Source organism: Chlorocebus sabaeus, chromosome 19, assembly GCF_047675955.1.
Source record: "Chlorocebus sabaeus isolate Y175 chromosome 19, mChlSab1.0.hap1, whole genome shotgun sequence".
NCBI lineage: Eukaryota > Metazoa > Chordata > Mammalia > Primates > Cercopithecidae > Chlorocebus > Chlorocebus sabaeus.
The window spans coordinates 11,771,588-11,832,535 of record NC_132922.1 but is presented as its reverse complement, the minus strand read 5'-3'; the positions used below and the strand labels follow the sequence as shown (position 1 = coordinate 11,832,535).

The following is a 60,948-nucleotide window of genomic DNA, read 5'->3' as shown; positions in this document are numbered from 1 at the left end:
CTGGGGTTTGAGAGATTAGCCAGACATGATCGGCAGGGAGAACACACATGTTTTCATGAAGAATTATGCTGAGGTAGGTAAAGGATGGGGAAGAAATTTGAGCTTTGGAGGGGGATACCCGATATCCTCTGGAGAATAAATGTTGAAGGAGCAGGAAGGTATCTTGTTGAGAAAACTCAAAGGAGGGACTACAAAGTAAAAGATCACCAATGTATTGAATAAGGTGGGAAGCAGAGGGGTGGAAAGAAAGTAAATCATGAGGAAGGGCCTGGCTGAAGTAATGAGGGCTGTCCCTGAAGCCTTGTGGCAGCACAGCCCAGGTAAGCTGCTGGGACTGATGGGTGTCAGGGTCAGTCCAGGTAAAAGCAAAGAGGGGCTGGGATGAAGCATGCAAAGGAATAGTAAAGAAAACGTGTTTGAGATCCAGGACCAAATAATGGGTTGTGGAGGGAGGTATTGAGGAGAGGAGAGTATATGAGTTTGGCACCATGGGGTGGATAGGCAAGACAATTTAGTTGATAAGGCACAGATCCTGAACTAGCCTATAAGGCTTGTCCAGTTTTTGGACAGGTAAAATGGGAGAATTGTAAGGAGAGTTTTTAGGCTTTAAAAGGCCATGCTGTAATAGTTGAGTGATAACAGGCTTTAATCCTTTTTAAAGCCTGCTGTGGGATGGGATATTGGCATTGAGCAGGGTAAGGGTGACTAGGTTTTAATGGGAAGGTAAGGGGTGCATGATCGGTTGCCAAGGAGGGAGGAGAGGTGACCCATACTTGTGGATTAAGGTAGGAAGACACAAGGGGAGGATGCGAAGGAGGCTTTGAACTGGGGAAAAGGGTGGCAATGACGTGTGGCTGGAGCCCAGGAGTAGTCAGGGAAGCATATAATTTGGTTAAAGTGTCTTGACCTAATAAGGGAGCTGGGCAGGTGGGGATAACTAAAAAAGACCCCATAAAAGAATGTTGTCCAAGTTGGTGCCAGAGTTGGGGAGTTTTAAGAGGTTTAGAAGCCTGGCCAGCAATACCCACAACAGTTATGGAGGCAAGGGAAACAGGCCTTTGAAAAGAAGGTAATGTGGAGTAGGTAGCCTCCATATTGATTAAGAAGGGGACAGACTTTCCCTCCACTGTAAGAGTTACCCAAAGCATCCATGATGGTCCAGGAGGCTTCCGAGGCAATCAGACAGCGTCAGTGTTCAGCCACTAAGCCGAGAAGAACTGGGAAGGAGTCAGTCAGAGAACCTTGGGCCAGAGTTCCAGGGGCTCTGGGACTGTCTGCCGGGTGAGTTGGACAGTCCGATTTCCAGTGGGGTCCTGCACAGGTGGGGCATGGCTTAGGAGGAATCCTGGGCTTTGGGCATTCCTTGCCCCAGTGGCCAGATTTCTGTCACTTGAAGCAAGATCCTGGGGAAGGCGGTGCTGGAGGAACGCCTGGCCCCCGCGGTTTAGGTGATCTGAAGTCCTTGTGTGCTAGAGATGTGACTGGGGTTTCTCTCACAGCAGAGGCAAGTAATTGCAACTCTTCTCTATTATTGCACACCTCAAAGATGAGGTTAATTAAGTCCTGTTGTGGGATTGAGGGCCAGAATCCAATTTTTGGAGCTTTTTCTAATGTCAGGAATGGGTTGGGTAACAAAATGCGTATTGAGAATACAACAGCCTTCAGGCCCCTCTGGATCTAGGGCGGTAAGGCATCTAAGGGTTATCACCAAATGGGCTATGGACTGGGTTAGGTTTTCATATTTGATGAAAAAGCGCCTAAATGCTAACCGATTTGGGAGAGGTTGGGTAAAGAAAATGGAGCATTAACCTTGGCTATGCCTTCAGCTCCAACCACTTCTCTAAGAGGAAACTGTTAGACAGGTGGGGAAGGGCTAGTCATGGAATGAAACTGTAGGCCAGACCAGGTGTGAGGAGGGGAGGTGATAGAAGGATTATAGGGTGGGGGAGCAGAGACTGAAGAAGAGTTGGGACCTGGCTCAGCCTGGTGAGGAGCAGACTGAGGAGAAGGGAAGAGGTCAGATGAGTCCATGCAAAAGGAGGATTCGAATGACTTAGAGCTTGAGGTGGAGACTGAAGGAACAGACAGGAGAGAAAGAAGATTTGGGATGAGTCTCATCAGAAGCAGAGATTAGGAAGGGACTGACGTGTAAAAGAATGCCTAGACGTCAGACACCTCAGACCATTTGCCCATTTTAGGACAAGAATGTTCTAGATATTGTAGGAAGGAGAAATGGAAAGTGCCATTTTCTGGCTGTTTTGAATCATTGTTGAGTTTGTATTGGGGCCGAGCGGTGCTGCAGAAGAAAATAAGATGCTTAGGTTTTATGTCAGGTGTGAGTTGAAGAGGTTTTAAGTTTTTGAGAACACAGGCTAAGGGAGAAGAAGGAGGAATGGAGGGTGTAAGGTTGCCCATAGTGAAGGAGGCAAGCTCAGAGCAAAGAGAGGGTACAAACACAGAGAAGGGGGGCTAGTGAGCAGCCCTGCACTGCAATGTAGGTGAGCAGCCAAAGCAGGCATCCCTGCAATTGACTGGCCACCAAGGAAAGGTGGGTGAATGACCAAGGCAAGTGTCCCCGTAGTGATCAGACACCAATGGAGTGTGGGTGAATAATCAGGCAGGTGTCCCCACAGTGATTAAACACCAAGGGAAGACTTGTCTTCCTGAGTCCGTGACAGGCGCCAGAGTTTTGGGTCCATGGATAAAATGTGTCTCCTTGTCTCTACTAGAGAGGAAAAGAACTGGAATTGGAAGGACAGGGAGATTGAAGGGTAGTGAGAGAGGAAGATTGTAGGGTAGGGAGAAAGGTTGGAGAAGAGTGAAAAGAACGCTTACCTGATTTGAAATTGGTGAGATGTTCCTTGGGCTGGTTGGTCTGAGGACCCAAGGTTGTAGGTGGATCTCCTCATGGAGTGAGGGCGAGGACAGAGGACTGGTCTCCTGAAGGAGTCCTCCTGTCCCGGGTTTCGGCACCAAATGTCATGTGCGTCTGTGTGAAGAGACCACCAACAGGCTTTGTGTGAGCAACAAAGCTGTTTATTTCACCTGGGTGCAGGTGGGCTGAGTCTGAAAAAGGAGTCCGCAAAGGGTGGTGGGATTATCATTAGTTCTTACAGGTTTGGAATAGGCATACAAAGTACATTCTCAAGGGTGGGGAGAATATTACAAAGTACCTTCTTAAGGGCGGGGGAGGCTATATCGTATCAGTTAGGGTGGGCAGGAACAAATCACAATGGTGGAATGTCATCAGTTAAGGCTATTTTCACTTCTTTTGTAGATCTTCAATTGCCTCAGGCCATCTGGATATATACGTGCAGGTCACAGGGGATATGATGGGTTAGCTTGGGCTCTGAGGCCTGACAGTCAGGAGTTCGAAATGAGCCTGGTCAACATGATGAAACCCTGTCTCTACTAAAAATTAAAAAAAAAATTAGCCAGGCGTGGTAGTGGACGCCTATGATCTCAGCTACTCCAGAGGCTGAGGCAGGAGAATCACTGGAACTTGGGAGGCAGAGGTTGCAGTGAGCCAAGATCATGGCATTGCACTCCTACCGGAAGACAGAATGAAACTGCATCTCAAAAAAATAAATAAAAATAAATTAATCATCCATTGGCTGGGGGCAGTGGCTCACGCCTGTAATCCCTGCACTTTGGGAGGCCAAGGTGGGCGGATCACCTAAGGTCAGGAGTTCAAGACCAGCCTGGCCAACATGGCAAAACCCTATCTCTACTAAAAATACAAAAAGTAGCTGGGTGTGGTGGTGGACACCTGGAATCCCAGCTACTCGGGAGGCTGAGGCTTGAATCACTTGAACCAGGAGGCAGAGGTTGCAGAGAGCTGAGATGGTGCCACTGCGCTCCAGCTTGGATGACAGAGTGAGACTTTGTCTCCAAAAACATTAATTAATGAATTAATCATCTGTTGAAAAGGACCTGTCTCCAAATACAAGCACACATTGAGGTAGAGGGATTAGGGTTTCAATATATTGATGTTTGGGAGACACAGGGAGACATGGCAACAAGCCATAGTCATTGTGGGCGGGCCTGAGTGGGGAGTGCAGGGGTTCCTGTCCTGTGTGTCTGTCTCCCAGGGGAGTCCTGACCTGACCCTCACAGCCCCTCCACCCAGACCTTCCTGTGTGCTCCACCCACCGCATTCCTCCTGCACCCAACAGCACCCAGCCCTCCCTCCTGCTCATGCCCCTCCCTTCTCAAATCCCTCCCAGCAGTGCAGCGCTGGGCTAGGAAACAGCCCAGGGAATGTGATGGAGATACAGCCAAGGAAACACTCAGTGATCAAGTTGGTGTTTAAGTAAGATTTTCAGTAAAAAGTAGAATTGGGTACTACAGGGAGGCTTGAGATGCCCAGAGCTTTTCGAGAAAGCAGAACAGAAAGTAGAAGGGCAACCAGGAACCAGAGGGGCTAGAGAACCAGAAGCTCGGGCCCTCAGAGGAAACAGGGAGTGGGCACCTGGGTCTTGGGCCTGTCAACAAAAAGAATCAAACTCGGTAAAATATTGAAGAGATGTGTTCTGAGCCAAATACGAGTGACCATGGCCCGTGACACAGCACTCAGGAGGTCCTGAGAACATGTGCCCAAGGTGGTGGCGGTGCAGCTTGGTTTTATATATTTTAGAGAGGCAAGAGCTATCAATCAAATATATTTAAGAAATACAGGAGCTGGGCGCAGTGGCTCATGCCTGTAATCCCAGCACTTTGGGAGGCTGAGGTGGGTGGATCATGAGGTCAGGAGTTCGAGACTAGCCTGGCCAACATAGTGAAACCCTGTCTCTATTTAAAATACAAAAAATTAGCCAGTGTGGTGATGTGCACCTGTAATCCCAGCTACTCAGGAGGCTGAGGGAGGAGAATCATGTGATCCTGGGAGGTGGATGTGGAGGTTGCAGTGAGCCAAGACTGTACCATTGCACTCCAGCCAGGATGACAGTGCAAGACTCCATCAAGAAAGGAAAGAAAGAAAGAAAGAAAGAAAGAAAGAAAGAAAGAAAGAAAGAAAGAAAGAAAGAAAGAAAGAAAGAAAGAAAGAAAGAAAGAAAGAAAGAAAGAAAGAAAGAAAGAAAGAAAGAAAGAAAGAAAGAAAGAAAGAAAGAGAGAGAGAGAGAGAGAAAGAAGGGAGGGAGGGAGGGAGGGAGGGAAAGGAAAGGAAAGGAAGGAAGGAAGGAATACATTGGTGGCCAGACATGGCAGCTCACGCCTGTAACCACAGCATTTTGGGAGGCTGAGCCAGATGTATCACCTGAGGTCAGGAGTTTGAGACCAGCCTGGCCAACATGGCAAAACCCTGTCTCCACTGAAAATAAAAAAATTAGCTGGGTGTGGTGGCAGGCCCCTATAACCCCAGCTACTTGGGACACTGAGGCAGGACAATTGCATGAACCCAGGAGGCAGAAGTTGCCGTGAGCCAAGAGCATGCCACTGCATTCCAGCCTTTGAGACAAAGCAAGACTCTGTATCGAAAAGAAAAGAAAAGAAATACATTGGTTTGGTTCAGAAAGGTCGGATGACTCAAAGTGAGAGGAGAGGGGTTGGGGGGCTTCCAGGCTACAGGTAAATTTAAACATTTTGTGGGCTGGGCACGGTGGCTCACACCTGTAGTCCCAGCACTTTGGGAGTCTGAGGCAGGCAGATCACGAGGTCAGGAGCTTGAGACCATCCTGACTAACATGGTGAAACCCCATCTCTACTAAAAATACAAAAAATTAGCCGGATGTGGGGGCGGGCGCCTGTAGTCCCAGCTACTCTGGAGGTTGAGGCAGGAGAATGGCGTGAACCCAGGAGACAGAGCTTGCAGTGAGCCAAGATCACGCCACTGCACTCCAGACTGGGTGACAAAGCGAGACTCTATCTCAAAAAAACAAAAAACAAACAAACAAAAAACATTTTCTGGTTGACGATTGGTCGAGTTTGTCTAGAGACCTGGCATCCATAGAAAGGAAATGTTCAGGTTAAGATAAAAGACTGTGGAGACCAAAGAACCTAAGATTGTGGAGACCAAGGTTCTTTTGAGGTCTCATAGTGGCTGCCCTTAGAGACAATAGACGACAAAGCTGTCCCATTCAGGTCTTTAAAAGGTGCGATTAGTTAATCTGTTTAGGACTGTGAGGGCCTGGAAGAAAAAGACCCAGCTATGTTAACAGAGATTCTTCACAGATGCAGATTTTCCCCCACAAAGGACAACTTTGCAGGGCCATTTCAAGATATGGCAAAGAAACATGTTTTGGGGTAAAATGTTTTGTCTTTCTTCTTTGTCACATAATTTTGTGCCTGAGTCAGACTGGAAAATAACTCACAATATATAGGGTTAAATAAAACCCATCTGGGCTGGGTGCAGTGGCTCATGTCTGTAATCCCAGCACTTTGGGAGGCCTAGGTGGGTGGATACCTGAAGTCAAGAGTTCGAGACCAGCCTGGTCAACATGGTGAAAACCCTGTCTCTACTAAAAATACAAAAATTAGCTGGATGTGATGGCAGATGCCTGTAATCTCAGCTACTTGGGAGGTTGAGGAAGGAGAACTGCTTGAACCCGTGAGGCAGAGGTTGCAGTGAGCCAAGACTGCACCATTGTACTCTAGCCTGGGCAAGAAGAGTGAAACTCGGTCTTAATTAAAATAAAATGAAATAAAATAAAAATAGAACCCATCTGATGAGGATATATGCTTGGTAGGGCATGAATCCCCAGACCCCTTAGATAGTGTCACACAGGTCCATGTGAAGAGAGTCCACCAACAGGTTTTGTATGAGCAACAAGGGTATTTATTTCACTTGGGTGCAAGTGGGCTGAGTCCGGAAAGAGTCAGCAAAGGCAGATGGGGTGGGGCAGTTTTATAGGATGTGGGTGGGCAGTGGAAAATTACAGTCAAAGGGGGTTTTTCTCTTGTGGGCAGGGGCCAGGGTTACAAAGTGCTCGGTGGGGGAGCTTCTGAGACTCATTGTCCAGGAGAAGGAATTTCACAAGGTAATGTCAACAGTTAAAGCAGAACAGAAAGTAGAAGGGCAACCAGGAACCAGAGGGGCTAGAGAATGGGAAGCTTGAGCCCTCAGAGGAGACAGGGAGTGGGCACCTGGGTCTTGGGCCTGTCAACAAAAAGAGTCAAACTCTGTAAAATATTGAAGAGATGTGTTCTGAGCCAAATACGAGTGACCATGGCCCATGATACAGCACTCAGGAGGTCCTGAGAACATGTGCCCAAGGTGGTGGCGGTGCAGCTTGGTTTTATATATTTTAGAGAGGCAAGAGCTATCAATCAAATATATTTAAGAAATACAGGAGCTGGGCACAGTGGCTCATGCCTGTAATCCCAGCACTTTGGGAGGCTGAGGTGGGTGGATCATGAGGTTAGGAGTTCGAGACTAGCCTGGCCAACATAGTGAAACCCTGTCTCTATTTAAAATACAAAAAATTAGCCGGCCATTCTCACTTCTTTTGTGGTTCTTCAGCTGCCTCAGGCCATCTGGATGTATACCTGCAGGCTTGGGTTCAGAGGCCTGACATTCCTGTCTTCTTACATTAATAAGAAAAATAAAACAAAATAGTGGTGAAGTGTTGGGGCAGTGAAAATTTTTCAGGGTGGTATGGAGAGATAATGGGTGATGTTTCTCAGGGCTGGTTTGAGTGGGATTAGGGGCAGTGTGGGAGAGATTAAACTGAAGAAAGATTTTGGGGTAAAGGGTGATAAGTCAAGTGTGACCAGGGTGAGGAACAGGAAAGAACGAAATATGAGGAAATGGAGTGAATGCCAGGTGGATCAGAGAGATACACTCAGTTTAGACACAACTGACCAGCGGTAATGTTAAAACAGAATCGTAAGACGGGCAGAACCAGAACAGACTCTTCATGGCAATAAGATACCAAATCACAACCAGGACCTCAGGCCGTGCCAGGCAAGGGTGAGGTCACACAGCCCACACTTCAACAGTAAACTCTGTTCTGCCTGCCACAGAGTTTTTCTTTTGCTCTAGCAGCTAAACAAGCACTGCCTCCAGATAAAGATGAAAACAATCACAGCTCATCCAGCGTCCTGACACGGAGCCACAGAGCCCCTGCTCCACAGCCCTCATTCCTGCTTTCCCTGCACAAGAGACTGATTTCAGTGACTTTCTCCAGATCAGAAACCATGGACACAGACCATGGACCACGGACTGGTTCTGCGTGGTTTACAGACGTGGCAAATTTCAGTGACTTCATGTCCTGAAAGGACCTTTCACGCGTATCCGTGTGAAGAGATCACCAAACAGGCTTTGTGTGAGCAATAAAGCTTTTTAATCACTGGGTGCAGGCGGGCTGAGTCCGAAAGAGAGTCAGTGAAGGGAGATACGGGTGGGGCTGTTTTATAGGATTTGGGTAGGGAAAGGAAAATGACAGTCAAAGGGGGTTGTTCTCTGGCTGGCAGGGGTGGGGGTCACAAGGTGCTCAGTGGGGGAGCTTTTGAGCCAGGATGAGCCAGGAAAAGGAATTTCACAAGGTAATGTCATCAGTTAAGGCAGGAACAGGCCATTTTCACTTCTTTTGTGGTGGAATGTCATCAGTTAAGGCAGTGGATGTGGCTGTGCAGGTCACAGGGGACATGATGGCTTAGCTTTGGCTCAGAGGCCTGACAGGACCTTTTGACATACTGTAACAGGATGAGCCACAGACAAAACTCCTCCTCAGACACCACGTTAAAGAAGGAAGGGGTTTATTCGGCTGGGGACATTGGCAAGACTCCTGTCTCAAGAGCCTAGCCTCCTGAGTGAGCAATTCCTGTCCCTTTTAAGGTCTCACAACTCTAAGGGGGTGCACATGAGAGGGTCATGATTGATTGAGTAAGCAGAGCCTACCATAAAATAATGGGACCATAGCAACTTTTTGTCCTACCTCAGTGACTTGATGTATACACTGGGAACAGTCCTCAGTCTGAGGAAGGTCAGTTGAAGTCCTTACTGCAAAAGTCCAAATTTTAAGGAAAATGAGTCCTGCGATGAGTTTCCTCATGCTTTGGCCGTGCATGGACCAGTCAGCTTCCGGGTGTGACTGGAGCGGGGCTTGTCATCTTCTTCAGAGTCACTTTGCAGGGGTTAGCGAAGCTGCTTCCGTCCACATACTGCCCGCAGTCTACTGATGTTTAAGGATGGTCTCGGAGGTTGGGCCTGCTAGAATAAACTGAGTCCAAAACCTCTACACAGTTATGTTCAACTGGGCTCTCTGACACCGGGAGCAAGGTGGTGGGGTTTAGAGTGTTGCTAACTTCAATGGTTATGTGAGGATTTTCACATAGCAAGCTTTGGTACTTGGTTAATCTAGCATTTGTTAACCAATGATGTCCTTTGGTAGTAATTAAAGTTACCACAGCATAGGGGGCCTTTATATTCAGGTTCTGCCTAAGGGTTAGTTTACCTGCTTCTTGTGCTAACAGGGCCTTTGCTACTAGGGCCCTTAGACCTGGGAGCCAGCCTTTGGAAACCGTGTCTAGTTGTTTTGAGAGATAGGCCACTGGCGTTGGCCAGGGCTCCACAGTCTGGGTTAAAACTCCAACTGCCATTTTTTATCTTTCTGACACATAGAGTGCAAAGAGTTTTGTCAGGTCAGGTAGCCTCAGGGCTGGGGCCAACATGAGTTTTTCTTTTAACTCATGAAAAGCTCATTGCTGTTGGTTGTAATAGATGTAGTTTATCTAATCTACATTTTTATTAACTGTCAGCAACCAAAATATTGACTCAAATCCTGCAGCTATTTGATTTCAAGCTTTAAATTGATCTGGTATTCCTTGTGGGACTCCAATTGTGTCTAAATAGACATCAGAGTCGAAAGACCCATCAGGGGCTTCTCTTGCTTTATGATCTCTTATTTTTTTCCTTCTGGTTGATGAAATAACAGGATGAAAGAGATAACCAATTGGACTAAAGTACAAGTGCCACTCCAGTTATTTGGCAGAGTGCCCAGTAAAGGTCCACCACAATACCACCACACATCCGCTCGGAGATGAACAGGGGCTGACTGATTGATAAGCTCTTGAAAATTCTTAAGCTCACTGCATCCTTTCAGGTCTCCAAGGAACACTAAGTTTTATCCCTGTTGTGAGAGACATGAAGTGCACTTAGTGTTGGGAGAAGGAGGCTGGGTGGCCCTCAGGGGCTGACCCCAAGGGTGCCAGATTTTGAGATATAACAGAGAGAGCTTGGCACGACTTATTACTCCAGGCTGTAGAATCTTGGAAAAGGGCTACCATGCAGCCCACACCTGGTCGACTGGAGGACCACCTTAGTGGAAAGGGGACAGTCTGGGCCTCTGGCCTGCCATGTGCACAAGCATAACAATTGCTTTTGTTTAATGTGCAGATGGAATATTTTATCCATTTTAACCAGCTACTTGCATCTTGGTATCCTGTCTTAAGTGCTAAAGTTTGTTTTAAGTCTTTAACTTCTATGATCCTCTAGTAAAATGAATGTATGGTTTTAGGAAATTACAAAACTGGTTGGGGCAGTCCATCCTTGCTCTTTAGTGGTCCACAGAATGTTGGACCAACTATGGCATGAAAGCTCTACATTGGGGGGCAAGACTCTTGGTTGGCACTGGGGTCTTTATCGAAATCTCCCTGGATTAAATGGTCCTAGTTTACTAATGCCCAGTCTGAGGAGAGTCAGGAGGGACAGAAGTACTTTTCTGAAGTAGAAAACTGTCTTTGACATGTCAAGTCCTCACAGGGTATAACAAGGCCAGTATTAAATGCAATAGTTTGAGGTGAAATTGACTTGGTTATGTTAATAACTAGATGGTCAGCAATAGAATGAGGAAAGAAGAAAGAGTAATAGAATAGATGAAAAGAGTTAGATTTTTCTTAGCTTTAGTTTGGTAGGGTTTTCCTCTGGGACTATGGCCCACAACTCTGGAGCGGGTGGTGCTTTCTTGACTTGGGTGTGATGAGTCCATCCTTTTTTGCTGTATGAACAGCAGCCTTGGTGGTTAGCAGCACAAGATAGGGTTCTTCCCAGGCTGGCTCGAGTTTTTCTTCTTTGCACCTTTCGATGAGAATGTGATCTTCAGGCTGGTGCTGGTTTACCGGAAATTCTAGGGGTGGCACATGTGGTAAAAGACTTTTGGTTTTTGAGAGAAAGGAAATGGAAGATAAACCAAGTATTTAATTGCTAAGAAATTGACCTTTTGTTTTAAATGTGGGGAACTTGGCAGTAGACTTTATAGTCCTTAGTGCCTTTTTACTGAGAAATTTCCTTTAGCACCTATTTTTATTAGTTTTTAAACCAAAGAAAGCCAAATACCATTTTACATTTAACAATGCTTCTCATGTGATTTTTATACCAGATAAGCTAAATTTTATTTTATAGTAGTGTATTATTAATGTTAAATCTAATTTTAATAAAACCTTGTAGACATATTTGTCTAATTTTTAATGTTTGACTATAAGGTAAGATTTTATAGACTCTTTTTAACATTTTATAATTTTTGCTAAAGAGCAGGTTGATGCTTTAAGAAAAACCTGTTATGCTTTTACTTTAATGTCCAGTTCACAGAAAAACTGGATGATACTTCTTTAACTTTAGCTAATGTGTTCACACACAGAGTTTTCTTTACAGTTAATGTTTTAAAACTTGCTTAAACCTTCAAAACAATCATTTTTTTAAGCTTTTTAATGTAGGTAAAAATGTACTTTCTTATGCCTCCTTATAATCCTTTTACTAAAGGTATATTTTACTTTTCTTATACACCTTGCACATAAACTGTTTTTTTTTTCAATAGTTTTACATTCAGGAGGCCTACTTACTTTTAAATTGGAGGCCTACTTACTTTTAAATTATACAACATGTTTTGCATACATTCTTTTTTAAGACACACTTTTTAATAACCTTTTTTTTTCCTTTCACAGCTTTTACAGGCAATTTTTCGACATGCCTTAACTTTCTGACTTTTAACAAACATTTCTTTCTTTAAACAACCAATTAACTTATTTCAGGACAAGAATTTACAATAGAATATTCTTTTTATATAAATTCTGCCCCCCCCCCCTTTTTTTTTTCCTTTTTTTTTTTTTCCTTAGGATACTTCTGAACTGGTGAGGTGTGCTTACAATGAGGTTTCCTCTAAAAGTTTGTGTTTTTTTTCACCTTTTTTGTTTGTTTGTTTGTTAACAAAGCAGTTGCCACTACAGATTGAATGCATTTGGGCCATCTGTGGGTTACCGGGTTAAGGATTTTTGATGGAAAGGCCTCAGTGCTTTCAGGATACGCTCTTGTTTACACTGACAACAAAGTGGTATCAGAGTGTTATAAGGTTACAGAGAATACCTTCAGTTATCAATTATAGGCTTTAAATTTACCTTGGCTTTTTTTTTTTTTTTTTTTTTTTTTTTTTTTTTTTTGAGACGGAGTCTCGCTCTGTCGCCCAGGCTGGAGTGCAGTGGCCGGATCTCAGCTCACTGCAAGCTCCGCCTCCCGGGTTTACGCCATTCTCCTGCCTCAGCCTCCGGAGTAGCTGGGACTACAGGCGCCCGCCACCTCGCCCGGCTAGTTTTTTTTTGTATTTTTAGTAGAGACGGGGTTTCACCGTATTAGCCAGGATGGTCTTGATCTCCTGACCTCGTGATCCGCCCGTCTCGGCCTCCCAAAGTGCTGGGATTACAGGCTTGAGCCACCGCGCCCGGCCGACTTTCCTTTTGCCTCTGTCTCTTCTTCTCTCTCTCTCTCTCTGCCTCTCTTTCTCTCTCTCTCTCTCCTTGACTCCCTCTTTGTCTGTCTCTTCCTCTCTGTCTCTTCCTCTCTCTTTGCCTCTTTTTCTCTCTCTCTTTCTGCTGGTCTTTCCTTGCCTCTGCCAGCCGCTTATGCTGGTTTTCTCTCAACCACTGTGTGTTGGGGCAGGGGGTCTAAAACCAACTGTAACCAAATGTCTATATACGGGAACTGGTCTGGGTTCCCTGGCTTACAGGTTACCTTGTGCCATTACCTTTGAAACAAGGGACCTGTCCAGGCTTCCTTCTAATGGCCAACCTACCTCTAATGCTGGCCAGTCTATCTTACACAAAGTTTTAAGTTTTTCTGGTGTCACAGTACTTCATAGTCTCCCTTAAATTCTTTTTTGAAAATTTTGAACATAGTTCCTAGTGGGGTGGGCTTATTTGTGCCTCACCTATGCTTCTTCGAGACAAAACACCATGCTCACACCACACACACACCACAAAACAAAGAATGGGTAAAAAGGACACACACAAACTTTTGCAGTTTGCATCAAACCAAAATCAAAATTAAAACCAAAACCAAAATCAGAGTATCCAGAAATCCAAGCCAGGTCAAAACCAAAACCAAAGTATCAAGCAAGCCAAGTCAAGTCGAAAACAAAAACCAAAGTGCTGGTACAGGCACACCATGTGTGATCAGGCCACGCTTCCACTCAAATGGAGTAGGCAAGTTCCCAGGACCAATCCTGTCAAGCAATTCAAACCAAGTCAAAACCAAAACCAAAGTGCCGATAAAGGCACGCCACGGATGATCAGCCCATGCTTCCACACAAACGGAGTGGGCAAGTTTCAAAGACGACTCTTACCACGTTTTAGATGTCCAGACTCCAAGTGCCCATTCCTTCCCAGTGTTCGGCCACTGCGTTGATCCTCCATGGGGGCCTGCCGCACACTGCTCTGGCGAGGCTTCCCACCGGGGCAAATGCCTACTGGGGAGCGCTCTCAGGGTCCGTGTCGCTCGGGCTGGTTGGAGTCCCCCCACAGGGATGTTTCATAGGGCAGGCTTAAGCCGCCTAAGGAGCTGCCTTGACCATCGCCAATCACCTCACTTCCCGGTCAGGGAACCAAGAAATGTAGCAGGATGAGTTGTAGACAAAACTCCTCAGACACTGAGTTAAAGAAGGAACGGCTTTATTTGGCCGGGGGCATGGGCAAGACTCCTGTCCCAAGAGCCGAGCTCCCTGAGTGAACAATTCCTGTCCCTTTTAAGGGCTCACAACTCTAAGGGGGTGTGCATGAGAGGGTCATGATTGATTGAGCAAGCAGGAGGTATGTGACTGGGGGGGGCTGCATGCACCGGTAATTAGATTGGAACAAAACAGGATAGGGATTTTCACAGTGCTTTTCGATACAATGTCTGTAATCTATAGAAAACATAACCGATTAGGTCAGGGGTCGATCTTTAACTACCAGGCCCAGGGTGTGGTGCCGGGCTGTCTGCTTGTGGATTTCATTTCTGCCTTCTAGTTTTTACTTTTTCTTTCTTTGGAGGCAGAAATTGGGCATAAGACAATGTGAGGGGTGGTCTCCTCCCTTAATACAGGTTTAATTGTAGTATATTTAAATGTTGTCTCCACCACAACATGAGGAAGGATTATATGGTTGGGTTTTTTTTAGTTTTTTTTTGTTGTTGTTGCTGTTTGTTTGTTTTTGTGATGGACTCTCACTCTGTCTCCCAGGCTGGAGCGCTGTGGCATGATCTCAGTTCACTGCAACCTCCACCTACCAGGTTCAAGTGATTCTCCGGCCTCAGCCTCCTGAGTAGCTGGAATTACAGGCACCCGCCACCACGCCCGACTAATTTTTGTAGTTTTAATAGAGACGAGGTCTTACCATATTGGCCAGACTGGTCTCGAACTCCTGACTGTCACACGTGTCCATATAGAAGACCACCTAAACAGGCTTTGTGTAAGCAATAAGGCCGTTTATTCACTTGGGTGTAAGAGGGCTGAGTCTGAAAAGAGAGTCAGCGAAGGGAGATAGGACGGGGGCAGCTTTATAGGACTTGGGTAGGCAGCGGAAAGTTACAGTCGAAGGTGGTCATCTGTTGTCAGCAGGGGAGGGGGTCACAAGGTGCGTGGTGGGGAGACCATGAGACCCATTGTCCAGGAAAAGTGTCATAAGGATGATTGATCAGTTAGGGCAGGGCAGGAGCAAGTCATAACGGTGGAATGTCTCAAGGTTGGTTAATCAGTTAAGGGAGAAACTGGCTGTTTCACTTCTTTTGTGGTTTTTCAACTGCTCCAGACTTCTTGGCTGCTGCAGGCCATCTGGATGTATATGTGCAGTTCACAGGGGTTACAATGGCTTAGCTCCGACTCAGAGGCCTGACACTGACCTCAGATGATCCACCTGCCTCGGCCTCCCAAAGTGCTGGGATTACAGGCATGAGCCACTGTGCCCGCCTGGGATCATGTGTTACACACATGTTTGTTCAACAAGCATGGACTGCAGCCACCTACATGAATATTCATAGCTCCTCCTGTAGCCTGTTGAATATGTATGTTTAGCCAACCCCTTCAGCTTAAAGCTCCTGCCCCAACCCCTCCTGCTTCTAAATGTCTGTCTCTGGTGTTTCCCAGAGGCTGCTTTTCCCAGGCTGTGGGATGGCCACCTGCAGGCTGTCACCCTTATCAAGAAATAAAGTCTCCTTTCCAAATTTATATGTTGTAGCCAGGCATGGTGGCTCACACCTATAATCCCAGCACTTTGGGAGGCTGAGGCCGGCGGATCTCCTCAGGTCACGAGTTCGAGACCAGCCTGACCAATATAGAGAAACCCTGCCTCTACTAAAAATACAAAAATTAACCGGGCATGGTTGCAGGCACCTGTAATCCCAGTTACTTGGGAGGCTGAGGCAGGAGAATTGCTTGAACCTGGGAGGCAGAGGTGGCGGTGACCTGAGATCACGCTATTGCACTCCAGCCTAGCCAACAGAGCAAGACTCCATCTGAGAAAAGCACAAAAAACCACCAACCAACCAACAAACAAAAAGACAAATGTATATACACCTTGTGTGATTTTTAGGTCTCTGCACTATGGGAGCACGCTACCAGGGGAAGGGAGCTGTGAGACCCACAGGGAGGCTCCAGACAGGCTGGCCTGGGACACCAGCCGCTGCCCTTCCATGACATGGGGACAAGAGAGGGTAAAAGTTCATCCTACCAGGGAGCAACTCCGGGCAGGACATGGGGAAAGAGAAGCAGGAAGGAAGGAGCACAGTTTGGGGGTCCGCATGACATCCTGGTGGGACATCTGAGGCCCACCCCCACCTGCTGCCCCTCCCTCCCATGGTGGCCTCCGAGTGTGAAGGCCTGGGGGGAGGCAGACGCCATGCCCTTCACTCTTCCTCCCTGTCCCCATGGCTGCTGGGTGGAAGGTGTCTCTGGGATGATCCCTGAGGGCAAGATCTGGGAATCCCTGCAGAGGCATCAGCCTGTCTGTCTTGAGGGTGGAGAGGCGGCTCCAGCTGGGCGGGACAACCAGGGGAGGGGCGTCTGCGCTGCTGACTCCAGGGGAGGGGCGTCTGCTCTGCTGACTCAGCCTGTTGTGGACCCACCTTGGGTCCTGCTGCACAGAGCGGCCTGTCTTTAGAAATGTCCCTCTGCCAGGGGGAGGGCCCCAGAGAAAACCAGAAAGAGAGTGAGAGCCTGAGGAAGACAAAGCATCCCAGCGCCTCCCACACCAGTGCCAGAGCAGGAAGGGAGAGGGGCCATGACTCACAAGGCCCTGGGAGGTCACTTTAAGGAGGGCTGTCCTAAAACCAGGAACCTGTAGCGGAAAGCGAAACCGTGGTGCACCAGACAAAGATCATAGTCAGGACTAGCCGGCAAAGGATGAATCCTCAAATCAGGTACTGCTGCCCGCTCTACCCGCTGGGCCCTTCTGCTGCCCCTTCCTCCCTGGTGGCCCTGCTGGGCGTCAGCCCTGGCCTCCCCCTGCCCTAGCCCAAGCCCTGGGCTCCCTCCCCTCTGGTTCCCCTGCAATCCCCATTCCCAGCCAGGCTCCTTGCCCTGCTGTGTGGTCGCCCCACTGCTGCTTCTGAATGGGCCGCCTCCCCCACCTGCCCCAGTCCAGGTCCCCCGCTGAGACTCTCCCGTGAAAGTCATGACTGAGGTGGTGCTCCCTGCCCTGGGAGGGTGCTCCCTCTGTGTGCTCCCTGCCATTCCTGAACTCTGGAACTGGGAGAATTGAACCAAATTATGATTGGAGCAATGTGGAATTTTGTTCACAGAGCTTCGATGGATTTTCTGTAAGATTTACTTTGCTTAAATACCAAGTCTTAGGAGAGGGTGTGGGGAGGGAATGGTCTCTGAAGCACAAGATAAATCATGTCTTCCAAAGACATCTCCACTGTGGGCAGAGGAGGATGCAGATGACCCCAAACATACACTCTTCCTCTACGATCAGCATTCACCATTTATAATGACACCAGTAACATGGAATATAGTGGCCGGGAAAGGTGGCTCAAGCCTGTCATCCCAGCACTTTGGGAAGCCGAGTCAGGTGGATCTCCTGAGGTCAGGAGTTCGAGACCAACCTGACAAACATGGATAAACCCTGTCTCTACTAGAAATACGTGATTAGCCAGGTGTGGTGTCAGGCGCCTGTAATCCCATCTACTCGGGTGGCTGAGACAGGAGAATCGCTGGAACCCAGGAGGTGGAGGTTGCGGTGAGCCGAGATCGCCCCATTGCACTCCAGCCTGGGCAACAAGAGCAAAACCTCATCTCAAAAGAAAAAAAAACAAAAACAAAAACATGAAATACATGGGAAAAATCTCAATGATCCAGGGAAATGCTTTTATTTTAAAATTTAGTAAGAAGAGAGCCCGGTCCCCAATGGCTCCCTCCTGCAGGGCTGGTAATACACAGACTGGACACGGCTGGCCTGGAAAGGGGCCCCCACTCCATTTGTCCACAACTCTGTGGCCTGGGCAGGTTACCCTGCCTCTCTGCGCCTCTGGCCCCTCCTCTATAAGATGGGAATGGCCCCTGCAGGCCTAGGGCAGCCTCACATGAGTTCAAACCCACGCAGCACTTAGAAGAGTGGCCTGGGCCTCAGAATTCGGTTCTACCGTGATTTAACAATAGTAATATACAGAGGTGAAATGGCAGGAAGGAACTGAGTTAAAAGGTTAAAAGCTATTATTTTGGGGTGAAAAGTTTTATTCTGTCTCTCTTTCTTTTTTTTTCTCTTTTTTTTTTTTTTTTTTGAGACAGAGTTTCGCTCTTGTCACCCAGGCTGGAGTGCAGTGGCGCGATCTCAGCTCATTGCAATCTCTGCTGAAATTCTCAGGGCTGTGGAGGGATGGGGGAGGCCTAGAGCCATCCAGGGGGCTGTGTTTAGTGGATACTAGCCCAGAGGGCACCCAGGAGTGCTCTCTGCATTGGTTGGTTTCTCTCTTATGTCTTCAGAAACATGGTGGAGCAAATGGAACCAGACATATTCGTCTACTACTTCAATAACAGACCCATCCTTTCTGGTCGGAATACCGTCTGGCTGTGCTACGAAGTGAAAACAAAGGACCCTTCAGGGCCCCCTTTGGACGCAAACATCTTTCAAGGCGAGGTACCACCCGGGAAAGCAAACCACGCACTGATGAGTGAAATGCCCGGCGGCGGGCTGTCCAGGGTGCCCTTCTCTCCCACACTTTCCAAGTCCGTGGCCCTGACCTTCCCGCTGGACTGTCCTGGGATCGGATGGTGGAGGGGGGTTGCCACTGCACAAAAGGCCTTGTTTTTAATTTCTTTTCTTTTCTTTTCTTTTTTGAGACGAAGTTTTGTTCTTGTTGCTCAGGCTGGAGTGCAATGGCGCGATCTCAGCTCACTGCAACCTCTGCCTCCTGGGTCCAAGCGATTCTGTCGCCTGAGACTCCCAAGTAGCTGGGATTACAGGCACCCACCACCATGCCCAGGTAATTTTTTTGTATTTTTAGTAGAGATGGGGTTTCACCATATTGACCAGGCTGGTCTCGAACTCCTGACCTCAGGTGATCCACTTGACTCGGCCTCCCAAAGTGTTGGGATTACAGGTGTGAGCAACCGTACCCCGCCTAATTTTAATATTTTATTTAATCCAGTGTAGCTAACATATTACTTCAACAATAATTAACATAAAATTCTTGACAAGATAATGAAGTTTCTTTTTCTTGTCACACTGAGTCTTTGAAATGAGCTGTGTGGGTCATGTACGGTGGGTGGCTCGCACCTGTAATCCCAGCACTTTGGGAGGCCAGGCGGGTGGATCACCTGAGGTTAGATATTCGAAACCGGCCTGGGCAACATGGTGAAATCCCGTCTCTACTAAAATACAAAAAAATTAGCTAGGCGTGGTGGCAGTCGCCTGTATTCCCAGCTGCTCGGGAGGCTGAGGCAGGAGAATCGCTTGATCTCATGAGGCAGAGGTTGTAGTGAGCTGAGATTGCATCGTTGTACTCCAGCCTGGGCAACAAGAGTGAAACTCCGTCTCAAAAAAAAAAAGAGAAATGAGCGGTGTATTTTTCAGGTGCTCAGGTCTCTAATCAGAGCCCCATTTCAAGTGCTCAGTAGCCCCCTTGGCCAGTGCCCGACCCCCCCGAAATGGACAGTGAAGGTCCAGTGGCCTCCCCAGCTGACCGCAGACAGGGAATAAGGCAGACCCCAGAGGGCCAGGCCACAGCAGGGGCTGAGGATGCCTGGTGAATGGATGCTTGGGAGAATGAATGCCAGAATTCACACACGAGGCCGTGAACAGGGCTGGGAAAACTCCCAAATGAAGGGAAGCACGTGTCTTGGTGCACCTTGTGATGCTTCAACAGCAGAACTGAGATGGGGACATTCACAATGAATAGAAATGTGCTGGCTCGAGTTCTAGACGCTGGGAAGTCCACTGTCAAGGCACCAGCGACTTTCCAGGGCCTGCGAGCTGCACAGTCACCTGGGGGTGAAGGTGGTTGCCAGAAGCTCAGGGGATGCTCCAGATAGAGTGGCCTGGGATGTTGGGTCACTGCTGCTCCATGCCATGGGGACAAGAGGAAGCAGGAGTTTAATCTTACACACTGCCCCTCCAGCTAGAGGGCAAGAGACAGAAAGTGGGGCTAAAGTTGCCCTTGAATAACCACAGCAGTGGCACCCACAAAGGTGCAGTCCCCACAGCCTCATAGCCGCTTGTAGGTGCCACCTCTTAAGGCCATTACCATAGCAATTAACATGAGCTTTGGAGCAGACAATCACTCAAACTAAACAGGGGGGATGGAGGAAAGGAGCTTCAGTGCCAAGATCCCCTGGGCTCCTGTCCTGGCCCCTCTTCCCCCTGCATCACCCCTGCTCTCCTCCTGCTCCCCCTCTCAGAGCTTCCCCTGCCCCTGCTCCTCTCCCAGCTGTACCCCGAGGCTAAGGACCACCCAGAGATGAAGTTCCTCCACTGGTTCCGCGAGTGGAGGCAGCTGCATCGTGACCAGGAGTACGAGGTCACCTGGTACGTATCCTGGAGCCCCTGCACAAGGTGTGCAAACAGTGTGGCCACGTTCCTGGCCGAGGACCCGAAGGTTACCCTGACCATCTTTGTTGCCCGCCTCTACTACTTCTGGAAACCAGATTACCAGGAGGCGGTCCGCATGCCACCATGAAGATCATGAATTATAACGGTGAGAAGTGGGAGGCTCAGAGGTGTGGGAGAGACTGAGTGAGGCTCTGTGATGGGTCCCTCCCACACATTCCTGTGGATCTGCTGTGATGCCTGCAAAGGCCAAGTGTCCCAGGGGAGCCTGTGGGGTTGGGTCTGGCCGTGACTGTAACTAGTATCCAGAGTCTGTCTGGGAGGGGAGGGCCCCAAGGTCACAGAAGACAGGCCAGGCGGGCCTGACTGCGTTCTGTCTTCTTTTTCTCAGAATTTCAACACTGTTGGAACGAGTTCGTGGACGGCCAAGGAAAGCCATTTAAGCCTCGGAAGAATCTGCCTAAACATTATACATTACTGCACGCCATGCTGGGGGAGCTTCTCAGGTGAGGGTCTCCCTCCAGGCTCATCGCCTCTCTCCTCTCACCTCCTGCTTACCCTCTTGAGGCCTCCCCTCTGTCCCAGACCAGGTCCTCTCCTGGCCAGGCCCTCCTGCCCTCCCTCCTGCCCCCCTGCCTGCCCTCATGGTCACACCACCTCACCCCAACTCCTCATGCTCCCTCCACTTCCCTGCCTTTCCCCTTCCTTTCCTGGGCCCCTCCTGTGAGTGAGAGGCCCCTTCTGCCTCCAGAGCAACCTCCATCCATCCCCGAGGCTGCCCTCCCCACAGCCTGGGATCCCCAGCCTGGCTCCTTCTATCTCCCTGGCATAATCATATTTGTCATAAAACTGGACGTAGTAAGTGGGTATGAATATTCACAAGCCCAACAGTTAGAAGCTTTGAGTAACATCTTTCAAGGCTGACCTGAGCCCCTGAGAAGGAGCTGCCTCCGTGGAAACAGAGCTTCAGGCTTCCACTGCTATAGAAGGTGGCCCGGGCGGGTGCCCACAGGGCAGGCATTTATTTTCTCACAGATCTGGAGGCTGCAAGTCCAGGGTGGAGGGGGTGGGCGGGGCTGTGTCCTCTGTGGCCGCTCCTCCTGGCTGGCAGGGGGTCCCTTCCGGCCCTGTCCTCTCTGGCCGTTCCTCTGTGCACTTGGACTCCCGGGGTCTCTCTGCCTCTAAATGTCCTCCTCGTTTATGGACCCCAGCCAGGTGAATTTGGGCCCACACTGAAGGCCTCATTTAAATTAATCATCTGATGAAAGGATCTGTCTCCAGGCCAGATGCAGAGGCTCACGCCTGTAATCCCAGCACTTTGGGAGGCTGAGGTGGGTGGCTCACCTGAGGTCAGGAGTTCGACACCAGCCTGGCCAGTGTGGCAAAACCCCATCTCCATCAAAAATACAAAAATTAGCCAGGAGTGGTGTTGGGCGCCTATAATCCCAGCTACTCGGGAGGCTGAGGCAGGAGAATCGCTTGAACCCGGGAGGCGGAGGTTACGGGGAGCCCAGACTGTGCCACTACCCTCCAACCCGGGCAAAAGAGCGAAACAACTTCTCAAACAAACAAACAAGAAAGAAAGGACCTGTTTCCAAATACAGCCACCCTTTGAGGGAGTGGGGGTTAGGGCTTCAATACATTGATTATGGGGAGAAACAGTGAAATGCACGGCAATAAGCTGCAGTCATTGTGGGCAGGCCTGGGTAGGGAATGCAGGGGTTCCTGTCCTGTGTGTCTGTCTCCCAGGGGAGTCCTGACCTGACTTTCATGGCCCCTCCACCCAGACCTTGCTGCGTGCTTCACCCACCCCATTCCTCCTGCACCCAACTCTCCTGAGTCCCTCCTTAGCCACCCCGACAGTCTCCCCTGCCCCACCACTCCCGGGCTGCTCCTCTTCTCAGCCTCTCTCTGGGCCTCTTTGGGGTCCCAACATGACCCCTCAGCTGATGCCCGTGGCTTCCCCAGCCAGACCCTTCCCAGTTCCAAGCTGTGCTCTGCAGAGTCCTATCAAAGGTCACATCCTCCCCTCTGTCCAGCCCGGGGTGAAGACCTGGTGTTTCTGGTTTGGAAATGCCTCTGCACTGGGTGCTAATAATTCACTTTTACCTTTATAATTTGTGGTTTCGTAAGGACAGGTATTATTTTTGGCAGCAGAAGCAAATCCTGTGATTTAAAAAAAAAAAAGTCCCTGGCAGGCTCTTCTCCCCGCTGGTCCCACTCAGGAGCGTCTCTGCCCTGATGCTAGGTGTGGCAAGAGTTAACCTTGTAGGCAGGAGGGAAGCCCCGGTGGGTCCACCTCCAGCAGGGACTGACAGCGAGCAGAGCCAGGACTGGGGTGTATTGTGCGGCCAGGGAAGAAGACCCAGCTGTACCCCAGGGAGGGGGCCTGAGCACACTGAGCTGAACCTGAGGAGGCCCTGACAAGGCCTAGACAGGCCCCAGGGCTGCAGCGATCTCCCAGTGAGCCCCAGAAGGGGTCAGAGGGGCAGGTGTGGAGGCTCCAGTAAGTGAGCGGGAGCCCCTTCTGACAGGTGCTAAGGGATGTGGGGAGCAAGGGGAAGGAGGGTGGGGTGAAAGGGCGGAAGCGTGGAGAGGGAGGGGGAGGCAGGGCAGACCACGAGGGCTCTTACTCCTCTGGGCTTTTCCCCCGCTGTCCACAGACATGTGATGGATCCAGGCACGTTCACTTCCAACTTTAACAATAAACCTTGGGTCAGTGGACAGCGTGAGACTTACCTGTGTTACAAGGTGGAGCGCTTGCACAATGACACCTGGGTCCTGCTGAACCAGCACAGGGGCTTTCTACGCAACCAGGTGACCAACCCAGCCACCCGCATCCAGGCAGGGCCCTCCCAATCCAGGGACATGCATGGGCAGAAGGTTCTGGGTGGTACCTGTGGTGTCCCGCAGAGTGTCTGTCACCTGTGCTTCCTGCAGCTGCTGCTGCTTGGCCCTGGGGTTGGGGCAGACTTCGGCTTCAGTGACTCTCCAGGATTGGCAGCTTCCAACCCCACATGCCTAACCAGCCACATGTCTCAGGGGCTGACACCACTAGTCCAGCGTCACCCCCAGGCCCAGGGCTCAGCCATCCCCACTCCTGCTGTGCTCTGAGAGGGTCGGGGCAGAGGAAAAGGGTCTGCACCAGGGCCAAGTGGGGTCAAAGGCAACGTGCTTTCTGAGGACCCTCCTAGGATCCCCTCACAGACGCAGCTCTCACCAGGAATGATTCGCAACTGTGGGATTTGAGGCTCGGGGGCTCCCCGACCTCACAGGCCAAGATTCCCCAGTGCCTGCTCCTGGGCTTCCTCCTGTGGGAAGAGAGACTGAGGCAGGAAAGGCCCACCAGGGATTCTGTCCTGACCAGGATGGAGCCCACAGCAAGGCTAGAACAGGCCCCAAGTCAGGATGCAGGGATGGTCAGCATTTGAAGAGGAGCTGGGCCAGGCCAGGCTGAGGGGCCCTGAACCCGTGGGACGTTCTTCCCGGGCCTTTGCCCAGCACAGCCCCTGGCTGGAGAGGTCGAATTCTGCTTGGCTGTGGTGCTGGAAACGGGGTTCCTCTGGGCTCTATGAGCTCAATGTGGGCCCTGCTGGGCCCATACCCACTGCTTGGAAACCACTTTCAAAGGCGCCGGTTCCCATCACTGCCTAACCAGTGGGACGGGACTCCCCCAGGAATGACCCACAGCCCCTTCTCAGCACATTTGGTGTCATCCGTTCTACTCCGAGTCCTCTCTGCACTGGACTCCTTGGCTTGACTAGTTCCCAGTCGAAATTTGGACAAAACACCATCATTCCTTGGGCTCAACAAGGACAATCACCTCATGACTGGAGCCCTTCCCAATGTGGGGTTAGTCCTGCTGGGGACCCCTCATCCCCACTTCTCCCTGCAAAGGGAGCCCTCTGGCCTCAGTCTGTCACTCTTGGGCTTAATACAGGCTAAAGCACAATGCGGAAGCGTCTAGAATTATGGGTCACAGAAGGGGTGGGGTGAGGGGAATTGATGGATAGAGAGGTCAGTCTCCCCACGAGGGAAGCACACACAGCTCAGTGGCATCTGTCTTGCCTCCCCCAGCTCTACAGCCCCTCTCTGCAGGCCTGGGGCGGAGTGAGGGTCCTAAAGGCACTGATCTCAGGTGCAAAATGAGAGGATGCTCCAAATACTCAGTATCAGAGAAATTCCATCGTAATGGAAAATTACATTATTTAATGGATTATCATAAAAATCAGGTCGGGTGTGGTGGCTCACGCCTGTAATCTCAGCGCTTTGGGAGGCTGAGGTGGGTGGATCACTTGAGGTTAGGCATTCGAGATGAGCCTGGCCAACATGGTGAAACCTCGTCTCTACTAAAAATACAAAAATTAGCGAGGCGTGTTGGCACATGCCTGTAGTCCCAGCTACTGAGGAGGCTGAGGCACGAGAATCGCTTGAACCTGGGAGGTGGAGGTTGCGGTGAGCCAAGATTGTGCCACTGCACTCCAGCCTGAGTGACAAAACCAGACTCTGTCGGAAAGTAAAGGAAGGAAAGACAACGACAAAGACAAAGAAAATTGGGGTTTCGTACCCCCTGCTAATTTTGTGTTGGAGGCTCCCCTGCACCCAGCCTCACCTGATCCAGGCTGTCCCTCCCTGTTCACTAAAAATTACCTCGGCCGGGCATGGTGGCTCACACCTGTAATCCCAGCACTTTGGGAGGCTGAGGAGGGCAGATCACCTGAGGTCGGGAGTTCGAGACCAGCCTGACCAACATGGAGAAACCCCCTTTCTACTAAAAATACAAAATTAGCCTGGTGTGGAGGTGCATGCCTGTAATCCCAGCTACTCGTGCACTCCAGCCTGGGCAACAAGAGTGAAACTCTGTCCAAAAAAATAATAACAATAATAAATAAATAAATAAATAAATAACCTCACGGTTTGCTTTCTTTTCTAGGCTCCAGATAGACACGGTTTCCCTAAAGGCCGCCATGCAGAGCTGTGCTTCCTGGACCTGATTCCCTTTTGGAAGCTGGATGACCAGCAATACAGGGTTACCTGCTTCACCTCCTGGAGCCCCTGCTTTAGCTGTGCCCAGAAAATGGCTAAATTCATTTCAAAAAACAAACATGTGAGCTTGTGCATCTTCGCTGCCCGCATCTATGATGATCAAGGAAGATGTCAGGAGGGGCTGCGCACCCTGCACAGGGATGGGGCCAAAATTGCAGTGATGAACTACAGTGGTGAGAATGGAGGCCTAGAGTGGGGCGGGGTCGGCTGGGGCAGGAGGGGGCCCTGGGAAGTTACTAGAAAGTGGGGAGGGTCGGCATCCCTGAGGGAAAGGCCTTGGTCCGCTGCCTGCAGAGACAATGGTTGCACTCTGGACCTGACTTTGGGGTCGACGGGAAGAGAGAGGCCAGACCAGGAGATGTGGGCCCGGGGAAGGCAGGGAGGGTGGCTGGAAGTGGAAGCAGAACTTGGGGCTTCCAGAAAAAATGAGAACTGGGCTGGCCCAGATTCCAGTGGGAAGGAAGTGCCTGATGAAGGAGCTCAGTCCCTAGGGGAGGGAGAGGGAAAGGAGGGACCGAAACCAGGATGTGGGAAGTCTGTCCTGAGAGTCACGGGCTCTTGGTGCCACCCCGTCCCCACAGCCGGAGCGTGACTTATCTCCCCTGTCACTTTTCAGAATTTGAGTACTGCTGGGACACCTTTGTGGACCGCCAGGGACGTCCCTTCCAGCCCTGGGATGGACTAGATGAGCACAGCCAAGCCCTGAGTGGGAGGCTTCGGGCCATTCTCCAGGTGACGGCTTCCTCCCTCTGCCTGGTGCCCCATCGGCCTCCCCCTCCTCCCCTCTCCCCTGGGCCTTGCCTTCCCCTCTGCTCAGAGCCTCCTCTGGGTTCCCTGCTCCCCCCAGGGCGCCCAGCTCCGTCCCTCCCTTTCCTTCTCACAGCCTCCCTCTCTCTCCCACCTCCCGCATCCCTCCCTCCTCTCCTGTCATTGTCACTGTCCCCAGGCCTCCTCCCTGTGCCCTCTTTCCACTCTCTCACCCCCCCGCTCCATTCAACCCCCCCGTCCCCCCACTCTTCCAGAATCAGGGAAACTGAAGGATGGGCCTCAGTCTCTAAGGAAGGCAGAGACCTGGGTTGAGCTACAGAATAAAAGATCTTCTTCCAAGAAATGCAAACAGGCTGTTCGCCACCATCTCCAGCAGCTCACAGACACCAGCAAAGCAAGGTGTTCCTGACCAAGTAGATTTTTTAAAAATTAGAGTGAATTACTTTTAATCAAAAATTTATGTTACATTTCAAGAATATAGTACTAAGATTATACTCAATACACTCAGAGAAGTTTCAAACCTACTAATCCAGTGACAATTTGAATTGGTTTTATACGTAGAGGAATAAAATGAAATACTAAATCTTTTCTTATATTTTTTCCCTGTGTGATTGTATCATGAATTGCAAGTGTTTCCATACACACTAGCAAATGTGTAGATGTCTTTCCTTGTGTAGTGGACCTGTAGCGGGGCAAAGGTCACACGACATCCCTCTGGAGCCAGAAAACTCAGCTAAACCTCACAGGAGAGGAACCTAAATGCAGACCCCACCCTCACTCACAGAGCCCCAGGCGCTGATTGGAAGGGCCAGGCCCAGCAGTAAGAGGACAGCCAGCAGCCAGTCTCCCTTTGGAAAGTGTTATGCCCAGACCGTTTGTTCCCCAAAGAAGACCACCAGAGTCCAGTGTCAAAGCCAAGCGGCAAGGATCTTTACTACAAGTTCGAACCTGGTCCCTCCATTCTACAGCATACAAGAGAGGGCCCCGAACAATGCGAGCGTTTGCTTTTTATAGCCCAAAAGTTACAGGGGAACAAAGAAATTCTTTTGGTTCCTGCGCTTTCAGTAAAACCTTGAACGGCTGTCTCCTTATCGGAGGCTTTCCAGGTGGTGTTTATACTGGGCTCAGGGAATTTGAGAGATATATGGCGATATGTGGTGGGATGGGAAGATGCAATGTGTTTGTACTAGGCTCAGGGAGTCTTGAGCCCGGGGCTGAGGAATGTGCCCAGCTCCTTTCAAAAGGAGCCACACAGGTGCAGGCAGGGGCCCTCCAGAGCAGCCCTGTGTCCACCCCTTCCTGATTCCACCCCCTAGAGAGGGAGCCCAGGGGAGGCCGTGGCTGAGACCCAGGACAGGGCCAGTCAGGGGGAGGAGCTCAGGAAGGGGGCAGGTGTCCAGGTCGGGCCCAGAGAGAGGGCTGGGGAGAGGAGCAGCCCAGGAGGCAAAGCCCAGCCACAGAGGGGAGGGGAGCTGAGCCCTGGGAACAGGAGGCTCCAGAGGCAGAGACACCAGGGCTAGGGCAGCAGGTGTCAGGGCTGTGGCTTCAGCTTGGGGTCTGTCCCGGGCCTTCTGTGCTGGTTCCCAGCTCGGGGATGTGTGACTTATGTGCCTGATTACAGCAGGCGGCTCCCACCTCACGATTTCTGGAAAGTCCGCAGAAGCCTCGTAAAAGACCAAGAACTGGCCTCGCACGCAGCTGCTCCTGGGCAGAAATGACTCACTGCTTCCCTGGCCTAGACACACACACAACACACAACACACACAACACACACACACAACACACACACACACAACACACACAACACACAAACACATAACACACAAACATGCACAAGACACACACACAACACACAAACACACACAACACACAAACACGCACAAGACACACACAACACACAAACACGCACAAGGCACACATACAACACACACAACACACACACAACACAAACACACACAACACACACACACAACACACAAACACGCACAAGACACACACACAACACAACACACACAACACACACACAACATACCACAATACTTGAACTACATACAACTCATACACATACACACATAAGACACAACACACATGCACACACAACATACACAACACACGTGCACAAACACAACACAAAACATGCACACACACTACACAACACACGTGCACAAACACAACACACATGCACACACAGAACATACACAACACGCATGCACAAACACACAACACACATGCACACACACCAACACAGAGACTTGACAAAAAGAAACCTCCTCCAGGTGACCCAGAGTACTCAGGGGGGCACACCCCAGTCCCTCCCTGAGCAGAGGACTTCGGCATTTCCCACGCAGGGAAGGGTGCGGGAGGGACCGGGTTGTCCAAGCTGCCCTTTGCTTGTGTCTCTGGGTTTGACAACCACCCAAACTCCACTTGTTGGAAGCAAGTGATGAAAAACGTGCAGTCATTCTGAGAAAGGGGCCAGTGTAGGGGAAGCCAGAGGGGTTCAGCTGGTGAAAGAACCCCACAGTTAGTCATGTCACAGCACAGATCCCAGGGAGGCCTGTGCCCCGTCCCCCAGAACCCCACCTTCCAAGGGCCCAGACCTCCTGTCCCCCTGGGTCTCAACTCACAGCTTTGCTCATGACCTGGGAGCCCTGTGAGTCCTGATGAGGTGACTGGACACAGCCCCATGACACTGCTGGGATCTGGGCTGGGAACAGAGAGCCTGTGGTCCCTCTGGGGTGTAGGGAGACAGGGCCCCACAGTTGTGGTAGAGCCAGGACCTCATACATAGCAGCATGGACTCCAGACCCAAGTGGGACCTCCATTCTGGTCCCAGGGTGACCCGGGCTGCACAGCCCAGCACCTGCCCAGGGTCCCTCTGCCCTGCTCTGTCCCTCAATATTCTGGACCCCTGCTGGGTACCTGTCTTATCCCCCCTTACATGGGACCAGGGTGAATCTCGGGCGAACACTGCACCTGTGAAGGAGGCCATTCTCCCTGCTCCCATCCCTGCCGCCCACATGCGGAACCAGCTCCTTCCTGTCCCTGGGGACCTTTCCCGGGCTCTGGTGGAAACTCTAGTGGGATGTGGGGTCTTTCATTTTCCCTCAGTGTTGCAGAGGCCAAAATGGGGGCGGAGCTGTCACTCCCCAGGAACTGACCCCTGTCACCTGTGCTTAGAAGTGTCTCCGGGAGGCACAGTGTTTCATCAGTGTAACCTACAGGCATTTTACAGTGTGGTTCGTATTTTTTGTTTGGTTAATTTTTTTTGAGACAGTTTCGCTCTATCACGCAGGCTGGAGTGTAGTGGCGCGATCTTGGCTCACTGCAACCTCTGCCTCCCAGGTTCCAGGGATTCTCCTGCCTCAACCTCTCGAGTAGCTAGGATTATAGTTGTGTGCCACTGAAAATAGATTTAGGAATTTAAGTACCTTTAAATTTTTAGACTAAAAGAACTTAGAAATTCTTAGACTTAGAAATAAATAGGCTTAGAAACTTAAAAGCTTAGAAAAACAACCGCCCTTAAAAACAGCATCCACCCAATAACCAGGTGGTCATCTAAAGCATCCACCCGATGACCAGATGGTCATCTTAAGCACCCGCCCGATGCCCTGTGGCTATCTAAGATACCCACCCCAAATTCCTGGAACCCAAACAGAAAAACAAGTCCAGGAAACATCCCGCGCGGGTTCAAACTGGGTTCAAACTGACCAATCAGAGTGAAACGCTTTAGCCTGCTCCAATCCCCTTGCGCCTCAAGCTTTGTAAACATCTTTGTAGTTTTTGACTATAAAAACTGTGTGTAACAAGCATTCGGGGTCCTGTGGCCAACTTCGGACATAGGACCCCAGCGCGCTGGAAATAAATCTCTCCGCTGTGACTTCCGTGTCGAGTGGTCTCTCGCGGCGACCTCTGCCCAGGAAGGAATCTAAAAACTAGGTTCCAACACCACCATGCCTGGCTAATTTTTGTAGTTTTAGTAAAGATGGAGTTTCATTACTTTGGTCCAGGATGGCCTCAAACTCCTGACCTCAAGGGATCCGCCGGCCTGGCATCCCAAAGTGCTTGGATTACAGGCATGAGCCACCATGCCCAGCCGTGAGTGCTAGTTTTAGATCGGATCCCAGGCCCCAGGCTGTCTGTCATGGGCAATCACGATGAACTTTTGTTGCGCTGTGCTCTGGGAAAAGCTGGACATATTGCCACACTCCACTCCACTTGGCAAACAAAACAAACCCATCAGGATCCCAGCATGGAGGGCAATGTAGTCTAATGATGGTTGGACAGGCTGGCAGAGGCAGCACTGAGCTGTTCTTGGGTAAGTTCAAGGGAATAAGATCATGATTCCAGTCAGTTCTTGGTGAATGTCATCCCCCTACCCCACCCTCAGAACAAATACAGATTTTCAAGATCTACCGCTTTTTTCTTTCCAATTTCCTACCCATGGAAGAATGAATGACCATCTGGAGACAGCAGGGAAAGTTGTTGCTTAATCAAGATGCTGGTGTGTTTCAGGGAGCTGGCCAGGGTGGAGTGAGCTTCTGGGCCTGTTCCCTGGGTGGGAAGACTGAGATGGAGATGGGGGTGGTCCAGGGACTGTCAGGAGCAGGGCTGGGGGAGGCGGCCTGGCACAGGCCCGTGCCTGCACACAGAGCAATGACGCTTACCATCAGGTCTGCCCTGTGCCAATCAGAAAATTCTGGACAGAGACCGTGACTCTCTGTGTCACTCTGGGGCAGTGGGTAATGGCTCCACACACTTCTATGGGGACCTGGAGAGTGGAGACCAGAGCACTGGTGGGCGGGCAGGCGAGCCTGGGTCTAACAGCCCACTGTGCCTGCTACTGTCAGGTACCTCAGCACATCACCTCCCCTGAAACCTCTCTTTACTCATCTGTAAAGTGGGGGCAATTATACCTCCTCTCAGCTGTGCACTTGGAGAGCAGTGGGGGCTGGATTTGGGACAGACCTGGCACGCACCAGGCGTTGGGCCAATCTGAGTCTCCTCCTCTCCCTGAGCGAAGCTGCCTGACGTCATGGCAGTCTCCCTGCCCACAAGGTCTGGTCCAGATCCCCCACCCAGGAAGCCCTCGGGGAGGTGATGTCACCGGCAGCGCTGTGGTTTTGGCACCCACAGGCACAGGATGGGCTGCCGTGGAAGGTGCCTGCTGCCCCTCAGGGTCTGTACCTCGGCCGCCCTCCAAGATGGGGCCCTATCCTCCTCCCATTGCCTTCTCCAGCCCTCACCACCCAGGCAGCCACTGCTTCCCAGAGAGCCACCCGGGTCAGGAGTAAAGTGGCCTCTGTGGTCAAAGTCTGAAAAAGTTGCCCCCACACCTGCCTAACGGTGCACAGGGCTTTCTGGGGGGATAGTGGGGAGTCAAGCAAGACTCTGACACCTTTTCTGAGTCACATCCCTTCTACCGGGGCCCTGAGTCTGCAGGATGGAAGGATGTGGTCTTGCGTGTCGGAGGGTTCTGAGAACACAGAAGGCTCCTGAGTCCTTGAAGGGCATCCTCAGTGGGAGAACGGCCCTGAGCAGAGAAAAGCATAAGGGGCAAGGCACACCCCTTGAGAGGTCTGTGTCAGCAGTGAGCCTGTTTGCCTGTAGACATCTGTTTCCCCTCTTTATTTATACATTTTTTTGAGTAAGGGTCTGACTCTGTCACCCAGACTGGAGTGCAGTGGCAAGATCACACCTTACTGCAGCCTCAACATCCTGGGCTTAACTGATCCTCCCACTTCAGCCTCCCAAGTAGCTGGGACTACAAGCGTGCGTCACCACACCCAGCTAATTTCCGTGTGTGTGGGACGGGGTGGGGGAAGAAAGAGATCAGCCTGTTACTGTGTCTATATAGAAAGAAGTAGACCTAAGAGACTCCATTTTGTTCTGTATTTGAGATGCTGTTAGTCTGTGACTCTACCCCCAACCTTGTCCTTGCAAGAGACATGTGCTATGGTGACTCAAGGTTTAATGGATTTTGGGCTGTGCAGGATGTGCTTTTGTTAAACAAGTGCCTGAAGGCAGCTTGCTGGTTAAAAGTCATCACCATTCTCTTAATCTCAAGTACTCAGGGACAGGTACACTGCGGAAGTTTGCAGGGACCTCTGCCTAGGAAAGCTAAGTATCGTCCAAGGTTTTTCCCCATATGATAGTCTGAAATATGGCCTCGTGGGAAGGGAAAGACCTGATCATCCCCCAGCCTGACACCCGTGAAGGGTCTGTGCTGAGGAGGACTAGTACAAGAGGAAAGAAGGCCTCTTGGCAGCAGAGATAGAGAAAAGCATCTGTCTCCTGCCCGTCCCTGGGCAATGGAACATCTTGGTGTAAAACCCGATTGTATGTTCTGTTTACTGAGAAAGGAGAAAACCGCCTTAGGGCGAAAGGTGGGACTTGCTAGCGCAATGCTGCTCTTTATGCACTAAAAAGGTTTATGGAGATGTTTGCATATGCATATCAAGGCACAGCACTTTTCCTTAAACTTATTCGTGTCACAGAGATCTTTATTCATATGTCTTACTGCTGACCTTCTCCCTAGGATAATCCTATTATCCTGTCACTTCCCTTTTTCTAAGATGGTAAAGATAATGATCAATAAATACTAAGGGAACTCAGAGACCGGTGCCGGCGTGGGTCCTCTGTATGCTGAGCGCCGGTCCCCTGGGCCCACTTTTTCTTTTTCTATACTTTGTCTCTGTGTCTTATTTCTTTTCTCAAGTCTCTCGTTCCACCTAACGAGAAATGCCCACAGGTGTGGAGGGGCAGGCCACCCCTTCAGTGTGTGTGTGTGTGTGTGTGTGTGTGTGTGTGTGTGTGTGTGTAATAGGGATGGGGTTTTTCCATGTTGCCCTAGCTGGTCTTGAGCTTCTAGGCTCAGGCAATCCTCCTACCTCGGCCTCCCAAGGTACTGGGATCACAGGCGCGAGCCACTGCCGGCAGGCGTCTCCTCTCCTTGACATTGTAGTGAGAAAGGGCAAAAGCAGCCGGTCTCACGGAGCATAAATGTGCTTCCCGTCCTGACCTGCAACGCGCTGCCTCCTTACAAGTGCTACCAGATCGCCTGGTTCATATACCCTGGAGCCCCAGCCCGGACCATATGGTGAAAGTGGCCGAGTTCCTGGCCGAGCACAACAAAGCAAGGCTGAGTATCTTCACTGCCCGCCTCTACCACGACTGTGACCCGGGATTCCAGCATGGGCTTCACAGACTGCAGGACAAAGGGGCACGTGTGCAGATCATGTCTTCTAAGGGTGAGAGGTTGAGGCCTAAGGAGTGTGTGGGGGGGAGGGACAGCATGAGGCCAGGGGAGTCTGGGATGCCCTTGGGACCATGTCCCAGGAGAGCCTGCAGGGACTGAGCCAGCACTGACAGCCAGATCACACCTAGGCCCAGGGTCAGGGGACAGAGGTCTGCCAGGCCTGACTGTTTTCTCCTCTATCTCAGAATTTGAACACTGTTGAGAATACTGTGTACAAGAGAGATAAGCCACGTTGGCCTCGCAAGGGACTGTGTGAAAACTACCCATCTCCTGTTACCAAGCTGGAGGGTAGCCTCACAGCCGATCCCCTCGCTCCTCTTGGCTCCTGCTCGGCCTCCTGATGCCTTCCCTCTGTCCTGGACCAGATTCACTCCTGCCTGGGCCTTCTGAGCTGCTTCTGCCCTGAGTACCGCTCCTCAGTGGCCCCCACCTCACTGCCTCCTCCCCACTTTCCTGACCCTGCCTGTGAGAGGCTGCTTTCTGCCTCCAGAGCAACCTCCATCCACCCCCCAGTCTCCTCCCCCACATCCTGGGGCCCCTAGCCTGGCTCCTCCCATCTCCCCATCACACCTGAATCTTATCATTGAACTGAATGTAAATGGGTACTAGAAAAATACGTAAGTGTGAAAGTTAAATTTTGAGAAACATCTCTTGTAAAAACTGATGCTAAGAATTGGGTCCTTCTTGTCACGCCCAACTCAGAGGCCAGGAGCCAGGAGGGGAAACCACTCAAGCTACAAAACCTCGCTTCCACCAGCCTGATGGCTGGAACTGCTCACCGTACCCTGAAACCAGCTTTACCTATAGCTTCTGAGTTAAATTGCTGTAACGCTGGGACTCACGGTGCCTACCACAGTGGTTCATCGATGCAACCTGCCAGCTCCCTAGAACCTAGATCCTGGGACCCATTAACTTTCTGAAAGAGGAACACAAATATTCCTCCTTTAAAAAAAATCTTTCATCTTCCCTTTGTTCTTCATGTACACACTGAATTGCAATTCTTCTTCCCAAATAAAACATTAAACCTAGAAATTTCTCTCCACAGTTTTATTTTGACTTCAACATACATGGGGTCAGAAGTGGGATCCAATTCTCACTTCCTTCCAGGGGAATCAGCAGCCCACAGAGCTATGGTGGGAGGTACCCACACTGGTAACCCCTTCTGCCCCCTGGCAGATCTTTCTTGGACAAAACTCCAGAATTGGGTTTGCATTCTGTTTCATTTGAGATAAGGTTGGGGAGGAGTCTTTCCCCCTCCTGTTTGGGAGATTTCCTCTTAGGAGGGTTATTTTCCTCCCGTTGATCTGGGCTGTGAGGTTTGGACCTCGACAAGTTTGGAAGACGTGATTCCCCCTCATTTGGAGAAAGCTATCATCCTTCCTGGTAAGCACCTACTTTATTTCCCATCAGGGCTTGCATTTATTATACTTTTGTGTATTTGATGTCAAACTAAATTACCTAGATAAACTGAGTAACAGGCAGGGCATGGTGGCTCATGCCTATAATCCCAGCACTGTGGGAGGCCGAAGCAGGTGGATCACCTGAGGTCAGGAGTTTTGAGACCAGCCTGGCCAACATGGTGAAACCCCGTCTCTACTAAAAATATAAAAATTAGCTGGGCGTGGTGGTGGGCGCTTGTAGTCCCAGCTACTCGGTAGGCTGAGGCAAAAGAATTGCTGGAACCCGGGAGGCGGAGGCTGCATTGAGTCAAGATCGTGCCACTGCACTCCAGCCTGGGTGACAGAGTGAGACTCTATCTCAAACAAACAAACAAACAAACAAACAAAACAAAAAACTGAATTACAAATGAAATCAAAGTTCAAAGGCATGCCAAGATATTTTCTGGGACTCCTGCCTGTAACATCTTCAATCATTATAGGGATTATTCAATCTATTGTTTTTTGTTTTTTTTCTTTTGGAGATGGGAGTTTTTTGGTTTTTGGTTTTTGTTTTTTGCTTGCTTTTTGTTTTTTGGACACGGAGTTTTGCTCTGTTGCCCAGGCTGGAGTGCAATGGCTTGATCTCAGCTCACTGTAACCTCTGCCTCCTGGGTTCAAGTGATTCTCCTGTCTCAGCCTCCCAAGTAGCTGAGATTACAGGCATGCACCCCCACGCCTGGCTGATTTTTGTATTTTTAGTAGAGACGGGGTTTCTCCACGTTGGTCCAGGCTGGTCTCAAACTCCCGACCTCAGGTGACTGGCCCGCCTCAGCCTCCCAAAGTGCTGGGATTACAGGCATGATCCACTGTGCCCAGCCCAATCTATTGTTCTTTAAACGAAAAGACCATGATTTAAAAATCATACACTTTAAATAAGATATGCATATCTCATTGATATCTTTTTTTTTTTTTTTTTTGAGATGGAGTCTCGCTCTGTCGCCCAGGCTGGAGTGCAGAGGCAGGATCTAGGCTCACTACAACGTCTGCCTCCCAGGTTCAAGAGATTCTCCTGCCTCAGCCTCCTGAGTAGCTGGGATTACAGGTGTGCCACCACCATGCCCAGCTAATTTTTGCAATTTTAGTAGAGATGGGGTTTCACCATGTCAGCCAGGCTGACCTCGAACTCCCAAAGTGCTGGGATTACAGATGTGAGCCACCATGCCAGACCCTGGATAACTTTCTTTAAATCAACAGAGTAATAAATTTTGTCACACTGTCAGCTCGCTTACATGTAGACATAGCTTAGCTTTTACATTGATAAGACTCCAATATACGGAGAGTTTAGGCCAGGCACAGTGGATGAGGTCGTCGGGGTAGTTCCTAACCCAATAAATCTGGTGTCCTTATAAAGGGGAGATTTAGGCCGGGCATGGTAGCTCACACCTGTAATCCCAGCACTTTGGGAGGCTGAGGTGGGCGGATCAGGAGTCAGAAGTTTGAAACCAGCCTGACCAATATGGTGAAATCCCCTCTCTACTAAAAATACAAAAATTAGCCAGGTGGCTGCACACCTGTGATCCCAGTTACTCAGGAGTCTGAGGCAGGAAAATTTCTTAAACCTGGGAGGTGGAGGTTGAAGTGAGCTGAGATCACGCCATTGCACCACATCCTGGGTGACAGAGCAAGACTCCGTCTCAAAAAAAAAAAAAAAAAAAAAAGAAGCTTAAAACAAAGACGGGACATCTTCCTTCTGCCTTCTGAGGCCTCCCTAGTCCGTAGTGCGGGAGCTTCTAATAAACGATCATAACTTCACCACACCCTGTGGCTCACCTTGAGTTCTTTCCTGTGAGAGATCCAAGTACCCATTCTTGGAGTCCGGATCGGGTCCCCTCTTCCAGCAACGAACACAGGCCACAGTGGCCAGGCCAAACCTCCCCTCCTCCTGGAGACAACACCTAAGCAGAGGCCCGTCCTAGACACCACAGGGTGTCTGCTGCAGGGATTCACTGGAGGAACAGTGGGAATGCTGCCTGTGGGAAGGACTAGGAAAGGGTTCCACCTTCCTTTCCATCCTCCCTGCTTCTCAGCCTGGGAGACTCAGCTCTCTGATTAACCAGCACTACAGAGTGCAGATCTGATGTTGCTTCTGGCAGGACCCCGCTTATTCTGGAATCTTCCGTGGACTGTAGCCCCAACATTAGGACAGATAGGGTGGAGGGGATGCCATTCCCAGGAACCTTCTAAATTCCCACCCAAGCTCCTGTGACCCCAGGGGCCAGGCAGGGTCTAGGGGGCTGTCGGGGTGTGTTGGGCGGGAGGACATGGAGGGACAAGCTGGGCAAGATTCAGTGGGACTCCTTGGTGTGGAACCTAGACTCTGCAGTGACTGCCCCTAGTCCTCACCCTTGGGATTCAACTTTCCTTGGGGCTCTTTAGTTTTTCTTTCTCTTTTCTTTTTTTTTTTTAGATGGAGTTTTGATCTTGCCACCCAGGCTGGAGTGAAGTGGCACAGTCTTGGCTCGCTGCAACCTCTGCCTCCCAGGTTCAGATGATTCCCCTACTTCAGACACCCGAGTAGCTAGGATTACAGGTGCCCGCCACCATGCCTGGCTAATTTTTGTATTTTTAGTAGAGACAAGGTTTCAGCATGTTGCCCAGGTTGGTCTCGAACTCCTGACCTCAGGTCATCAGCCTGCCTCAGCATCCCGAAGTGCTGGGATTACAGGCATGAGCCACCACACCTGGCCTGGCTCTTTGGTGTTTATGATCTGAAGGGTGTTGGCTGATATGCATGAAGATGAGAACACGGGTTCCAGGATGCAAATGTGAAGTCCAGGTCCTTCATCTCTAACCTGGGAGGCCCTTTAGGAGCAGTAAGTCCCCTTCCTCGTGTCTCCTCTCCTCCTCTTTCCATGGAGCAATGAAGAACCTCAAAGCAGTAGCTGTGGGGGAGGAGGGACACAGGAAGCCCTGGCCAGCCCTCCAGCTCTGCTGTTGATTTGCTGTGTGACCTGGAGACAGTATCTTAGCCTCTCTGTGCTTGGGACCTCCTCTGACTGTCAGGATCACAGTTCTCCCTTCCCAGTGCTATCTGGGGACTGGGCAAGGTAATGGGCACTGGATCCGCTGGACATGCAGTCCTGAGCCCTGACCCCAGTGCTCATTTCACATCAGGCTCAGGGTCCTGCCAGGAAGCGGAATGACAAAGGTCAGTGGGGTGGTGGGGAGGGGGCTGCAGCCTGCCCTGCCCACCAGGGGAATGACATCTGGTCTGTGGTCTCAGCCCTGGTCTGGATCCCTGTTCCTCTCTGTGGCTTCTATTCCTTTCGTTTATCATACTTTATTTTTTGAGACGGAGTCTCGCTCTTATTGCCCAGGCTGGAGTGCAGTTGGCCAGGTTGGTCTCGAACTCCTGATCTCAGGTGATCCACCGGCCTCAGCCTCCCAAAGTGCTGGGATAACAGGTACCATGACCAGTCATCAATTCATTCCTTCCTTCCTTCCTTCCTTCCTTCCTTCCTTCCTTCCTTCCTTCCTTCCTCCCTCCCTCCCTCCCTCCCTCCCTCCCTCCTTCTTTTCTCTCTTTTTATTCAGTGTCTCGTTCTGTCACCAGGCTGGAGTGCAGTGGCGCGATCTCGACTCACTGCAACCTCTGCTTCCCAGGTTCAAGTGATTTCCCTGCCTCAGCCTCCCAAGTAGCTGGAACTACAGGCGCCCACCACCACGCCTGGCTAATTTTTTGTATTTTAGTAGAGACGGGGTTTCACCATGTTGGCCAGGATGGTCTTCGTCTCCTTACCTCGTGATTTGCCCACCTCAGCCTCCCAAATGTTGGGATTACAGGTGTGAGCCACTGCATCCAGCCTTTGTTCCTTTGTAAACTGTACCTGGGGAAGGACTTGGGTCTGGCTGTACCTGGGGAGGGAATTGGGGATGGGAGGATGGGAGGTGAGGCATCTCTATCAGACTTCCCCTGCCAAGCCTGAGGAACGTAGAGAAAGGAAGGAGCCTGAGGGATCTGAAGCACCCAGGGCCCTCCCACTCCAGTCCCCAAAAAAGGGAGAGGGTGGAGCCACCCTCATCAAGCCCTGGGAGGTGACTTTTGGGAGAGCTGCCTGGAAACAAAAGTGAAACTTAGTGCCCCAGACAAGCAGGGGCAAGCCTGCTAAGGAAGCTGTGGCCAGAAGCACAGATCAGGTACCGCTGCCCACTCTGTCCACTGGGTCCTCTGCTGCCCCTTCCTGCCTGGCAGCCCTTCTGGGCCTCGGCCCTGGCCTCCCGCTGCCCCCATCCCATCCCTGGGCTCCTTCCCCTCTGAATCCCCTGCCGCCCCCACTCCCAGCCAGGCTCCTTGCCCTCCTGTGTGGTCTCCCCACTGCTGCTTCTGAATGGGCCGCCTCCCCCAACTGCCCCAGTCCAGGTCCCCTGCTGAGACTCTCCCCTAAAAGTCATGGCTGGGCTGATGCTCCCCACCTTGGGAGGGTGCTCCCTCTGTGTGCTTCCTGCCATTCCTGGGTTCTGGAACTGGGAGAACTGAACTAAAGGATGACAGGAGCAATCTGGAATTTTGTTCACAGCGCTTTGATGAACTTTCTGTAAGATTTACTTTGTTTCAATACAGAGTCTTAGGAGAAGGTGTGGGGAGGGAATGGTCTCTGAAGCACAAGATAAATCTTGTTTTCCAAGGATGTCTCCACTGTAGGCAGAGGAGGACGCAGATGACCCCGAACACACGCTCCTCCTCCACAATCAGCATTCACCATTTATAATGACACCAGTAACATGGAATATAGGGAAAAACTTAATGATCAGGAGAAATGCTTTTATTTTAAAATTTAGTAAGAAGAGAGCCTGGTCCCCAACGGCTCCCTCCTGCAGGGCCCCGTGATGCAGAGGCTGGACAGGGCTGGCCTGGAAAGGGGCCCCAGCTCCATCTGTCCCCAGCTCTGTGGCCTGGGCGGGTTACCCCGCCTCTCTGCGCCTCTGGCCCCTCCTCTGTAAGACAGGAATGGCCCCTGCAGCCCTAGGGCAGCATCACATGAGTTCAGACTCTCTCAGCACTTAGAAGAGCGCCTGGGCCTGGGGGATGGAGGTGCTACTCTGATTTTTTTTTTTTTTTTTTTTTTTTTTGAGACGGAATCTCTGTCTGTCTCCCAGGCTGGAGAGCGATCTCAGCTCACCACAAGCTCCGCCTCCTGAGTTCACCCCATTCTCCTGCCTGGCCAGGCACAACGGCTCATGCCTGTAATCCCAACACTTTGCGAAGCTGAGAGAGGAGGATCATCACTAGAGGCCGGGAGTTCCAAACCAGCCTGATCAAAATAGGGAGACTCCTTATCTACCAAAACTAAAAAAATAAAACAAAATAACATGAATAGTAAAATGCCAGGAATTAACAGAACTGAAATAGTAAGAGCTCTTATTCCGAAGTGGAGAATTTTATTCACTTTTCTTATTTTTAATGAGTTGGAGGATGGTTGGCAGAAATACTGTGAGGATGGGGGATCTGTTCCTGGAAAGACCAGGGCTGGCGCCCCGAGCTGGGAGAGGTCACCCTGGCCTTGCTGCCCCTGCCAGCATCTTCTCTTCCCCTCTCCCTGGTCCTCCCGCTTGGGAAAGCTGCAGAAATTCTCAGGACTTGGAGGCTTGAAATGCTCAGGGGTCTTCCAGAAAGCAGAATAGAAAGTAGAAGGGCAATGACCAATCAGAGAGGCCAAAGAGAGGGAGCTCAGGCCCTCAGGGAGACAGCACGGGTCACAATCCTGGCCAGGCATGGTGGCTCACGCCTATAATCCCAGCACTTTGGGAGGCCGAGGTGGGTGGATCACCTGAGGTCAAAGGAGTTCAAGACCAGCCTGGCCAACGTGGTAAAACTCCATCTCTACAAAAATACAAAAATTAGCCGGGCATGAAGGAGGGCGCCTGTAATCCCAACTACTTGGGAGGTTGAGGTGGGAGAATCGCTGGAACTGGGTAAGTAGAGGTTGCAGTGAGCCAAGATTGCACCATTGCACTCCAGCCTGGGTGACAGAGTGAGACTCTGTCTCAAAAAAAAAAAAAAAAGAAATAAAATAAAAGCAAAATCCAAAATTGAATCCTCTGTAGAATGTAACCACAATTCAGGAGAGCAAAAGCGATGTAACTCCTTCAGCCAAATATCTGTCACAACACTCCCTTGGTGACAACAGCTTTTCCTGTTCACCCAACTCTGTGTTTTGTGCAGACAAAATTGTGAAACACACACCTAAGCAAAGAGCACAGTGTTAGAGGAAGCTCCAGTCTCCACCCCGTCACTCCCCAAGAAGAAGGGTTCCGGTATTGGACATGTAGGGGTCAAGAGGCCTGTGGACCTCAAGGAGGGGGTGTCCAACTGCAGCTGGAAAGAGGGATCTGGGACTCAGGCGAGAGGCTTGTGAGCAGCTCAGAGAAGGTCTGAGCCCAGCGGAGCCAGAAAGGCACACCCACAGTTCTCAGGCAGGGGATCCCCACCCAACCCAGGCAGAATAGTGATGAGGTCAGGGCATTCCCATGCAAAGAGCCTCAGCTGTGGGCAGCAGCGGGTGCCCTCCCAGGTGGGAGGATGGGAAGTAGCAGACAAGGTTGGAGGAAGCACTCCCCTCCTCCTGCCCTCCTGCCAGCGCTTCCTCCTCCTCCTCCACTGCAGTCCTCCTGGCCAACAACGACCTCTCCTTGGAGGGTCTCCCTCACCAAGGAGAGGGGTCCAAGTGAACAGAAAGAGTTGGGTTTGGCTGGCCGCAGTGGCTCACGCCTGTAATCCCAACACTTTGGGAGACCAAGGTGGGTGGATCACCTGAGTTCAGGAGTTCGAGACCAGCCTGGCCAACATGGTAAAACCCAGTATCTACTAAAAATACAAAAATTAGCTGGGTGTGGTGGTGGGCATCTCTAATCCCAGCTACTTGGGAGGCTGAGGCAGGAGAATCACTTGAACTTGGAAGGCGGTGGTTGTAGTGAGCCAAGATGGCGCCACTGCACTCCCGCCTGGGCGACAGAGGGAGACTCCATCTCAAAAAACAAAAAAGAGTTGGGTTTGAAAAGTGGCTTGAGCCTGGGGTGACTCCAGATGACGCTCCCTGCATCTTTCGTTTTCCCCTTCTGTTGCACAGAAACATGATGGCTCTGCTAACAGCCAAAACATTCAGCTTACAGTTTAACAACAAGCACCATGTCAGCAAGCCTTACTACCGGAGGAAGGCCCTCTTGTGTTACCAGCTGACGCCGCAGAATGGCTCCACGCCTACCAGAGGCCATTTACAAAACAAGGTGCCACACGGGCTCTCTGGGCACAGGCCCGGCAGGGGCTAAACCCATCTGATGCGTGTAGAAAATACATGAAATGCCTGCCTATAAATTTCTCAATTGCTGATTTAACACCCTCTGTGTTTTCCTAACCCTCGGTCCCTGCCTGGGTTCTGGCTTAGCTGGGTCTGAGGGGCCCAGCTTCCCTAGGATGTTCCCCATTCCTTCCTGTCCCCGGGCCTCCGAAGAAGTCATCCCTTCTGTGGAATCCTTTCTGTGGAATCCCTTCTGTAGAATGTTCCTTCTGCTCCTCTCATTTACTCATTCTCCCGATCTCAGCTCAGTTACTACTTCGGGGAAGCCGAGGTGCCGTGCCACGGTCTGAGTGCAACTCCGTCACATCCCTGCCCTCCGCTCTATTGCCAGCCCGGACCCGCCCTGCCTCCCCGCCCCCCGCCCCGGCTCTCACCTGCTGTTTAGGATCATCCCAGGTTGGACACAGCCTCCTAGGCGGGTGTCCAAAGGCAAGGTCCACAAAGCTTCGGGACTGGGGCGTGGAGGTGGTGTCTCTTCCTCTGGACACTGGGATCTTTGTCCAATTTAGAGAAAGCTGTGGAAGCCTCGGGACAGATGAATTAACACACGGGTGCGTGAGGGCAGGGCTGTACAAACCAAGGAAGGCAGGAAGCGGGTGCTTGCCCTGTGCTAGGCCGGGCCACCCACTAGAAAGTTCACCGGACAGACCCCTCCTCACCCCCTCCCCGCCCCAGTCCCGGCCCCCGCCCCCAGTCACGTGACTCCTGGACTCTCTATTCTCACCTCCCGGGACCCTCCTCAGAAAAAGCACCATGCAGAAATTCGCTTTATTAACAAGATCAAGTCCATGGGACTGGATGAAACCCAGTGCTACCGAGTCACCTGTTACCTCACATGGAGCCCCTGCCCCTCCTGTGCCCGGGAGCTGGTTGACTTCATCAAGGCTCACAACCATCTGAACCTGAGCATCTTCGCCTCCCGCCTGTACTACCACTGGCGCCCGCACTATCAGGAGGGGCTGCTGCTTCTGAGTAGATCCCAGGTCCCAGTGAAGGTCATGGGCCGCCAAGGTAGGAAAGAGGCTTTGCAGCTCCAAGAGGGCAAACCCCCGGGGGCGCAGGCTTGGCGGGGGTGGGGTGAGGGGGGGGGCGGGATCTGTGGGAAGCCAGGAAGGAAGGATTGTGGCTCCGTCGAGGCCCAAGATCCGACACCACCCAGGAGGGAGAATTCCCCGGACAGAGCAATATCCAGGAAGAAGAAGGGAAGAGAGGGGAAAGGAAGCAAGAGCTCCTGGCGCTGCAGCTGTTGCCCCTGGGGCCTGTCTGGTTTCCCTCTCCGATCTCAGAGTTTACTGACTGCTGGGAAAACTTTGTGGACCACGAGGAACCGCCTTCCTTCAACCCCTCTGAGAAGTTAGAGGAGCTAGATAAAAACAGCCGAGCCATAAAGCGACGGCTTGAAAGGATAGAGGTGAGGAGCTGTCCTGCCTGCTGCCCCCCCCACCCCACCCCCCCCCCCTCACCGCCTGCCGCAGCCCCGCGCCCAGTCACACCTCTGTCCACTGCCCTTACCCCTACCTTTTTTTTTTTCTTTTCTTTTTTGAGACAGGGTCTCACTCTGTCACCCAGGCAGGAGTGCAGTGGCACGATCTCGGCTCACTGCAACCTCCGCCTCCCGGGTTCAAGTGATTCTCAAGCTTCAGCCTCCCGAGTAGCTGGGACTACAGGCACCCGCCACCATGCCCAGCTAATTTTTGCCTTTTTAGTAGAGAGAGGGTTTTACCATATTGCCCAGGCTGGCCTTGAACTCTTGGCTTCAAGTGACCTGCCCGCCTTGGCCTCCCAAAGTGCTGGGATTACAGGTGTGAGCCACCATACCCGGCCCCACTACCTGTTTTTTTGGGGGGGTTCTCCTCTCGCACCAGGGGCTCCCTCTTGTTCTTTTAGATTCCAGGGGTACATGTGCAGGGTTGTTACATGGATATATTGTGTGATGCTGAGGTTTGAGTCACCCAGTCTACTGGCACATAGCACCCAATAGGTAGTTTTTCAACCCTGGTCTCCCTCCCACCCTCCCTTCTTTTGGAGTCTCCAGTGTCTATTATTTCCATCTTTATGTCCATGTGTACCCCTCACCATATACAAAAATTAACTCAGCCGGGCGCAGTGACTCACACCTGTAATCCCAGCACTGGGAGGCCAAGGCAGGCGGATCAAGAGGTCAGGAGTTTGAGACTAGCCTAGCCAACATGGTGAAACCCCATCTCTGCGCCTGTAATCCCAGCTACTCGTGAGGCTGAAGCAGGAGAACTGCTAGAACCCGGAAGGTGGGAGGTTGCAGTGAGCCAAGATCACGCCACTGTACTCCAGCCTGGGCAACAGAGCAAGACTCTGTCATGAAAGAAAAAAAAAAAAATTAACTCAAGATGTGCTGGGCATGACGACTCACACCTGTAATCCCAGCACTTCAGGAGGCCAAGGCGAGTGGATCGCTTGAGCCCGAGAGTTCAAGACCAGCCTGGGCAACATGGCAAACCCCCATCTCTACAAAAAATACAAAAATCAGCCAGGCATGGTGACATGTGCCCATGGTCCCAGCCATTTGGGAGAGTGAAGTGGGAGATTGCATGGTTCAGGGAGGCGAAGGCTGTAGTGAGCTGAGATCGTGCCACTGCACTCCAGCCTGGGCAACAGAGTGAGGCTTTACTTTAAAAATAATAATAACCTGGGCCGGGCACAGTGGCTCACGCCTGTAATCCCAGCACTTTGGGAGGCTGAGGCAGGTGAATCACGAGGTCAGGAGATCGAGACCATCCTGACTAACAGTGAAACCCCGTCTCTATTAAAAATATAAAAAATTAGCCGGGCGTGGTGGTGGGCGCCTGTAGTCCCGGCTACTCAGGAGGTTAAGGCAGGAGAATGGCGTGAACCCAGGAGGCGGAGCTTGCAGTGAGCTGAGATTGTGCCACTGTACTCCAGCCTGGGTGACAGAGCAAGACTCCGGCTCAAAATAATAATAATAATAATAATAACCCAAGATGAATTAAAGACTTAAATGTAAGACCTCAAACTACAAAAATCTTAGAAGAAAACCTGGGAAATATGAAATACTCTACTGGACACTGGTCTATGCAAACAATTTATGATTAAATTCTGAAAAGCAAATGCAACCAAAACAGAAATTGACAATTGGGATCTAATTAAATGGAGCTCCTGCACAGCAAAAGAAACTATCAACAGAGTAAACAGACAATCTCCCTTTGCTAAGGAGCTCTTGTCACCTCCCTGTTTTTCTCCACGCCTTCTTGGCCCTTCTGGTGCCAGTTCTTTTCTCTTTCTAATGATCTCATCCTCACCTCTCCCTCCTTCCTCCCTGTGATGGCTCACCAGTTGATACCAGTTGATACCTCCTAAATTGATACCTCTCTCTTTCCATCTCAGCAGTCCCGGAGTGTAGATGTTTTAGAGAATGGCTTAAGAAGTCTGCAGCTTGGACCCGTAACCCCCTCATCGTCAACACACAACTCAAGATGACTTTCCCTGGGGCATGTCAGTTGCCTCATAGCCTGCTGGTCCTGTGGGCAAGCACCAAGCTCCACAGTGCCAGTTTCTTGCCCCAAACCTGGCCCCATCCAAGTACAGAAGACCTTTCTTTCCTCCTTTTTCCATATTGCTTTTCTGTTCTAAGTGGGTTAATAATTTTATAATTGAAAAAGTAAAGATAATTTTAAAGTCTGTAAATCCGGCCGGATACGGTGGCTCATGCCTGTAATCCTAGCACTTTGGGAGGCTGAGGTGCTCAACCAATAAATTTCTATTGTTTATGAATCACCCAGTCTGTGGTATTTTGTTATAGGACATATGGACTAAGATACTGAGTTAAGGCAGAGTGCAGTGGCTCATGCCTATAATCCCAGCACTTTGGGAGGCTGAAGTGGGTGGATCACGTGAGGTCAGGAGTTTGAGACCAGCCTGACCAACATTGTGAAAACCCGTCTCTACTAAGAATACAAAAAATAGCCAGGTGTGGTGGCACGTGCCTGTAATCCCAGCTACTTGGGAGGCTGAGGCAGGAGAATCACTTGAACCTAGGAGGTGAGGGTTGCAGTGAGCTGAGATCATGCCACTGCACTCCAGCCTGGGCAAGCGAGTGAGACTCCATCTCAAAAAAAAAGGAAAAGAAAAAAAGGCCAGGCACGGTGGCTCACCGAAATGCTGTAATACCAGCATTTTGGGAGGCTGAGGCGGGTGGATCACCTGAGTTTGGGAATTTGAGACCAGCCTGACCAACGTGGAGAAATCCTGTCTCTACTAAAAATACAAAATTAGCCTGGCGTGGTGGCAGTCGCCTATAGTCCCAGCTACTTGGGAGGCTGAGGCAGGAGAATCGCTTGAACCTAGGAGGTGGAGGTTGCAGTGAGCTGAGATAGCGCCATTGCACTCCAGCCTGGGTAACAAGAGCAAAACTCCATCTCAAAAAAAAAAAAAAAAATGTACAAAGGATTTCATTCTACAGCACCAAAAAAAATAAAAATAAAAAACAAACAACAACAACAATGCTCTATTGAAAGATTCCCTGTTGACTAGAATCACTGCATTATTTTATAGTCCAGGTAACCTCTGTCCCTTCTCAGTATCTGTGTTCAAATAAATAAGGTCAAACTCTATGGAGCAGAGGTACCCATAAAATTGATTGAAAAAAGCAAAAAACAGCCAGGTGCCGTAGCTCACGCCTGTAATCCCAGCACTTTGGGAGGACGAGGTGGGCAGATCACAAGATCAGGAGTTCGAGGCCAGCATGGCCAATATGGTGAAACCCCGCTCTACTAAAAATACAAAAAAAATTAGCCAGATGTGGTGGTGGACGCCTGTAATCCCAGCTGCTCAGGAGGCTGAGGCAGGAGAATTGCTTGAACCTGGGAGGCGGAGGTTGCAGTGAGCCGAGATCACACCACTGCACTCCAGCCTGGGCGACAGCGACTCCGTCTCAAAATAAAATAAAATAAAATAAAATAAATAAAAACGATAACTATTTAAAGTCATTTCCACAGTTAATTACTTAAGGCTGATGCAGTTTCTGAAAACTTCACAAGCATGCAAAATCCTAGAATATGGTATCTTTTAAAAGGTTCATAAAAGGATGGAAAGGACTCTGAAAAGCACTCTTGAGTACAGGTTTCTAATAACTTTAAAATCATATCATGGAAAAATAAATAAACGTTAAAAGATCATATCATGGGTTAGAATTCCCCATGAATTCCACAATTCCCCAAGAATTGGACTGGGTAAGAATTCCTGTTGCTTCAATAAGGAAAAAAAACAAAAAAACAAAAACTGACTGGTTTATAAAACTGCTAACACAAGTAAAACAAAAATTAATGAAATACCAAAAAATACTTTGCCAGATTATCATGCTAAATCAGCCAATATGAAAATTGTATAGATATACAATTTGAATGAACTCCATGGTCTAAATCAAATTACCTGCGATAACCCATTAGTCATCACTGCTATGCACCTACATTGGAGAAGCAACTGGCATTCAAGAGGGCGTAAGTCCAGTGTCAAGCATGGACTCATGGAGAACCAGGACGGCCGCCTTGTCCTTCCTGAGGAAAAAAAGCTTTTATTCTTAAAGGTTCTGTATTCCATGACTCATCATGGAAAAGATAAAATAATCCAAATTGAATATATGTACTTACAAATTGAGGACATAGTTTTTATTTATTTATTTATTTATTTTTGAGATGGAGTTTCACTCTTGTGGCCTAGGCTAGAGTGCAACGGCATGATCTCAGCTCACTGCAACCTCTGCCTTCCGGGTTGAAGCAATTCTCTTGCCTCAGCCTCCTGAGTAGCTGGGATTACAGGTGCCTGCCACCATGCTCGGCTAATTTTTGTATTTTTAGTAGACAGGGAGTTTCACCATGTTGGCCAGGCTGGTCTTGAACTCCTGACCTCGGATGATCCACCTGCCTAGGCCTACCAAAGTGCTGGGATTACAGGCGTGATCCACTGAGCCCAGCCAAGGAAACAGTTTAAAACCATTGTTTGGTTGCATATTCTTGGGAAGACAATCAAAGCTTCAGGTACATTTGGCTGCCTGATGGGCCATTTTAAACATTTATAAAGGGATTTCATTCAATTGTCATTTTCAATGCTTGTTTTTTGGTTGTATAAAAGCTTTCCCATGCAAGAGGGCTAATGTTGTAGCAGTAGATTATTATGCTACAGTGTATTTTCGACAAAGAAAGCTTTGTGTGGTTCACTGAGGACAACCCCTTCACAATCCAGAACCCGAAGAATGGATCTTCTGAACATCAGAGAAAGACTGTCCTTGCCATCCACATTGCAGCAAAACTGTGGAACCTTGAACTTTAGGTTCATAATCTCACAACTGAGAAGTGTACCTCCACATTCTTGGAACTGTTCACCCACCAGAACCCTTAAAGTAAAACTAACCAGAGACGTCTCTCCCCAGAAGAAGATGGCATCCTTAATGGGAACAGCTTTTCCCAAGATCACGGATCAAGACTTCTTGAGGCTGGGGGCCGGGCGCGGTGGCTCAAGCCTGTAATCCCAGCACTTTGGGAGGCCGAGATGGGCGGATCACAAGGTCAGGAGATGGAGACTGTCCTGGCTAACACAGTGAAATCCCGTCTCTACTAAAAAATACAAAAAACTAGCGGGGCGAGGTGGCGGGCGCCTGTAGTCCCAGCTACTTGGAAGGCTGAGGCAGGAGAATGGCGTAAACCCGGGAGGCGGAGATTCCAGTGAGCTGAGACCCAGCCAGTTTACTCCAGCCTGGGAGAAAGAGCGAGACTCCGTCTCATAAAAAAAAAAAAAAAAAAGACTTCTCTAGGCTGGGCGCAGGGACTAACGCCTGTAATTCCAACACTTTGGGAGGCCAAGGTGGGAGGATCACTTGAGGTCAGGAGTTCTAGACCAACCTGGCCAACATGGTGAAACTTCTTCTCTACTAAAAATTTAAAACATTAGCCAGGCACGGTAGTGGCGCGAGACTGTAATCCCAGCTACTCGGAAGGCTGAGGCAGGAGAATTGCTTGAGTCTGGGAGGCAGAGGTTGCAGTGAGCCGAGATCATACCACTGCACTCCAGCCTGGGCAACAGAGTGAGACTCTGTCTCAAAAAAACAAAACAAAACATAAAAGATTTTTCTATTATCATGAGACTCTTATCTTTGAATATTTTTTCTTATTTATGCCTCTATGAACAATAGAAGTGGAAAAGGAGTCTATTATGTGCACTTATGGAGTATACTTTTATTTGTAAAGGAGTTTACAGCCAGCCTTATATATGAATAAGCTTATACTTTAATAGATAAAAGATAAAGGCCCAGTGTAGGTGAAAAACTTTAATGGTACATATGTTGCCTCATAATAAGTCAGAAACAGAACATTCATTCACGCACTTTAACCCACATCATGTGTTAAAGAAAACACCGCCTTCACTCTTCTAGAAGGACATCATTTGTTAGGTCCTTTTTCCATGGTTTAGAATAAAAGTGGCAATAATTAGAATGTATCCCTCATAATAGGCTCCATGGCAGATTCTACTTTTTTTTAGGGTGGGGGGACAGAGTCTCCCTCTGTCACCCAGGCTGGAGTGCAGTGGCACGATCTCAGCTCACTGCAACCTCTGCCTCCTGGATTCAAGCAATTCTCCTGCCTCAGCCTCCCACGTAGCTGGGATTACAGGCGCCCACCAGCACGCCCAGCTGATTTCTGTATTTTTAGTAGAGACGGGGTTTCACCATGTTGGACAGGCTGGTCTTGAACTCCTGACCTCAAGTGATCCGCCCACCTCAGCCTCCCAAAGTGCTGGGATTACAGCATGAGCCACCACACCCGACCCTTTCTTTTTGTTTGTTTTTAAGACGGAGTCTCGCTCTGTCGCCCAGGCGGGAGTGCAGTGGCATGACCTTGGCTCACTGGAATCTCCACCTCCCGGGTTCAAGCGATTCTCCTGTCTCAGTCTCCCCAGTAGCTGGGATTACAGGCATGTGCCACCATGCCCAGCTAGTATTTGTATTTTTAGTAGAGACGGGGTTTCCATGTTGACCAGGCTGTGCTCAAACTCTCGACCTCAGGTGATCCTCCCGCCTCAGCCTGCCAAAGTGCTGGGATTACAGGCATGAGCCACCGCGCCCGGCCAGCAGAGTCTACTTTAAAGGGTATCATTATACAACAGACTTTAAATTCTTTCGTGAAAGTCATGCTGAATAACAGAATTCGCGAAACAGAAAAGTACCTGGGCATCTGTTGACACTTGTGGCCTGTGAAGAAATACGTCAAATGTAGATTATACAAATTCAGCTGTAGGAGATTAATGAAAAGACTACTTAGTCAAGCGAGTAGACTCTTCATCCAGCTCATTCTCTATTTACTTTTAGGATTTGGTGTATGGGGACCCTGTGTACTCCAAATTCTTGGTATTATCCTCCCGATAGCCATAATAGTCTCCCTGATGTGCTGTATTCTCTCAAAGGTTTTTAATGTTTGTACACAGCCAACTCTAAAGCATCAAATGGTCTCTCTTCAAGTGGAATGACAAAAGCTAAAAGAAATGTGCGACCATGAGGTCACCATGACCTAGGAATGACATGCTGAGACCCTCAACCCAAAATGATAACAGAGTGGCAATAAGGCCCTAAGTTTTGGTCACACTCTCACTTAAGTGAGAATCTGGCCAAAAAGGGGGAATTTTTACAACAAAATTAAGGAAGGCCATTAGTTTGGACTGAGCTCAAACAGTTGGCCTCAACAGACCAAACCAAACAAAATGGAGTCACTCGTGCTAAATGTGACATAATCAAACTAAGACTTTAAGGAAACATAGATCCTAGAACACACCAAGTTTTGTTTTTCTCCTGTAAACAGAACATCCCAGCATAAAGAGGTACCCTCTACTCAGTCCTTGTTCCCTCCTCTCGAAATCTACTGTTCTACTGTTTCTCAGTGGGTTTCAAGACCAAATAAGTATATTTATGATGGTAATAGTGACATCAGTGACTGAAGTTTTCATCAATCTCTCAAATTGAGAAAATTATCAAAAGGGTAAATTGGCCAGGCGTGGTGCCTTACACCTGTAACCCTAACACTTTGGGAGGCTGAGGCACGTGGATCATGAGGTTAGGAGATTGAGACCATCCTGGCTAACATGGTGAAACCCCATCTCTACTAAAAATACAAAAAGTTAGCTGGGCGTGGTGGCACGTGCCTGTAGTCACAGCTACTCAGGAGGCTGAGGCAGGAGAATCACTTGAAACCAGGAGGCAGAGGTTGCAGTGAGCCGAGATTGTGCCACTACATTCCAATTCCAGCCTGGGCAACAGAGTGAGACTCCATCTCAAAAAAAAAAAAAAGTAAAGAAAAGAGAGAAGGGGGATTTTTTTTGTTTTTTTGTTTGTTTGTTTGAGTTTTTCAGATTGAGTTTTTTTGTTTGTTGAGAGTGAGACTCAGTCTCTAAAAATAATTAAAATTAAAATTAAAATTTCCGGCCGGGCGCGGTGGCTCAAGCCTGTAATCCCAGCACTTTGGGAGGCCGAGACGGGCGGATCACGAGGTCAGGAGATCAAGACCATCCTGGCTAACCCGGTGAAACCCCGTCTCTACTAAAAAATACAAAAATCTAGCCGGGCGAGGTGGCGGGCGCCTGTAGTCCCAGCTACTGGGGAGTCTTGAGGCAGGAGAATGGCGTGAACCCGGGAGGCGGAGCTTGCAGTGAGCTGAGATCCGGCCACTGCACTCCAGCCTGGGCGACAGAGCGAAACTCCGCCTCAAAAAAAAATAAAATAAAATAAAAAATAAAATAAAATAAAATTTCCTGGCTAACATGGTGAAACCCCATCTCTACTAAAAAATACAAAAAACTAGCCGGGCGAGGTGGCCGGCGCCTGTAGTCCCAGCTACTTGGGAGGCTGAGGCAGGAGAATGGCATAAACCCGGGAGGCGGAGCTTGCAGTGAGCTAAGATCCGGCCACTGCAGTCCAACCTGGGCGACAGAGCGAGACTCTGTCTCAAAAAAAAAAAAAAAGAAAAAATTAAAATTAAAAAACTCTTTTAAATTTAATTCAGCTGAAGTTTTTCTTTTATCAGTACTGAGCTTAATACCTGGGTGATGAAGCAATCTGTACAAAAACCCCCGTGTCACAAGTTCATTGTCAATAAAAAGAATAAAACTCTGTAACATATTTGAAGAGATTTATTCTGAGCATAATATGAGTGACCATGGCCCATGACACAGCCCTCAGGAGGTCCTGAGAACATGTTCCCAAAGTGATCAAGGCACAGATTGGTTTTATACACTTCAGGAAGGAATGAGACATCGATCAAATACATTTAAGAAATACACTGGGCCGGGCGCCGGGGTTCAAGCCTATAATCCCAGCACTTTGGGAGGTCCAGGCGGGTGAATCACAAGGTCAGCAGATGGAGAGGATCCTGGCTAACATGGTGAAACCCCATCTCTACTAACAATATAAAAAATTAGCCAGGCATGGTGGCGGGCACCTGTAATCCCAGCTACTCAGGAGGCTGAGGCAGAATGGCGTGAACCCGGGAGGTGGAGCTTGCAGTGAGCCAAGATCATGCCACTGCTCTCCAGCCTGGGTGACAGAGCAAGACCCTGTCTCAAAAAAAAAAAATACATTGGATTGGTCCAGAAAGGTGGGACAACTCAAAGGTAGGAGGGCTTCCAGGCTATGATAAATTTAAACATTTTCTGGTGAAGCAGAGGTCAAAAGAGAAAAACAAGCTTTCTCTTGCTAGGCTGACCCACTCCAAGACCTGGCGATAGGCAGCAGAGCTCTGGCAAAGATTTGATAACTATCTGCAAAACCAGAGCCCTCAAAGGATGTGCTCCAGGGCCCCCTCCCCTTCCAGTTATGGGCAAGAATGAGAAAACAGGCTTTTCTCCTCTCTCGGCTCCCCACTCCCCTCTTAGTAATCCTTCCTCAGTGAAACTCAAGGTTACTTTACTCAGTTTTAGGGATTCCTCTTTCTCCTCTTTGTAACATAAGAAGGTTATCAGACATGCTCGAGTAAGACATGTACCAGCTGTAAATCCTGCCTTAGTTTGGTAAGTTCCTATTTTTCCTCAAGTTGCAAAACCCGTCACTGTATGATTAAGTGCCTTTGTTCTGCCTCTGTAAGTCCATTTGCCTGCCTTGTAAGCTTCGCACAACTAGATGGCCAACCCCCTCAGTTGTATGTATAAAAGTCAAGCCCTGTCTTTGTTCAGGGCTCAGTCTTTTTGGATGCGAATCAGCTGAGCCGGTGCACACCTTAATAAAATCCTCCTGTTTCACCCATTTGGTCTCTTTGGTCCTTTGATTCCTGCAACACTGATTGACAATTTCCTTTTGATACCTTGTTTTAACCTGAGCAACTCTATCCTAGCAGAGAGAGAGCGCCGGACAGACTCCATTTTAGTTTCCCTTGCAGCCCCCTTTCACCTCCCTCCCTTAAGGCATAACTAGTGTAAACTGACTCAAAGCACGTCCAGGAATGTACCTACCCATAAGATATTGAGGCAAGCTGCACTAGCAGCTCCTGGGGACGTGCGCGGTGGATGGCACCCCAAACCCCTGCATTTCTCTCTCTGTGATAGTTTAAGTCCCTGCACCTGGAACTGTTTATTTTTTGTAACTGCATTTGTAACCAATTAATTTTTTTAACTTTTGCCAGTTCTGTTTCTGTAAAAATTGCTTCAGCTAAACTTTGCCCTCCCCTATTTAGACCACGGTATAACAACAAAACTAGCCCCTTCCTCGGGGCCTAGAGAATTTTGAGCGTTAGCTGCCTCTCGGTCGCCGGCTAATAAAGGACTTCTTAACATGTTTCAAAGTGTGGCGTTTCTCTATAACTCGCTTGGTTACAACAGCTGAGCTGTCTAAAGACCTGGGATCACTGGGATCATAGAAAGGAAATGTTCAGGTTAAAATATTGTGGAGACCAGCCAGGGACAGTGGCTCACGCCCGTAATCCTAGCACTTTGGGAGGCTGAGGCAGGTGGATCACCTGAGGTCAGGAGTTTGAGACTAGCCCGGCCAACATAGTGAAATCCCGTCTCTACTAAAAATACAAAATTTAGCCAGGTGTGATGGTAGGTGCCTATAATCCCCCACTCCAAAAAAAAAAAAAAAAAGATTGCAGAGACGAAGGTTCTTTTGAAGCCTTATAGTGGCTGCCTTTAGAGACAATAGATGACCAATGTTTCTTATTCAGATTTTTTTTTTTTTTTTTTTTTGAGACGGAGTCTTGCACTGTCACCGGGCTGGAGTGCAATGGCATGATCTCGGCTCACTGCAACCTCTGCCTCCTGGGTTCAAGCAATTCTCCTGCCTTAGCCTCCCGAGTAGCTGGGATTATAGGCACCTGCTACCATACTCGGCTAATTTTTTATGTTTTTAGTAAAGACAGGGTTTCGCTATGTGGGCCAAGCTGTTCTCGAACTCCTGACCTCGTGATCCACCCACCTCGGCCTCCCAAAGTGCTGGGATTACAGGCATGAGCCACCCACCGCGCCCGGCCCTATTCAGATTTTTTAAAGGTGCTAGACTCCTAGTTAATCTGTTTAGGATTGGGAGGGCCTGGAAGAAAAAGACCTAGCTACATTAATAGAGATTCTTTGCAGTTGCAAATTTTCCCCCACAGACGACAGCTTTGCAGGGTCATTTCAAGATATGGCAAAGAAACATGTTTTAAGATAAAATATTTTTATTTTCTTCCTTGTCTGGTAATGCTATGCCAGAGTCAGATTGGAAAGTAAGTCACAATATGTAGGGTTAGATAAAACCCATCTAGTGAGAATCTATGGTTTGTAGGGCATGACTCCCCAGATCCCTTAGATAGGAATTTGAGCAAGATGAAAAAATCACGGTGTAGTCCTCATCACCCGTGTAACAAACCGTTCATTGTCCCCCTGTACCTATAATCAAAGTTTAAAACATAAAATATTTTTAGGCCGGGCGCAGTGGCTCAAGCCTGTAATCCCAGCACTTTGGGAGGCCGAGACAGGCGGATCACTAGGTCAGGAGATCGAGACCATCCTGGCTAACACGGTGAAACCCTGTCTCTACTAAAAATACAAAAAAAAAAAAACTAGCCGGGAGAGGTGGCGGGCGCCTGTAGTCCCAGCTGCTCAGGAGGCTGAGGCAGGACAATGGCGTGAACCCGGGAGGCGGAGCTTGCAGTGAGCTGAGATCCGGCCACCGCACTCCAGGCTGGGCGACAGAGCGAGACTCCGTCTCAAAAAATAAAAAAATAAAAATAAATAAAAATAGAAAAACAAAGTATTTTTAAAAAGAAAATGTGGTATATATGAACAGTAGAATATTAGGAGATTCCGTCATATGCTACAAAATAGGTGGTATGTACACACAGTAGAATATTATTCCACCTTTAAAAAGGAGATTCTGTTATTACTATAATAAAAGTTTATAATAAAAGTTTAAAAATATACCCCTGTACCTATAATAAAAGTTTAAAAAATGAAATAAAGTGGTTTTTGTTTTGTTTTTGTTTTTTTTTGAGATGGAGTCCCGCTTTGTCGCCCAGGCTGGAGTGCAGTGGGATGATCTCGGCTCACCACAACCTCTGCCTCCTTGGTTCAAGTGATTCTCCTGCCTCAGCCTCCCGAGTAGCTGGGACTATAGCCACGTGCCACCACGCCTGGCTAATTTTTTGTATTTTTAGTACAAATGGGGTTTCACCATGTTAGCCAGGATGGTCTCAATCTCCTGACCTCATGATCCGTCCCCTCGGCCTCCCAAAGTGCTGGGATTACAAGCGTGAGCCACTGCACCCAGCCAAATAAAGTATTTTTAAAAAGAAAATGTGGTATATACAAACAGTAGAATATTAGGAGATGCCGTCATATGCTACAAAATAGGTGCTATATACCACAGTAGAATATTATTCAGCCTTTAAAAAGGAGATTCTGTCATGCACTACAAAATAGGTAAACCTGAAGGGCATTATACCAAGTGAAATACGCCAGTTGGCTGGGCACGGTGGCTCAAGCCTGTAATCCTAGCACTTTGGGAGGCCGAGACGGGTGGATCACGAGGCCAGGAGATCGAGACCATCCTGGCTAACGCGGTGAAACCCTGTCTCTACTAAAAACTACAAAAAACCAGCCGGGCGAGGTGGCCAGCGCCTGTAGTCCCAGCTACTCGGGAGGCTGAGACAGAAGAATGGCAACCCGGGAGGCGGAGATTGCAGTGAGCTGAGATCTGGCCACTGCACTCCAGCCTGGGTGACAGAGCCAGACTCTGTCTCAAAAAAAAAAAAAAAAAAGAAATACGCCAGTCACAAAAAGACTAATACTGCATGATCCCACCTCCTTGAGATATCTGCAGCAGTCAAACTCAAGGAAACAGAATGTAGAATGAGGGCTGTCAGGGGCTAGGGGAGGGGGAAACTGAGAGTTGTCATTCAATGAGTATAAAGTTTCAGTTTTGCAAGATAAAAACGTCCAGAGATCTGTCACCAAACAATGGAAGTATAGTTAACAACACTGGGCCAGGTGAGGTGGCTCACGCCTGTAATCCCAGCCTCCCTGAGGAGGGCGAATCGCTTGAGCTTGGGAGTTCAAGACAAGCTAGGGCAACATGGTAAAAACCTGTCTCCACCAAAAATACAAAAAAAAAAAAAATTAGCCGGGCTTGGTGGTGCACGACTGTCATCGGAGTTACATGGGAGGCTGAGGTGGAAGGATCGCTGGACCTGGGAGGTGGAGGTTGCATTGAGCTGAGATGGCACCACTGCACGACATGGTGAGACCCTATCTTCAAAAAAGAAAAACCCCTGAACTGTACACTTAAAAACGGTTAAGAAGCCGGGGTAGTGGTTCACACCTATATTCTCAGCACTTCCTGGAATTTATGGTTTGTAGGGCATGACTCTCCAGATCCCTTAGATAGGAATTTGTGCAAGATGAAAAAATCAGAGCTTAGTCCACACAAAGCAGATGAATAGGAGAAAAGGCATACTAATTTATTAACATGTCAATGACGGAGAACCATAGAGGGAGCACTCCAACCCCACAAAGGGCTGTAGCAGCTTATATACCATCTTGTGGTTACAGAAAGATTTGGGGCTTGGATCCTGGCAAAACAGGTTATGGGAAGGGGAGAAGCAGCAGCCTGGCTGGCAAAGGTGATCTTGTTATGAAGATGAAACTCACAGGTAGCAGTCCTCGGAGGAAAAAGATGGTAAATGTTTCTTTCAGACTTTCAGGGTGTCAGACTCTCAGTTCCTCTTTCCTAGATCTGGACAAGGGAGGGCCTCGGAGAAAACCAGGCTGCAGCAATGCAGATTTTCTACAGATGCAAATCTCCCCCACAAAAGACCGCTTTTGCCTCCCAGCACTTTGGGAGGCCGAGGCAGATGGATCACCCAAGGTCAGGAGTTCAAGACCAGCCTGGTCAACATGGCAAAACCCCATCTCTACTAAAAATAGAAAAAAAAAAAAAATTAGCTGAGCATGGTAGTGTGTGCCTGTAATCCCAGCTACTCGGGAGGCTGAGGCAGGAGAATTGCTCGAATCCAGAAAGCAGAGGTTGCAGTGAGCGGATATCATGCCACTGCATTCCAGCCTGGAGGACAGAGTAAAACTCAATCTCAAAATAATAATAATAATAAAAGACTGTTTTGCAGGGCTGCTTCTGTTTGCTGGAGTAGCCACCTCAAAATATATCAAAGAAGGATATTTTGATTACCTTTACTAGCCTTTCAGGTCTCAGAAGCAGATAGATGATGATGTATAGATGGATGGATAGATGAATGGATGGATGGATAGATAGATAGATAGGTAGATATGAGGACTAAGCTCTGCTTTTTATTTATTTATTTATTTATTTTTAATCTTGCCCATATTCCTACCTAAGGGGTCTGGGGAGTCATACCCTATAAACCAGAAATTCTCATCAGATGAGTTTTATTTAACCCTCTGTTTCATGACTTACTTTCCAATATGACCGCTGAAGGGGTTCACCTTGCCTGCTGCCTAGACAGAGGTAATTTATATCAAGACAGAGCCACTGCAATAGAGAAAGAGTAATTCACACAGAGCAGGCTGTGCAGGAGACTGAAATTGTATTATTACTCAAATCAGTCTCACTGAAAACTCGGGGATCAGAGATGGTTTTTTGTTTTTAGTTTTTTGGGTTTTTTTAGAAGGAGACTTGCTCTGTCATCCAGACCTGAGTGTTACCGGTGGTAACTGAGAGTCTCGCACCTTTTAAAGTTCTGACAGAAAACACTTATCATCTTTTGTCTCTAAGGGCAGCCACTATGAGACTTCAAAACAACCTTGGTCTCCACAATATTTATTTTATTTTATTTATTTTATTTTATTTTGAGACGGAGTCTCGTTTTGTCACCCAGGCTCCAGTACAGTGGACCTCTGCTCACTGCAACCTCTGCCTCCTGGGTTTGAAAGATTCTCCTGCCTCAGCCTCCCGAGTAGCTGGGATTACAGGCGCGCCACAGCGCCTGGCTGATTTTTATATTTTTAGTAGAGATGGGGTTTCACCGTGTTGGTCAGGCTGGTCTCGAACTCCTGACTTCAGGTGATCCACCTGCCTCGGCCTCCCAAAGTGCTGGGATTACAGGCGTGAGCCACTGCGCCCGGCCACAATCTTTTATCTTAACCTCAACATTTTCCTTCTATTGATCCCAGGCCTTTAGACAAACTAAACCAACTGTCAAGCAGAAAATGTTTAAATTTACCTAGAGCCTGGAAGCCCTCTGACTTCGAATTGTCCTGCCTTTCTGGATCAAACCAATGTATTTCTCAAATGTATTTGATTGATGTCTCATGCCTCTTAAATTTATGTAAAACCAAGCTGCACCCCAACCACCTTGGGTACATGTTCTCAGGGCCTCCTGAAGGCTGTGTCATGGGCCTTGCTTACTCATATTTGACTCAGAATAAATCTATTCAAATATTTTACAGAGTTTGACTCTTTTCGTTGACAGATAGACAGACAGATATTGGCATAGGAATAGACAAGCAAATCTAAGACTTTTAATCTTTCTTTCTTTTCTTTTTTTTTTTTTTTTTGAGCTAGAATCTCACTCTGTCACCCAGGCTGGAGTTCAGCGGCACGACCTCGGCTCACTGCAACCTCTGCCTACCGGGTTCAAGTGATTCTCCTGCCTCAGCCTCCCGAGTAGCTGGGATTACATGCACTCGCCACCATGCCCAGCTAATTTTTGTATTTTTAGTAGAAACGGGGTTTCACCATGTTGGTGAGGCTGGTCTCGAACTCCTGACTTCAGGTGATCCACCTGCCTCGGCCTCCCACAGTGCTGGGATTACAGACGTGAGCCATCATGCCTGGCCTTGATCTCTTAATTAAAAAATAAATTTACTGGAATAACAGACTTTTATTTTTCTTTTGTCATGCAGGACGGAGATGAGTAAAGTCTCAATGATCCTCTTCAGGGTTGACACAGCCCCCTTTTTAAGTATTTAAGTGCTTAAGGAATATACAAAGATGTTGATTACAACATTATTACCAGGAAATACAACTATCAATTAGAACTGTAGGCTTCTTCTCAAAGGTTAAGATTATTTTCATACTGAGGTAGTTCAGCTGGTTTCACAGGATACAGATCACAAGGACCCCCGATAAAACAGGATGCGGTAAAGAGGCCGGGGCCAAACTTGTCAAATCCTCTGATCATCCTCACCGCTCATTATGTGCTAATTATAATTAATTCTCGTGCAAAAAGGCTACCGCTACCAACAGTGCCTTGACAGTTTTACAAATGCCATGGCAACATCTGTACCTTACCTTATATGGTCTGAAACGGGAAAGAGTCCTCAGTTTGGGGAATCCCCCACCCGCTACCCAGAAAATTCATCAGTAATTGATTGAATAACTGTTGATAACCTTCGAGTCACATTTAACTGTAAGCAGGCTTCCAAAGTAATCCGCCTTGGGAGCGGTAACCCAGCCTATGCTACAACAATCATAAGATGTTTGTTACTTATTTTCCTCTCTGTTCTTTTCTTCCTCCACGTGCGGTCATTTAAGTAGAGGGTGTTCACCAATTCACTAATAATTGATTAACTTCACATTCTGCCCCCTGGAGGCTGCCCGCAAGATTAATGAACTTGTTTTACTTCTAAAGAACGAAGATCCTGAGGTCATGCGACCTCCTTGGCGATGTCCAGAAGTTTGATTGGCGAAGGGATGCAAGCAGCTTTGATCATGGGGGACTCTCACCTCCCACCCTACCCACCTTACAAAGGCAGGTCAGATTCCAGAGTTTGGCTCTCCCATCCTCAGGCTGTGGCCAAACTGAATAAACCTTTCTCTGCTCCTAAGCTCCCATGTGTCAGTGTTTGACTTACAGCATGTCAGGCACTCAAACCTACCCTTTGGGGTTCTGCAACAGTCTTTTGACGCGATGGTGACATTCCGTCTCCAACTAAAGAATCTTATAAATTTCTCAAATGACTGATGTACTGATTAGTGTGTAACCTGCAGACACTAAATAGGACACTAATTTCTTTCAAGGTGAGCTGAAGTCTGAAGTTCGACTGACTGTCTTGTGTGTAGACATTCTTAGCCTGTATGATGTCATCTGTACCCCATGATGGCAACCTCTGTATTGTACCCTCTAAGGAAAGGACTCCCCCGTGTTGCTTTTTGTTGCAGTTGTTTTGTTTTTTTGAGATGCATTTTTGTTCATGACACACCCAGGCTGTGGTACAGTGGCACAATCTCAGCTCACTGCAACCTCCACCTCCTGGGTTCAAGTGATTCTCCTGCCTCAGCCTCCGAAGTAGCTGGGATTACAGGCAGGCACCACCGTGCCTGGCTAATTTTTTTTGTATTTTTAGTATGGACGGGGTTTCATCATGTCGGTCAGGCTGGTCTTGAATTCCTGACCTCAGGTGATCCACCCACCTCGGCCTCCCAAATTGTTGGGATTACAGG

At 49.3% G+C, this 60,948-nt stretch overlaps 2 protein-coding genes across 3 annotated transcripts; both read left to right on the top strand.

Annotated features, from left to right (window-relative positions):
• The first annotated feature begins 16,535 nt into the window (after positions 1–16,535).
• On the top strand, positions 16,536–26,306 carry APOBEC3G (apolipoprotein B mRNA editing enzyme catalytic subunit 3G). The gene is given in 9 exon segments (NM_001292076.2): positions 16,536–16,597; positions 18,162–18,315; positions 20,105–20,333; positions 20,336–20,371; positions 20,615–20,729; positions 22,887–23,040; positions 25,157–25,442; positions 25,886–26,001; positions 26,292–26,306. Coding segments are annotated over 8 exon segments (1,101 nt in total). The 5' UTR covers positions 16,536–16,597; positions 18,162–18,165.
• A 12,449-nt stretch (positions 26,307–38,755) lies between these two features.
• Positions 38,756–45,797, top strand: APOBEC3H (apolipoprotein B mRNA editing enzyme catalytic subunit 3H). Of its 2 annotated transcripts, none has more exons than XM_007975824.3 (5): positions 38,756–38,871; positions 41,802–41,958; positions 42,773–43,040; positions 43,316–43,440; positions 45,414–45,797. In XM_007975824.3, the coding sequence occupies exons 2-5, from the start codon at positions 41,806–41,808 to the stop codon at positions 45,501–45,503; spliced, it is 636 nt and encodes a 211-aa protein (XP_007974015.3). In that variant the 5' UTR covers positions 38,756–38,871; positions 41,802–41,805; the 3' UTR covers positions 45,504–45,797.
• Positions 45,798–60,948: the final 15,151 nt, after the last annotated feature.

Bases quoted from the DNA above. Each gene is read 5' to 3' on its own strand.
- APOBEC3H (XM_007975824.3), top strand. From the start codon at position 41,806: ATGATGGCTCTGCTAACAGCCAAAACATTCAGCTTACAGTTTAACAAC. The intron at 43,041-43,315 runs GTAGGAAAGAGG...CTCCGATCTCAG, and splicing joins GAAGGTCATGGGCCGCCAAG to AGTTTACTGACTGCTGGGAA. The intron at 43,441-45,413 runs GTGAGGAGCTGT...CCATCTCAGCAG, and splicing joins GACGGCTTGAAAGGATAGAG to TCCCGGAGTGTAGATGTTTT.